This window comes from Pelecanus crispus, chromosome 6, assembly GCF_030463565.1.
Source record: "Pelecanus crispus isolate bPelCri1 chromosome 6, bPelCri1.pri, whole genome shotgun sequence".
Taxonomy (NCBI): Eukaryota; Metazoa; Chordata; class Aves; order Pelecaniformes; family Pelecanidae; genus Pelecanus; species Pelecanus crispus.
The window spans coordinates 18,684,548-18,754,647 of record NC_134648.1 but is presented as its reverse complement, the minus strand read 5'-3'; the positions used below and the strand labels follow the sequence as shown (position 1 = coordinate 18,754,647).

At 50.5% G+C, this 70,100-nt stretch overlaps 2 protein-coding genes across 2 annotated transcripts; one reads left to right on the top strand and one right to left on the bottom strand.

Annotated features, from left to right (window-relative positions):
* Positions 1-27,140: 27,140 nt before the first annotated feature.
* Positions 27,141-27,662, bottom strand: ASCL2 (achaete-scute family bHLH transcription factor 2). Its single transcript, XM_075713076.1, has one exon. The coding sequence runs from the start codon at positions 27,660-27,662 to the stop codon at positions 27,141-27,143; it is 522 nt and encodes a 173-aa protein (XP_075569191.1).
* Positions 27,663-35,972: 8,310 nt separating this feature from the next.
* TSPAN32 (tetraspanin 32) lies at positions 35,973-69,620 on the top strand. Its single transcript, XM_075712578.1, has 8 exons — positions 35,973-36,044; positions 38,108-38,222; positions 39,543-39,640; positions 48,148-48,222; positions 61,969-62,070; positions 63,631-63,723; positions 65,357-65,440; positions 67,720-69,620. The coding sequence occupies exons 1-8, from the start codon at positions 35,979-35,981 to the stop codon at positions 67,813-67,815; spliced, it is 729 nt and encodes a 242-aa protein (XP_075568693.1). The 5' UTR covers positions 35,973-35,978; the 3' UTR covers positions 67,816-69,620.
* Positions 69,621-70,100: the final 480 nt, after the last annotated feature.

Here is a 70,100-nt window from a genome sequence, read left to right as displayed (position 1 = left end):
GGAGAGGACCTCCCCAGATGAAGGAAGAAAGACCGCTGAGACAGCAGGACAGGGTTTAGCCTTCCCACTACAAAGTGGAGTCCATCATCTGGCTTAAGGGTGACAAGTGGCGCATCCCCAAGGGAGAGCTTATGCTACCACACACCAGCATTGCAACCTGTCTTCCTCCCACCTGGGATGGAGGGGACCTACAAAGCCTGGAGACACCTGCAGACTGGGGGGAGCGGTGGGGGACGTGGGGACACCAAAGGCCACATCCCCCTCACCTGGGCCAGGGAGGATGAGCAGTCGGGAAGGCCAGCCGAATAAGTTAAAAACACACATGATCTCTCTGGTGTGACTCTTGTTTCCTGGAAGAAGTTTTATTGCCACTGAAATGCTTCAAGCTCTGTGAAGCCTTTGCCAGCTGGAATCGTCTCTTTGCACCTGTCTTTTTGTTTACACAAATCCCTTCTCTAATAGAGCTAATCACTCCACTTTGATAAATCTGCCAGGCCCCCGATATGAGCTCCCTCAGTGCTAAACAAACAGACCATTGTCTCGGCAGGGCCAGCCAGCCTGTTAATGGTTGAACTGGGAGCGGGCAGGATGGGAGGAAGGAGGCATTCTGCCCCCCCCCCGCCGCCAATTCTGCAGGTTCCCCCATCCTTTGCGGGGGCTCGCAGCTCTGCATGGGTCCCTGCTGTCGGCTGGGGGCCCCGAGTGCGGTCTCTGACTGGGGACATGTAATTCATTCTAGCGCCAGGGCGTGGGGTAGGTTGGCCATCCCTGAAAGAGGAGTGATGGGGCAGGGAGAGGCACTTTTAGGATGTACAGAGGAGGACATTAGGCAGAAGAGAAAAAAGTTAAGGCAGACTGAGGAGCAGGCCAAGAAAGTGAGTGTCTTAAGTAAGGATGGGTGACTATCAAGAGGAGAAGTTTGGAGATAGAAAACTGAAAGTTTGGGCATAAAATAACAAAACCTAGTTTTGAAGTAAGGGACACTAGAGATTTTACTTTCTCCAGTAGCTCTCCTCCAGCTTCGGAGACCCGATCAATGCCAAAACCTGGGACTAATGTAACACCAGCAGAGTACCGCGTTGTTCCCTGCGCTCTGCTGCACCCACATAACCCTACTTTAAAGTGAGTGATGCCACCACAAATACAATTTTGCTGCAGATTTCCTTCCCCCAAGGAAGCACTACAAGAACTGCTCCACACCACAGGGCCTTGGCTGGTCTTTTTTCATCTTGTGTTGCCAAACCAGACAGTTAGCCACATCCAGTGACAGAGATTCTTCTGCATGCATAAGATGAACAAATGCAGCATTTTTGATGAGCTGTTTCATGGCAATTGAGCAATGCCTGCAAAATTCAGTCATGCAGCCTAGCTTCAAGGTAGAGCAGCAAACAAGCATTAGCCACCAGCCCTTCACTGGTATTAGCTGCATCTGTAGGAAGATCTTTGAATGCAATAGCCAGGAAAGCTCTTTAGCAAGTGTAATCAGCCCCACAGTGTTCAGATGAAACCAGTATACCATTTACACCGGCTAACAAATCCATCAACACCAGCGGATGATTTCTGGATTGCTTTGCTTGGGCCTGCTGTGTGCCTCAGGCAAGCGTTATTTGTGTAAGCAGGGAGACAAGAGGTGCCCCAGAGGCAGCTCTGGCAGCCTCAGTTATACTCCAACCACCGGACAAGGATTCAGCCCTGTGCCCCGTCTGCGCCTGCATCGTGTCCAGCCACCCACATCCTTGCTGCTGTCACACAACCCTGGGTGCCTTGATGTCCTTCATGGCTAAAAGGGAAGAAGCAGCTCCCAGATTATTGTTGCTTGGAGATGCTGTGCATAACTGGTGCCCTTAGGGTCTCAACCTAAAATGCATGCACTGGTGTGTCAATGCTTTAGGTCCCTGGAGCCATGCTCATGAGAGGTTGGCACAGGTTTGGGGCTGGAAAGCAGGGAAGGAAATGGCACCAGAGCTGCCACAGCATCATCCACCCCTGAGCCCCTGCAAGTGCTAGTGCTGCTTGCCAGAGGTGTCACACACTTGAGACCCAGAGAGTAACTCCCTGCCAGGAGGGGTGAGGTGGCTCACCGGGAGATTGCCAAAGCGGATGATTAGGGACTTGTCCATGCACGGTCTAATCCTTCTCCACTGCTTGTGTGGGTGCAGGAGCCTTCCAGCTCCTTTATACCCACCCCCAGAACAGGACAAAACTTGCGCCTGAGGAACTCAGCAACGCAGGAGAGCCGCAAGGTCAGGAGCCTGGCAGCTCCCGGCAAAGGATTACACACGGTACATGGAGAGAAAACAATAGTGGGAGACAAGAGTGTTACAAGATGCTCAGAGGTTTAAACCACCAAGAGCTTTTGAAAGCATGCAGATCCTCATGCATCACCCAGGAATGAGGTGGTAGGGGGAAGGCAGAGTGGATGCGGGGCTGGCACCCGATGGGTTTGTGTCCAAGGGCTGGCTTTGCCACAGCACCCATGGACTCGCTTGGGTGCCCTGCACCCAGCATCGCATCCCTTCCTGCCTCCACAGGCGTGCAGCACCCACCAGGACACAGCCCCATGCGGGCTGCTTGGGGCACGGGCACACGGCTGGAGACGCAGCAAAAGGAATTTTTTTTTCTTCTCCTTCCCCAAACAATTAATGTCAATGCGGAGAGGCAGGTGCTCCTGGCGCAATGCCCTCCGTTTTGTTTACAGAACACTCCTTGAAGATTATTTGTGTTGAAATCTTTTGGCTTTTCTCTCTCTCCCTCTTTTTTTCCCCTCCCATTGCCCTCCCCCCATCTTGTTAGCATTCTTCCAGCCAGTTTTCGTGCCCTGCGGGCCCTGGGCGACCAGCCTGGCCGCAGCCCGCGAAGCGCGGGGAGCCCGGGCACGGCTCCCCACCTCGCTCTGCCCCAGGCTGGGGGAGAGAGGCCAGGGCTCCTCTGGCAGCGGCCCCCGTTTCTTTGTGGCCAGCGGGGAGCAGAGCAAAGGGGGCCATTGTCCAAGTGCTGCTGCTGACCCCGCCATTTCCATCTGAAAAGCCGCTTTCATGTGAAAGGGGCTGCTCCCCATCCCCTCTGCTTCGCTGCAGACCCCCGCCCCGCCTGCCAGACCCCTTCCACCCTGCTCCTCTCGCTGGCTGTGCGCTCAGGCTGCCTGCCCCCTCCTCATCCCTCCTGCCCTTCCTCCTCTCTTCTTCCTCCAGCCCCCCCTGACCAGCACCCTCCTCTTCTCGCCATCCTCCTCCAGCTCAGGGAGCACCAGAGCGGGTTGTCCCTGGTGAAGGAGAGGGGAAGGAGGTGAGAACAAGCGCGGCAGCTCCAACCAAAGCCTTTGGGGGGGATGCAGGATGCTCGTCTCTCCCTGGAGCATGAAAAATCCCAGCTGTGGCTCTACAGAGCCTTTCACTTGCCTTTGTTACCCATCTCGGCCATAGAGATCTTTCAGCAACGTTTATAAAGAGATAACATGGGGTCAATGGAATAAGCATGGCCTCTTTTCTTCAAACCCTCTTAAAAGCATGCCTTTTTAACAGTAAAATGCATGAAAAATTAGATACCTTCCTGAGAGGTATGTATAGCAAAAGCAGGGATTTACCAAAAGAAAATCACCCAAGTTCCTGCATGAAAAGCTTTTATTGCCTTTCAGATCCACTGGCTTGGATGCACATTTCCACCCATTGCTCCCACCAGGCGGTTGGGGGTCAGGCGTGGGGAGCACCCCTTGCTCCTGCCCACCCCTGCCTGGTCCTTGCTCTGAGTCACTCTCAGGGACCACAGAGCCACCGCCGCGGGCCCATGGCATTTCAGAGTGAGTCACACAGGTGAGACAGACAGATTATAGAGAGCTTTATGGCCGTCTTCTCACCATTTCAAAACAGAAAGCAGCCCAAACAGGTTTGAGGCAGCGTTTGAACGTTGCAAAAGATTGAGACAAAAGGCAACAATGCACTCATTTTTAAAAAAAAAGGAAAGAAGTTGGCAGCGCTGAAATCTGTCGTAAAAATTCCCACCAACTTCACCCCCACCAAAATTTCACCCCATGTGCTGGGGATGGCTCTGCTCAGCAGCAGCTCTGCAGTGCAGAGGGGGGCTTCCAGCAGCTCCCCGTCTGAAGGATTCTGTCACAAAATGCTGAGTGAGCATCACTAACCCATTCACAGGGAGAAGACAACCTTGAATGGCATCTGCGTCCACTCAGCTCCTCCTTTGGGCTCCCAAGGAGCAGTCTCCAGGCTGAACTCTTGTTCCACCCAGTCACTGAGTTCTGGTAAACAACGAAGGATGCTCTGGATAAACTGTTGCAGCAGTATAGCTCGGCCAAATATTTCTCTGCCTGTAAAATAAGCAAACAAAAGCTGTTTAAGTTGATTGGTAGGGAAAAAATGGCACATTGCAGAATGAATTCCCGAGGCATTAAGAAACCGTGTGGAGAAAGTGCCCAGCACGAAATGAGACATTCAAGCTTTTATGCTTTGCAATGTATAGCCACCATGTGAGCAGGACAGCTGGGTGTAGTGGCGGTGGAGAAGAGATTTACACAGACTGGTATAATATTTCCAGCTGGGTCTTTAGCAAGAGAGATGTTTAAATCTTCATCTCAAAATGACAGGCCCAATGTCTTTCTGTCACTTTGTTACGGTCACGTCATTGTCTCTGTTGCTGCTGCTGTTGGTCCTAGCCCAGCAGCCAGCATTTCTACCAGCAAAATAGGGCTAGCTGTGTTGATTTTGGTAGCACTTTGTCCCATTTACCCTGCTGAACTGGGTTCAACATCTCTGACAGGTTTATCACGGCAGAAATATTCCAACCAACTGGGCAGTGAGGGCAAATGCCCTGCAAGCCATTGGGCAGCCAGCAGCTAAGGCAGCCAGCAAAGAACAGCCCAAAGAGCTGCAAGTGGCTCCTCTGCTTGGCCAAGGCTCTCAGCCAGGCTTGCAAGCGGGGAAATGGCTCTCAAGCCACCAGTAGTTCCCCAGAGCCACAGTTCCTTCCTGCCGATGCCGGGCAGCACCCAAATGTGCAATTTCATGGGTCAGATTATTTTCTTTATTTTGAGCTCTAAGTCTCATTTCTTGCTTGTCCTGGAGCACGGTGGGCTGTGCCTTTGCAGGGGATTACTGCACGGCTCAGATGCTCAAAGTCACCCCCTTCAGCCTTGTGCCTCCGAACACCCCCGTGGCAAAGCAAAGCCCCCGGCAGCAGTGCACTGCTTGTCAGGTCGCGTTGCTCACGCAAAGCACGCAGTGCTTCCACCCGCCACCACCAGATTTCCCCGGGCGAGAGCAGTGCTGCTCCAACACACTGTGCATGGGCACAGCATCCCTCCTCGTGCCAGAGCCAGCGGTGCCTGCCCATCATTTATGTAGCCTTACTCTTGCAATCCTTGCCTTCTTTTTGTAGAGACCTGGGTTTTGAAACAGGCCAGTTGCAATGCAGAAATACTTCTTGCTGAGCAGACAGATTCATTTTCAGACCAAGACGTTGGTCCTCATTGAGGAAAGCAGCTATAACACCTGGAAGAGACCAACAAGGCAGGCAGCGGCCATGTCACAGCTCCCCCCTCCTCGGCTGGTCATAGCAGGGGAGAGAAGTAGCCATGTCAGCCTTGATAGTGCTGCCCACATGCACACACAGAGAGAAATGGCCAGACTCAGCCTCCTCCGTAGTCCTGTGTGACAATGCAATGGGGACAGGGACCATGCCCACAACATGGGGTCTGCTTCTCTGCCCAGCGATGCCGGGGAGGTGCACTACATACATATAGTGTGTGCATCCGTCTGTTTGCTTATTTGCATGGGTCTCAGGGGTGGGTGTTTTCTGGGAGGAGAAGCTGTCAATGTTGTGAGGTTTTTCAGGGAGCTCCCTCCACCCTTGGCAGGAGCATAGGGCTCCTTCAGGCTGCACCCCACAGGTAGAGGCTTTAATCCTGGGATTGGACAGTTGGGTAAGTCGGATCTATGCTTTTGAGTAGCTGTCCTGCATCTTCTTCAGGCATCTCCATGCCAGTGCCAGGAAGGGGTGAGAGTGGTGCCTGTTACAAGGGTCTCCACAACCAGGCAAGCAACCAAAGTGTTTCAATAGCGGCTTCCTTTTGAAACCAGAAAAAAAGCCAGCGAGTAGTTTCAGCTAATCCTTCCCTTGCTGCATATGTTGTTTGTGTACATGCATGGCTCACTGGCTCTCCACGTGTGCATGGGGAAATGTTAAACCCCCCCCAAAAAAGAAGAAAGCAGGGCAGAAAACCAGTCCCCCAAGGAGCAATGGAAATTGGTGGATGAGTTTTAGCTGTGCATATTTTTACCCAAGAAAGACGGCTCTGCAAAGGACTTTCTAACTCATTGTCTGGGCCCAAGACTTCCTTGTAAAAGGCTGCTGGGCTTGTTGCAACATATTCCAGGTGTGTAAGTGATGCCCTGCCTTGCGCCTTTCACAGCACAGAGCCTGGGGCCTCGAAGCGAGCAGGGAGGAGGAGGGAGGGAGAGGTGCGTGTGTTCAAATTAAATGAAGCAGAAAGAGAAAGCTGGAACCCGCAGTGCCTGGGGCACCACTAATTGAACAGGTTGAACCTGATAGCAGCCCAAGGGAGGCAGCAGGAGGGATCTTCCAGCTCCTGGCCGGTGGTACGGAGCCAGGCATGGGTCAAGAGGCAGAGCTTGGAAAGCTCAGGTGGTGGGAGAGGGGGGACAGGTGAGGAGGCGGCTTATTTGGGGCTGGAGGAGGGAGACTTCAAAAGAAAAAACTAATTCTTCATTAGCATGACAAACGGAGGCAAAGGAGAGAGAGAGTATGCACACTCTTACTCCGCTTGCTCCTGAGGTCCCTAGCTATTGCCCCTGAGGTCCCTAGCTATGACCCAGGATTCGGTGGGTGCCCCCCTTGCTGGGATCAGCTCTGTCCCACCGGGGGGCCTGGGGATGCAGAGATGCACGAGCTGCTTAGCAGTCCTGTGCCCAGGGACACTGGGGGCTCCTCCCTGGCCCCATCCTCCACAGATCCCAGCTAACACAGCATCCATGCCCCTTCCTTCCCCAGCAGTGCCCCAACTGCAAAGATGTTGTCCAAAAGCCAGGGCACAGGGACAGCTGTATTCTCCTTCCTAGTCTTAAATGAAATAAAAAACACAAAAAATCAGGAAAATTCTCATTTTCAGGCTTTTTTTCAAGATGGCCTCACTAGACATTTGCCCGAGGCTTGCCAGTTCTTTATTCTGGAGGGACTCAAGGTACAGGCTGATAACATTTTCCTTTAGGCTCTGATTTGAAGAGTCAGCCAAAGAGGGTGACAGGACTCTGTGGGACAGAGAGGTGCTGGGGTAGGAGGGCTTGCCCTGGGAGAGAAGGGGGTAGGTGGGGAGCATCCAGGCAGCCCCCCAAGGAGGGCAGCGGCAGCAGGACTTGCAGGTGCCTGCATAGCCCCAGTGCTGAGAGTGGCCAGCACCCCCCGGGTCCCTCCACAGTTCTGAGCACACCACAAAGGCCATTGCCTGCTTTTTAAGTAGCAGCAACCCATTGGGAAGCTGGGAGACAGGGGAAGAGGTGGTCAGAAATCCAGGAGCTTTGCAATTCAACAGCAATTCTCCATCATTGCTCAAGGGTGCCAGGCAAGGGCTTGCCTTCCTTTGCAGCAGTGATGGACGGCAGCTGGAAGAAACACCCTCCAATTTAATTAGCGATGCCCAGGAAATTAGAGAGCAGCAGGAGCTCTGGCCTCTGCCACCTCCCAAGCTCTGGGATTGCTATTTCAACCCCCAGAGGCTGCAGGAACCATTACTTATTGCCATTGCCCAGGGCTACAAGCCACAGGCTGTGGGGCTTCGCTAACTCATCCCATGGCTGCCTCCTGCCCTGCAAGGGAGCCACATCACCACTCTCTCACCTGTCACCCTGTCCTGCATGGGAACCAGTGGTGATGGGGTGCTGCAGAGGACCATGCCTGCACTGTCGTGATGCCCTTGCATCCGCTCCCACGTTCTGCTCCTGTCTGGGCCCTGTTTTTCTTTTCCCTGCTTCTCCCTCTCTGTGGCCTCTGCATCACAACCCAGTGAAAAATAGCCTGAGGGGAGAAAACATTGCATTGAGGAGATGAGCCCTTTGCTACTAATGACTCTGGTAAAAATAGGTGAGGTGGTAAATCAGTGTCCTTTCTGGACCTCGTTCCTAGCTGCTCGGTGACCTCTGCACATCTCCCCCACCCGGGGTCCCCACTGGTGGCCCCATGGCAGAAGTTGTCCAGCGTGGTCCCCAGGACAAGATCTATGGACACACTTCTGTCCCCTGCTGCTTAAAACAGGGCAGTTTAGGTGCACTCTGGGGTGCAAAGAACAGTTTGCGGGTGGTTTATTAGGATCTGGGTTGAAAAGCTGCATTGATCTCACGGTGTTTTCGTGGGTAAGCTCTCCAGGGCAGGGACTCTGCCCACCTGGGTGCTTGCTCACTGGACAGCACAGTGACTCCACGCTGCTAATTCAGACCTGTAGGCATTACTGCACTATAAACTGTGAATAGTCATCATAATAATTAATAAACATGCTGAAACAAAAACATTCTCCTCGTTTAATTAACATCGGTCTTCAGCAGCTTTATCTTGGGGTGAGTGGCTACTTTGTTGGTGCTCTGCCTTCGCACCGTGCCTTGCCCTCCATGGCTGGGGTAGGCAAGTCTTTGTTGTGCAAATGGGAAAGTTTCTTTTTCACTCAAGCTCCTACCAAATGACTTTGAACCAGCATCTTGCAGAGTGCCTCTCACCTGAGAGAAAGGCTACAGCAAGAGAAGTATCAGCTGGAGAAGCCCCGTAGCTATCTTTACCTTACCAGGAATAGAAGATGAGCATATCCAGGGGCAAGCATTAGAGCCAAAGGAAAACAAGAAGTAGAAAGCTTTTGGGCGAGCAGGCTTAGAAAGAGGTTCATAAAATAATGCATGGCTTGAAGTGAGAAGCTGGGAGCCCCCTGGAGCAAGGGACATGCGTTTGTACGCTGTTCATGGCTCCCTTAAGGAGCACAGCGCTGCAGGGGGGCATTGCAGGTTCAGGAGCGGGGTTTACCTGCAGGCTGCAGAACCTCCCCAGCATAAACCAGGCACTGGCTGATGACATCCAAAAGAAATTCAGGTATAGCTGGGGAGCCACAAGCTTGAGTGTCATCACCCCTCACCCTGAGGTCACAGCCGGGTTTCTGAGGGGCTCTGAGCAGCATTTGGGTGAAGTCTCCGGAGCAGGCGACCTGCCACCCAGGTGCCCCGTGCAAATGTATTCCCGGCTGAGGACATTGTGCTGGCTGCACTGAACGCCAAGATGAGACAGCTGGAAGCACAGAAGGAGCTCCAGCCTTGCTCGCGACTCCCTCCCACCGCACTTATCGGGGCGGCTGAAGGCTCAGCCCTTGACCCCTTGCAAGCAGATGGGGTGGAAAGGCATCCCCACAGGCTCGTGCGGCCCCAGTGGGAGCAGGCTGGGCGTTCGCCTGCCCCACGCTCCAATCTCTGCCGCTTTGAAGAAGTGCATCTGTAATCTTTATGAGGCCTTGGAGATAGGAGCGCTCTGGGTACACACTAAACCACACCAGCCATCTGCTCCCCTCTCCCTCTGCTTTCCCCCAGATCCCTCCCCACTGACCCAATCTGAGCCGCAGTTGTTGCCATCACAGTGAGGGTTTTTAGGGCCATACCTGCTGACAGCAAGCCAGGTAAATTCAACGTCTTGGGCTCCTTCCTAAGGCAATTAGGAAGGAGGTAACAAAGGGGAGGAGGGCGGACGGACGGACGGCCTGGGAGCCCAGGCAGAATCCATGGCCAAAAGGGTGGCAGGACAAACAGATGAGCAAGGCCAGCACTCAGGTGTCTCCTGCTTGGCCTCATCCTGCCATCACCCTTCTGCTTTGTGCCTCCAAGAAATGCCCTGGTCTGCTGCAGGGCTTATTGGGGAAGTATGGACCAGAGGGGCCATCAGAACTGGCACCAGGGTCTGGCTGAGCCTGTAATTCCCAGGGTCTTGTTGTTGCCTGTTCAAAAAGGGATGTAAAACATACACAGCATGCATTGTGGAGGGCAAAATGGGGACTATAAGGGAAAATAGAGGGCTCTTGACGCCTGAGCTGCCTGGCTGTGTTGGGCTCTCAGTCCAAGCTAGACACTGCAGCGGCCCCGGAGGCATTTCCCAGCAAAGCTCACCCTGGGCAGCACGCAGGGTTTGGGCTTGCCAAAACAGGGCTGGGATGGGTGTTCTGGGGACCAGTGTGGTGCGGGCAGGCTCCACTGGACTGCCGGCCGTGCCCTCTCCCTCTGTTGAGATGCAGGAGATAGGGCTGCGGCTCGCCTGGCTGCCTGGGTACATGAGGGATACAGACATACATGCAGGCTCTTGCAGGCTCAGACTTCCTGATGGGGATCTGCTGTCCTCCTGGTTTTTTAATGAGAACTCCTTGTAATCACCCCTGTAAAACTCAGGGTGGGGAGCTGTTACTTATTAACATGCATTGTCTCCAGGGAAAGTGGAACAGGGGATCTGCTGGCAAAATCAGTGTCAGGGCCACAGCACTCCATAGAATGGGAGAGAGGTATGCACACCCACATGTGCATGTACCCACACATGTGCACACGCTCGTCCTCCAGCTGTTTGGTGTGAGATGCCATCGCCAGCCCACCTCTGCCACCACGTCCTTGGGTCTCTGCTGGTCCCAGAAGTTCTTTGCAGCAGCCTGCAAAGCAGGAATGATAGCAGAGGTGCAAAAGTCCTTTCTGGTGATTAATACATCATGTGTACAAAGAAAGTCTGTGGTGAACGGAGGCTGGAGCCGGGATTAATTGCATACCTTGAAGTGGAGAGATTTATGTAAGGAAACAGACTTGGCGGGCTGCCCTGCTCCGGGCTCTGTTTACCTGCCTCCACACCTGTCGTGCTGCAGCAGCAACATATCATTTAATAACATTTGAAGGGAGATCTTAATAGCCATGCACGCTCCCCGCCTTGCCCCACCTCCCCGCGTGTCGTGGTGAAGCTTGGCCTCGTTTTTCCAGCCTCTTTGGCGGGCTCCTTGGGCGGCGAGTCAGCCCGCTCCCCCCCCCCCCAGCACTTGCCTGCAAGGGGCAGCCCCGTGACACCCTTGAAGCACCCACAATCTGGGGTGAGGAGGGATGGGGTGGCCAGAGAAGAAGATGAAACAGGCTAAAGCTGGAGGCTGTCTCCTGAACTGATGCTATCCCAAGTGGCTCCCCCCAAATCCACAAGCAAAGCGAGCTTTCCTCCTCCTGAGCATGTAAACGCTGACTGGATGCACAAACATTTGCATGCATGCAGGACTGCATTTATACATACATATATATGAACAGCACAGTTCAAAATGTCCATAATGTCCATTCAAATAAGAGACGAATATTTGGTAACACCCTGTTCAGAAATGCTCGAGCGTGAGGCTGTTTCTTGAAAGGGATTTGGCTATTAATTGCAGTTCGTTTGTTAATTTGCATACTTATCAGCAAGGGACAAGACCAAAAAGGGCCCCATGGGCATCTAATGGGAGCACATGATGCTTTATTTCTTACCAACAAAGCCTCTTGGTGATTATAAGCAAATGAGGGAGTGCTAAGGACTGTTGGAGGAGAGGAAGAAGTGCATCCCACCTGCCAGAGCATGATCTCTCCCACCAGAGCTTCCCTCCTGGGATTACAAACCCTGGGTTGGTCTCTACGGAAGGTGCTGGTGGTTTCGCATACCCCCCTGCTGCTGCATCTGGTGTGTGACCCATCGGATGCTCGCCCTGAACCGACAGCCTTGCCTGCCTGAGAAATGCAAACCCCAGCAATGAGCCGCCACCAGGCAGGCAGGCAGGCAAGCAAACGCTCTCACCCAGAAGTGTAAACTTTGGCCTTGAACACCTTCAAGTAGAAAATACCCTGCGTTAACACAGAGCACGGCAGCAAAACGCCAGGTATTAAGGGCAGGTGTAGTTCAAACGGTCTCATCGGCTTTTCCTCCTCAGCCTGCCACAGCGTGCCAAGCCGCAGCGTGTGGGAGCCCTGTGCACGCTGCTCTGCTGGGCCATGCTGAGGGCAGCAACTCCATTTTAACCAGGAACCCGAAAAAAAATCACAGGAGACTTGTCTTCATATAGGCACGCTACATCTATCCCAACAGCATGCAGGGTTGATGTTTGCAAGAACATCAGTCTGGGTTCAGCTGAGCAACCCTGAATATAAGCGCTTGGCATAGGCAGAAATGACAGCACCTTCCCTTTCCACCCCTCTCCAGTGGCAGGAATGAACAATCCCAGCTGAAGCCATTAAATGGCGTTGTAATAAATTAAGAAATCATTGCCAGCATTTCTTGAAAGCAAGGACTATATTTCGTCCTGTGTTGGTACAGCACTAGCAGAGCCAGGTTCGCCTGATACTACCCAGACAGGAGGGAAAACAGGGAGAGATTAAGTGAAACTCTGTCCCCTGTGATAATTGCCCCACGGTTTTACACTTTCTCTTCTCCAAATAAATCTCATGTCCTGCACAAGGCAGGCGAGCTGACTCCTTTCGGCACTGCGGTTGCCACTAATCCCAACTGTCCCCATCCTGGTTCCCTCCTGCATTATTGAAGGAAAACACTGGAGGTTTTTTGGTTTTTTTTTACCCCTGCAGAACAAACTTCAAAGGCGCGATTGAGACCTCACCATTTCAATATGAAAAGACCAGGAGACCTGTTCTCCAGGGCCCTGTACATACGCATGCAGCCTCATTTCACCCGATAATCTCAGCAGGGGACTCCGGAGGGGGATGGACGGCCAGGGGGAGCAGGGGGCCAAGGTTCCCCAAGGTTAATCGCAAACTGCCTGCCACATTCATCGCAGCAGTGCCTGATTGATGGGCACCATTAATCACTGCCCAGAGAGGCTGGAGGTGAGGCAGGAGCACTGTGGGGACTGCGGGGACAAGGAGAAGGTGCCAGGACTGGAGCAGTGACACCCAGCCAGCGTGGGTTGGGAGACATACAGCTGCCACATCTGCTTGCCTACAGAAAATATATATGATAGGGCTTCATTAAAGGCGGAGAAGTGTATCTGTTCCTTCACTCGCTGTGTGGTATATACATGCCCTCCTGCAAAGCAAAGGACAGATGTGGAGGCAGAGAGGAGAGCGTCACTCCAGCCCTTTGAAATTCCTCATGGCTTCCGGTGAGGGATCAGGATTTGGGATTCTGGCAAGGAGGAGGGCTCAGGGCAAGGTAGGGGTGGGCTTGTCTCACAGCCATAAGGCAATTAATAGAGTTTCCATCTTCTTTATGGACTGAATCTACCTGAGGTTTTTATAGGAACATTGAAGGCAGTAAAAGCCACCCAAGTGAGGTCAGATGAGGAGCTTGTGTGGGCGAGTGACTCCATTTAGAGATGGGATACTGGCGGCATGTGAATTTTCTATCATTCCTGACAATTTAATATACTTTTTCTTTCATTCTGGTCCTAGCTGATGCTCACATTTCTAGACAGGCTGAGGCTCTGCCTGTAGTAATGAAATTTGCATCAGCGTTAACTACCTGGCTGCGAATGATAGCAAGGGCTGGCAGCAGGGCTTGACACACTGCAATGTAACCTGCTGCGTTACGGAAGCAAGCCGTGATTTCCCCTGCAGAGGTATGAGCCATGCTCGGGCAGCTGTACCAGGAGGCTTGGGATGATATGCTTGTCCCACCGCAATTGCTTCTGACATGGGCTGCAGGACAACTCATGTTGCTAAATGATCTGACATTTCTCAGTTGTCTTCTTCATCGCACCTCCTGATGTCCCTGGCCTTGGCCAAAGGAGTTAGTGCCTCAAGAATGTGTGCAGTCCTTCTGCTAAGCATCTTGTCCAAAGCAATGAGAAGGAAAGTGTGGTTTCTAACAGAAATACCTTGTAAATTCACTTTTTTAATTGTTTCACATGAGACAGCTGTGTGACATTTTCAGGTTTTGCTCTTACAATGTCAAAGGCAGTAGCATTTGAATTCCATATGAATTCCATATTTCCATAGGACATGAAAAACATGTTACCCAGCTTTTCCTGGATGCATTTAGTGCCATTTAAAGATGAAGGCTTGATGGCCAGTGGATGAGGTTGCAGGCTTTTTCAGCCTGATCCATTTTGTAGATCAGGTACGGTGACCACCAGCAATAAAGTGGGGTCCATTTCTGATACTGCCTCAGATGCATTACTACAGCCACAATGCAAAGGCCACTGACAGCTACAGCAACCCGGACTTCAGTGAACTTTGGGCTGAATACGTGTTATTTCAGAGATGACTTCTTGGATGGGGGAAGTGCTTCAGTCTCCATGAGCACTCAGGTATATAGGGCAGGAGGCAACTCATCTACCCGTGACCACCTAAAGCTGGCTATGACTGATGCATCTACTCACCGCGGACCCACCTACAGCCATTAGGAGGGACAAGCATCACCCAGGGGTGGTTGATCCCATGTCAAATAGTCATCCTACAGCAAGCAGAATTAATTGCTCTCAGAAAATGCCTCTGTCTTCATGGGCTAGATGTAGATGACTAGTCAAATGACTAACTTAAAGTAGATGCCACACTCCTAGATGGCCAAAGGGAGATATTTGGGCTGGATTTTTATCCTCTCTAGGTGCACCCAATAGCATCTCTTTCACCAGAGGTGTTGACTTTCAAATGGAGTTTCTGCAACATCCACTGACAGAGAAGTCATCAGAAAATGTAGTTTTCTTTGATTTTATGACATTCCTTCCATAACTAAGGTTGTCAGGCTTGTGGATGTTGTAATTTTTTAAGTATAGCCATCTCTGATCCCCCAGTAAGGCTCTGTAATTCAGGAATTATGCTGAATTAATCTACTCAATGTCAGTTATCTCCTCCCAGCAGTACTTCTTCCTTTCTCTTTGCTCCTGTCCAGGACTTCGTTTAGTCCTTTCACAGTGAGGATGTTTTAGCATAAGAGTTTTCTCCCAGAGAGTTAATCATCAACAGCTACATTACTTCAAGCCCCTATTTTAATCTGAATTAGATTCCCTGTGTAGACCAGCATTAAAAAAAAGATAAGAGATATAAGTCCCTGTTAAAGTGAGTGCCATCATTGCCAAGTTGCAGTGGGTCTGGGCACTTCTAGCCTGGTCGACAGCTCATGAGTGTCTATGGAAAAATCCAGCTCCATCCGGAAGCTGCACTTAGGCTTGCTCACCGTCTGGGGCAGCCTCGGTGAATTGACGTCTTTTACCATCACTGCCTCACTTTTACTTCTGGATCTTACTCCTGCCTTACAAAATCTGCCTGTTGAACTGCATCAACAGGGATGAGGGTGGGCTGGGCATCTCAGAGCGGGCGGCTTCTTTGTGTGAAGAGAGGCATGGTCCTTGAGCCTGGAAACATCTCTAAGTCAGGGTTGTTTTGCCATCCTGGGTGCATGTTTCAACGGCAACATTATTGTAAAACAGCTTTGTGTTTACTTTGTGTACAGAAAAGATAAAATCAGCATTTATATGCAAACATGAACCAACAAGGAATTTCAAAATCCTGCCATTTCACTCCTCTGAGAAGGAGAGCCAGAGTTATTGTGCAACCAGAAACATCTGAAAGCAGGGGATTTTCTGGGTCTAAATTCAATTTAGATTAGAGTAGTCTAATTTAGGATCTGACTGTATCATCTTGGGCAGGCATAATAAGGTCTGAAACACATGGAGACAAGGACTTTGGGGTGGGGAGTTCTCCGTTTTGGACAACCTGGGGCACTGCGTAGATCTGAGCTTTCCCTTTACAAATAAAGACAGTAAAGAAACATGAGCCAGATGCTCAGCCAGGGTGAGCCATCCAAGCCCGCTCTGATGTCCCTGACTGCCCAGAGGGGCAGGAGGTGTTCCTGTGCCCACCCCAGCCCTGCCTTTGCAGGGCAGCCAGTGTGCACAGCTGGAGCAGAGCTCAGCAGAGACGCGGCCACTTGAATGTCAAGGCCCAAGAGCATCAAACATGCAGAATATCATGCTTCTGTGTGTTTGTGATTGCTCAGGGACACATGCCGGGCTGGGGGGGCTGGGAAATATGGGGTTCAAAGCAGAGAGCTGCTCATGGCTTTCTAAAAGAAAATACCCACTGTAAAAACTTCAGGGCACAGGTGTTATCCATCTCTTGGAGATCTTGATGCCTGTTAAGTACCCTGGAGAAAAAGGCTGACTCTGTTTAATGCAGAGCTTTAGCCCTAGACATGCAGCCTCAGCAGCAGTGAGTGTGGCCCTGCCTGATCAGACCTGTGTGCCTCTCACTCCTCCAGTGGAGATACACCAGGCCCAGGGCATCACTTCTAAATACCTTCATCAGCTTTAAAAATTATATGCCAGGAGAGCCCAGCACAACGGATGCTTAAACCCTTGCTCTAGGGAAAAATAACCCCATTGGAAACACTTGTGAAGAAGACCACCTTCTTCACCACATCTAATGCTGTGCCATCACTCCCGATGGCGGATGCAGCTTCCCATGGGCAGACTCATGTCTGCCTGGTAAGTGGGACAGTGGGGTACCCTGTACCGCCTTCCTGCCTGCCTGCAGGGAAGCAAGGGGCTGGCAGGACAGGGTGACCTGAGAACGAAAAAGAGGAGTTGGGGGACTGTTTGTGGTGCTCACTGAAAGGACCCCACTGCATCGCCATCCCTTGCAGCCAGCAAAAGTGAAGCCTTCATGCAGGGTCACAGCCCCAGCAGGTGACTGAGCTCCACCAAAGCCAGCAAAGTCTAATAGACATTGATAAACCAGCAGCAACCGAAGAGAAACAAATGTGGGGGGAAGAAAAGCCAGGAGAGAAGCGAGCAGCCCGCAGGCACAACAGGACAAGTTGTGGGTAGGCTTTTGCTGTGCCCAGACCAGCAAATGTTTTTGTTTCTCCCCCACCAAACATCCTGGGTGCAGGCTGTGGCTGGATATTTGCTCCTCAAAGGCCCACGCGCCCATGCTGGAGTGCCCTTGGCCACGCCAACCCAAACCTGGCTCTGCCCCCTCCTGTGGGGCCAGCTGCTACAGGCATTTATATAAGGTGGAAAAGGGGACGCGCTCTCCTTTGGGGCCCAATCTGCAAAAGCCCTCTGCACCCCCTGGCTCACTGCAGGATGCTGGGCAGGTTGATCCACCCCTGGGCATGTGCCACCCCTAATAATGTCCCTTGGTCCTGTCCCCGGTGCCACCCCTGCCCCTCCGGGGCAAGTGGGGGTGCGAAAGGGCACATCTACCCCAGTGCAGCACTCTCCCTCCCAGCTTCCACCCTCCCCTCGCCCCAGCGTTTATTTACCCGGGGGCATGGGGATAAATGGGGATAAGGAGGTAGAAAAGGTCGCCTGGGTGGCAGCCACAAAAGGGGACTTTGTGCCTCCAGGGAGGGGGCGGAAAGGCCCGGGGAGACCGGGCACTTTGATGCAGTCTGGATGAAATGGGGCTGGGGGGGGGAGGAGGAGCAAACAGGGGGAGGGGACGACACCAGAACCCGAAAGGCAACAGCTGGGACATAAGTCAGGATGGTCCCTTTATTTAGATGGATATAATCGTGCACAATGCGGAGGGGCCGGGAGCCAGCCTGCCTCTGTCCCCCCACAAGCCCTTTCAAGCCCTTCCTCCCCCCCTCCAGCCTCTCACTTTCTACCCTTTTTTCCATTTTCTTTCTTTCCTTCACTCCCACACACACTGAGAAAGAAAGTGGGGTGATATATGATGCAAAGTTAATTTTAAGTAGAGGTGGGGAGGGGAAGACTGAAGGCAGCAGTGGAGAAAAATGGGCTCGGGGAGGGGATGAGGACACCCCTTCCATACACATGAGCCATGACATCTGTATTTCAGCATGGTTTTTTGGGCCCCGGTGTAAGCTGTGTGCTGCAAATCCTATGGCAGGGCTGAATCCTGGGCAGAGAGTGCTTGGGGCTGTTATACCATACGGACCCCTGCCCTCTGAGATGCTTTAGGAGCATAAAACTGGAGTATCAAGGCTACCCCCGTGGCTGGAGGAGTCTGGGGACAAGCTGTCCCATGCATCCACACCTCTACAGATGCCCCCAGCTGCTTTTGCAGGGTTTGATGGGGGCAATTTCTTGCCGCAGGGGTGGCTGCAGCGTGGGGTGTTGACCCTCACTTGCCCAGGCTCACTCGTGGCTTGAATCTCCTTGACATTTTTAGCCTCTCAGTAAGGAAGGAGGTCCAAAGTCCTACTGCCTCAAGTGAAGGCACAAGGTAAGCAAACAAAACCAAAATCCCACCGTACATGTTTTTTCTTTCAACGTGCCAATTTTCGGCTGGCCACCTGAATTTTTCCAACACAGACTTCCTAGCACTTTGTTAAGAAAGAGGCAGAGCCCAGGGTTTTTCTGGTAGCTCGGATGATGTCGCTGTACTTTGATGCTATAATTCAGAGGTGCTTCAAAATTTCCAGAAAACTGAAATTTTAAAATAAGCTGATCCAAGGTGGAGTCTTTGCTTCAGCAAATGGTGTGTTGTACATTTTGACTATGCAGAACTTGGGAGATTTCAATAAAATGTTTAACATTCTGGAATTGAAAGTCATTCCATCCAAACAACTCCCAAAATGGATAATTTTGTAACCCAAATGCTGCACTTACAAAATGCTTCTTATTCACTGCATCTTCTTTTTTTACTAAAAAAAAAGCTACATGGGAAAAAATCTCCATTCAGACAATAAATTATCAGAAGAAAGCAGCAACAAATCCCCTGCTTAGTTTATTTTCAATAAATAACTTAATCAGCTCTGGCAAACTAATAGCTTCCATAATGTTCAGCTCAGAACTTAGTTGGAAGTTCATTACTTGCTTTGTTGCATGCTAACAAGCAATGCTTGAAATGAATTATTTTAACTCTCCAACAGAAGTCTCAACTCGCTTCTCTTATTAAAATAGAACAAATCAAATCTAAATGGGCACAAATAAATTAACACAAGAAATTTACTTTCCACTTATCTTAACTCTTCTGGTTTACAACAATTTGCTAGGAAAGAGCTATACAGCTGTTTAGATTGCCTGTGTTCAAGCAGGGGTGCATTGCAACCCACTGCCCAGCTATGCAGAAGCTCACTCCAGAGCCCGGGCTAATTCAGCCATGCAGCGTGGCTTTCTAGCAGGATGAAGTAGCCTACGCTGAGCTCCTTCAGCAACGCCTAACCTGCTCCTTGGTGTCTCTGTACTGAGTGCCCTCCACAGTGGCTGAAGAGAGCAGCCGCAGGACCTGGTTATCGTATCCTGTACAAGGATGCAGTGATGCAATGGTGTACCGACGCAGTGATGATACTACTTCATTGGGTCAAGGCTGATGGTGGTGAGAAGTTGGGATGGGAAGGCAGCAGCACAATGCGGGTAGCTGTTTGGTTGACTCGCAAGGAACAGTTCCCAATCCTGTCCCCGCAAATGCAGCACAAGAACACAACTTGCGGGCAGCCTGCCTCACCTCCTGCCCCAGCCCACGTCCCCGGCAGCCCAAGAAGCCCTGTCCTCTGCTCCTTGACCAGCTCTGTGTGATTTCTGCCATGTGCACACCAAGTGCAGCCCCTGTCCTATAGCCCAGATCCCACCAAGGGTCCTGTTCATGTAGCTGAGGCCCAACCAGCCATGGGATGTGCAAGACATGGACACCGGCCTTGCTTTCTCCAGCGGGTTTTGCTGCACAGAGAGGGTTGGTTATGATTTCTGTTGGGCCTGAAAGAGAGCTCAGAGGTCACTTTAACAAGATGTGTGCTTCTCTTTAACGGCACGACTTGCCTGCCGGCAACCATTAGCTCTCTTCAGCATCGTAAACAGAGTCAAATTCAGCTTACACCACGTCTGAACTTGGCTTAGGCGCTAGTTTTTCTGCCAGTATATCGTTGTTTTCAACTCCAGTCAGCACTGGTTTGAAGTTATTACTGTCTGGTGGTTGGGGTTTTTTTGGTGGTGTATGCATCCTAAATGAGCTTTGTGGTCTCCCCACTTCAAAAGCCTCTCTGCTCTCAGCCCTCTTTACTGGCTGTCCTCTAGCAAGACCAAAGACGGAAGGGTATAAACTATCTCAGCAGCATCCCAGGTCTGTGCAGTATGCAGGGATGCAGCCTGTGGGACAGTCATCCGGGCTGCTGGAGAGGTGTTTTGGGGGAATCAGGCAACAAGATGGTGCAGAGCTGTGCCAGGGTGCACCCAGACCCAGTCCCCATCTTTGCCTCCATTCGAATCAGACTCAAATACAGTGTGTGCTGCAAACTTCAAGCTGCTTAAAGCACGTTTCACCCTCTCCATTGCCCAGTTTGCTCTGGTGCAAGGTGTCCCCCGGGCAAGGAGAAGCAGTGATAGGGCCGGCTGGCCAGCGCAGAGCCCCCTCAGCAGGGAACCGTGCACAGGTGCTTCACCAAGGTGAGCAGCCACTTCCACTGACGCCAGTTGGCTTCCCTTCAATATAAGCAAGCCCATGCTGAAAGCAGGCTGGTGCTAGGGATGTGGGAGCCAGTGGCCTGTGAGGAGGGCTTTGTAGGTACTATGCTGGTAAGAGGATGATGGTGTTTACTAATAGTTCTAAACTAGATTTTTATTTACCCAGTGGGTTTCACCTGCTATCTGTGTATGGTTCTGCTAAAGGGACTGTGGGTCCTTTGTGGAGCCTTGGAGGAATTGTGTCTGTGAAACTGGGAAACAGAGAGAAAGGCAAAATGTGTTACAGTATTGGAACACTTCCTCCAAGTATTTAATATCCTGACAAAATTCGTCTTTTTTTTTAAAAAAAAAAAACCTTGAAGTGCTTCACTCAAGGGAAAGATACTTGCTGTGTTATAAAAGTGTCAACATTTCACTTACAAATTGGTCATTCTTTTGGCAGTGACTTTACCAGAAAATTCCCCTTGGGGCTATCGTGCCTCTCTCTGTTGGTTTTTCTTTGCCTTTAAAAAAAAACAAAAACAAACAACTTAAAAAGCAAGCACAATTTACTGGGTCTGGCGACTGGATAACTATTGTACTGCAGGCTTTAAGTGGTGGGGCTGAGGCCAGGAGATGAAAGGAGATCAAGAGTGGGGAGACAACTGAGTCTTTTCCAGCAGCAAGGTGGATGCTCGTAGGTCAAAGCTTGAAGAACTGCCCTGGTCCCTGCAGCCAAACAATTGTCTTACCAGAAGTTTCTCCTTTTCTGCTGTTTATACCTCTGATCTTACTAACATCTACCCATAAACAGAAGCATTTATAGAGTTGGGGGAGTGTCACAGTCTAATACTTGAAGTCATGTCTCTGTGCTTCTTGCTCTCATTTAATGCACGTGCCTTCCACTGCTGACCACTTTCTTGCACGTTTCTCCTTTTCATCTCCATGTTCCTCTACATGACTGTTTAATTCTCCTCTATTGTAGAACAACACTGATAACTTAGGCAGATATTAAATGTCTGTCTTGTCTTGGGTTTTTCCTGCTCATTGTGTGTGGATGCTGGTGTTGGAGCCTACCAGCTGGCTGAGGTTTCTCTGAGGATCTCTCTCCTGCCTCACCTGTATGTAGCACAGCCATGCTAGGACTTGTGTGGGTCACTACGCTTATTCTTTTGCCACCTTGTTATGCCCTGGGACAAATGAGAGATGACAACAGGAGTGAGGGGGCAGGCAACACTCTGCAGAAAATGAGGATTTATTCATCCTGATCTGAACAATGATCTCCGTCTGACTGTAGGCTCTCGAGAATAGGGGAGAATCTCCATTTAAAATACAGCAGAAATCCCAGTCTCTGATGTTTTTGCCACACTTTCCCTAAGCTAAGGATGCTGATGTTCCCCTTCAATTTTCCCTTTTTGATGATGGTGACAGCAGAGGTGTAAAGCAGCCCCTCTTATTGGGAAGTGCATTAGCTATGCCACTTCTCCCGTTCTTGTACTAGCTTTAGCCTCTTCCTCAGCAGACCTTTATTATGGGAAAATAATGGATGGAAGAAATTACTTGGATATAATAAAAAGACTGAGTACTGGTAAGTATAAAACCTCTCTGTGTCCCCAGACTCAGCTACAGGAGCATCCATGCACTTCTCCAAAGAGCAAGCCCCAGGGACCAGCTTGAGAAGACCTGTGGTGAAGTCCCAAGGGATGCTCTGAAAGCACCTGGCAGAGGTCCTCCTTTCATGTGTGCCTGGGTGTGCACAGAACTCAAAAGGAGATGAGGGTTCATGGTGTCCCCAGGATTTTAAGTCTTTTGGTATACTGCCCGATAGCCTCTTAAGTGTGCAACATTAACTTATGATTATAGCTGGTGCTGCTTTAATATTGTTAGTCCCATTACTCCCAGGTATACCTTTGGCTAATGCTTCGTTGATGGTAGTTTCTGGGAAGAAAACCGAACTCTTGCTGGCTGATGCCCAAACTGGGCAAAGCCAGGCCAGCTCTGCCTGCCATTGACTGTGCAAGGAGCTGCCCTTCTCTCTTAGCTACGCACACTCCCAGACTCCTGGCCCACATCCAATCCAGATAAGAAATGACTGAAAATTGTCACTGTTTGCTGCCTATTCTGTGACCTGCATGAAAAGAGTGAAATGACCTCGGGACTAGTCTTAGCACACAGCCGTCTGGCCACAAACCATGGCAGGCAAAAAGCCTTGGTACGCAGGCCAAAGGCTGGCAAGACCAGTGTTTTCCTGGCGGCTGCTCGCCACAGATGGGAGGGGAGGCAGAAGCAAGCTGATACGCAGAAGCTTGCCTCACTGCCTGCTCTGCGTGGTCTGTAACAAGATCTTTACGAGGTGTTAATGTAGAAGTGAGTTGTTATAAATTGAAACCAAACCGTTGGCCATTCTCTGCAGGAGGATCTGTGGTAAAGCTGGTCTTTGCTGGTGATATCATGTGGTGGTAGGAACAGGAGAAAGCCCTCTTCCATTGGACTCGTATCTCTTAATGTGCTCTGAGGCAGGGGTCTCCTGGAGACCCCTGCAGTTCTGGGGCTCTGCTGCAGCCACTTGCCCTGCAAGAAGGACCAGCGATGCCATCCTGCCGTGGAGATGCTGCCTGCTTCCCAGTGGTTCTCGTGGTGCACAAGCCTTTAAGCAGGATGCATAGCCCTTTCCTACAAAATTACTTTATTAATAACATGAAGAAATTTGGAAGGTGTGTAGCCATGGAACTGAACCTGAGGCTGCCCGTGAGCGGTGACAGCATCATTTAAACACTACAGTGCAGTACCGCATGGTTCATTGCAAGGAACTATTTTTACCATGTGCTGGGCTTTGTGTGCTTTGGGCAACAAGAAAAGCTTCAGCCTGAGCAACTCAAAATGCCAAAGCAAGGGAACGTGGTTGAAAATAGAAGGGTTCTTTCAGCCCAGGGAGAGGGGCAGCTAAGCCTGACACCACCCTGCAACTTGTTTCTGCTTCATTAGACTTGTCTGTGACCTGTGAAATACTGCACAGGAAAATGGGAACCTGTCGGTGGATGTCGATGTCAGAGGTTTCCAGAAGTGTGTTTCATAGCTGCACATTGACAAGCCTGTGCCTCCTGGCGCCCTTGGCTTGCTGTAGCTTTTCTTTTTTTTTTTTTTTTCCTCCTTAATTCTCAGAATTCCTCAGCGTATTTCTTCTGCATGAATCTGACTCTACTGCAGCCCTGTACTTAGGGTTGGGTTTGTGTCTTCCTGGGGAGCTGGAGTTTCCATTTTAAACACTGAATTTCTAGTTACACATCTAAAAAGAAATGATGTGCTCATCAGAGACATTCCCCATCCCTGTCACAAGTGTTTTGGGTAGCAGTTTAGCCAGGCACCCAGGCTTCCTGGAAGCCCCGCTTGCAGCCCTTGGTTGATAGCAAGTAACCCGGACACTGAAATTCCCACTGTCACGTGGAGGTGGCTACTCCAGGCAGGGGAAGCACCTGGCTGAGAAGGCAGATCTGGTGTCAGTCTTACTGCTCACAGGTGACTCTCGTGGTCAGAGGGCTTTTATCTCCAAGGCTTTGCTCTGGCACTAGTTTGCATAAATGGAGCAGAAAGGTCTAGGTGTGAGCTTTTGTAGTCAGGAATCTTCTCAACTTGGTCCAAGCAGTTCTTGGAGTTCTTCTCCAAGAGAATAGGAGTGAGCCAGGCTGGCTGAACGTACCTGCTGTCTCTGCAACTGCTAAAGAACCTACCTTGCACCCTCCCTAATGCTTTCTTAAAAGGGCAGAATGATTCAATACCCTTCTCTCTGGTGTAGGCTCTTTAGCAGCATGATCTGAGAATCTGCTAGTGACTTGTGCTCACCATGGCTGGGGAAAGAAATCCCTCTGTCCATCCTGTGTTTCTAGAACAGGCATACATCCTTCTCCCTGCATCCTCTTTCCCTTCAAGTGTTTGGAAGACTCATGACCGCCTTGGTTTTTTTCAAAGTAAATTACACATTCCTGATTTCCCCATATTTAGTTTCTGCTGAAACACCGGCTCACAGCATTAAGGTAACTCGTGATGCTGACTAAGCTTGCTCTTCCACCCCCCCCCCCCCCCCCGCCCCGATATTAATATTGCTTAAGTGAAAACTGTTCACAGCTAATTTCTTGCCAATACAGTTACAGTTGATGCTGCTTTAATGTTGCTGCAACAGTATCTTGGGTGATCTGATGAACCTAGTAATGATGCTTGGAGTTACTTGCCTGAGAGCTAAATATTGCTTTTGGAAATAAGAAAATGATCAGTGCTCCTAAGGAAGGAAAACAAACACCCTGCCAAGTAGTAGTAAAGCTTTCTAAACAAATGCATTCTGCCATAATGGGATGCTTGTGCAGATAACTGCAGCAGTCCTGATTTTTCTAAATTGCTTGGAAACGATGGCACACTGTTGTTTCAGGCTGAGAACATGGGAAGTATGAAGTATGTGGGAATCTGCATGGGTTTATGGGTGACTGAAGTTTTGGAGATCTTCTGTGAGGATGAAGCCCCTAAACCCCTATTGGGGAAAGGTACCATGTTACCCCCCAACCCCACCAGTCCTACCTGCTGCTGCCAAGTACAGCAGATCATTTACCACCCAGGTCAGCTCACAGCTCTCACTCCTACCTGTGTGGCTGTTGAAGAGCCATACACGGCAAAACCTTTGCAAGCAATTTATTAAGCACTCCAATTCCCAGGGCCTTTCAAAGGGCATGTTTATTATAGCAACTTCGATTGGAGAATGAACTTGAAGCACAATAGCTATTGCTCTTGCTTGCAGGCTCCTAAATGGTACTTTGCTGTTAGAGCCTACATTTTCCTATTTTTTTTTTTCTCTTCAAATGGAATCATGTGCATGGAATACTCTTATAGATCTGGATTACAGAGCACCCACTGCAATTACTGAATTTGGGACTGCTGAGTTATCATACTCCTGAAAACTTTTACCTTCCCCATACTAACACAGCAGAGAGATTATACACACAGTCTCTGCAAAGTAGGTTAATTTTGATAACCCTTTCTGTTCTGTGTTCGCTCAGCATATGCCAGCCCATTTTGCTCCATTCAACTAGTAACATTCACTAGAGCTATTTAAGGGAATTAACAGCCTCTGCTGTAGCTTTTCATGCCATCATCATCACATTATGTTTCACAGCAATCTGTCTCACCTCTGGCTCACCTGCACCAAAGCAGGTCTTCAGCATGAGCCCAAAAGTAATGGACAGAGCTTAGGAGTCTCTGACAACAATAGTTTCTAAGGAGCAATTCGTGTTTGCGTATCACCTTTAGATAAAGTATATGTACATGTAGCTGAAGTTAGAGTAGGTCAGAATGGGACACTTGGTTACGTGTGAGTTTTAAATGACAACGCTGTCTTCAAAGATGCAACTCCCCTGAATAAAGGCACCCCAACGTAACTCCTGAGAGTAGCTGCCAGGACAAGCAAACTTCAGATACCCGCTCCCTCCTTACCCTCCCATGACTCTCCCATCACTGCAGGCGAGGGCAGCACAGAGCGCAGCACCTCTGCGTACCCTGGAAAGGAGTTACCAGCACTGAACCTGCCCTGTCTCCTATCTGCATCTGCATGTTCCCATACATCATCTCTGCAGTACCTGTACTGAGCGCCGAGGTCATAAAACTTGAATGGAGGGAAAAAAAAAGCTAGCCTGGAGGGTTATGCTGTGCTGCTCCTTATACCTTTCTGCACATGAAACTTGGTCCAGGAGAACTGCTTCTCTGCTGTATCAGTCATTACTCCCCTCTCCCGCTCCCTCAGGCAGAAAGTACCTTGGGCATTTCTGGCAAATACATATATCTTACAGCCCCGAAGCCATTTATAAATAGATTTTTATTTATAAAGTCAATTTACATAAAATATGATACTCTTTTAAAAACTGCATATGTACAATTTAAGAAATCCTAGCAAGTGCATACAAAAATGCCTTCAATACATCTTTTTTTTTTTTAAAAAAAACAACTTCAGTTTTCAGAGAAGTGGACCTTCACACCAGGCAAACTCGGACACCACATTAAGACACAACATAACTTTACAGTCTTTTACTAAAGTGTTTGGAGAGGAAAAAAAAAAAACCAACCCACCTTTTATCTAAGCTGTGTATGTTCCCAAAACATTCTAGCTGGCAGTGTTCAAGAACAAGGGAATAGGACTTGCTAAGTATAGACCCACTCCTCACCCCTTTTCTCTAAGGTTTCTTGTACAAAAATAAGTCTTCATACACCAGTGTTCCCGGGCATGGAAGAAGGCGGTTCAAGTTACATATAAAATAGAATCTGACATGATAAAAAATTCCCTCCCCCTCCAGAAACAAGGAAGCATCAAGTGGTTTTAATTTCTTTTTTTTTTTTTTTTTTTCCCACCGCTCCAAAGCAACGCGGGAAAGGAGCCGTGGGGGGAAGCGGGGTCGCTCGGGGGGGGCCTCCTCTCCGTCGGCAGCTCCCGGAGGGCAGGTGGAGCCGCTGCCCCGGAGCCGGTTGCGGAGCCCCGCCGGTCATTTACACCATTGCACTTTCCACAGCCCGAAGACGAGGGGTGAACCCGGCGAGGAAAGCAGCCAGAGGGGTCCCGCCGGGGCGGGGGGGGGGGGGGGTGTGTTTCTGGGGGATGCTGGCTGCTGCGGAGAGCGAGGGCGCTGAGGTACTGCAGGCTGAGCGCGGCTGCGGAGAGATGTGCAAAGAGCCCCGATGGGTACGCGCCCCGCTCCCCCGAGCGCCGGGGGACGGGGGGAGCGGCCCCCCGCTCCCCTCCCCTCCCCTGCGGCCCCCCCCCTCACCTCCCGCCGGCTCAGTAGCTCCCGAGCCAGCTGGTGAAGTCCAGCAGCTCCCGCTCCTCGGGGCTGAGCGCCGCGTCGTAGCCGCTCTCCTCGGAGGAGCAAGGCGAGCCGGGCACGGAGGAGGCGAAGGAGGGCGAAGCGGAGGAGTAGCCGCCGCCGCCGCCTTCCCCGACGGCCGCCCGCCCGCGGCCGTCGGGGAAGGCGGCGGCGGCGGCGTCGTGCTCGTCGAGGAGCCGCTGCAAGGCGCGGATGTACTCGACGGCGGAGCGGAGGGTCTCCACCTTGCTCATCTTCTTGCTGGCGGCGCCGTGGGGGACGTGCTGGCGGAGGGCGGCGAAGCCCAGGTTGACCAGCCGCACGCGGTTGCGCTCCCGCTCGTTACGGCGGGCCACGGCGGCCGCCGCCGCCGCTCCGGTGCCGGGCAGGGCGGCGAAGGCCAGGCGCCGCTTGCAGCGCAGCAGCTCGGGGGAGGCGGGCCGCCGGCGGCCGCGGGGGGCGGCGGGGGGCAGCGGCGGCAGGGCCCCGCCGTTCATCGCCGGGCGGCCACGGCGGCGGCTGGCGGAAAGCGCGCAAAAAAAATTTTAAAATTTAAAAAAAAAAAAAAAGTTTTAAAAAAAAAAAAAAACAACCCAAATAGTAGGTTTTGCCAAACTAAACTTAAAGGGGGGAAAAGGGAGAAGGGGGCGGGCGGCGCGGGGCGCGCATTCCCGCCGCCGCTCCGCGCCTCTGCGGCGGGCCCCGCCGCCGGCCGCCCCTTATCAACGCGCCGCCGCCGCTCGCGAGCCCCCGCCGGCCGCACGCGCCGCGCACGCCGCGCCACGCGCGCCCGCCGCCGCCGCCGCCGCCGCGCCCCCCGCCCGCGCCCTCCCCCCCCCCCCCCGCGCGCGCGCGCGCCCCCGCCCCCGCGCGCGCCCGGCGCGTGGCGCCGCCGGCCCCGGCAAACCCCCTCCCCCCCCCCCCACCTTCCCCTGCCCCTCCGCGGCCGCCCCGCCCGCGGGAAGGGGGGGGGGGGGGCGCTCCCTCCCCTCCCGGCCCGACTGTTCCCTCTCATCGCCGCTCCTCTTTTTCTGTTTGTAATATTTTATTCTAATTTCATTTTTATTGTTATTCGGGGGAGGGGCTCGCCTCTCGCCCCGCCTCCCCCCGTGTCCGCCCCCCCCCCCCTCCGCACACCGGCGCGGGCACGCACGAGCAGCCGGGGCTCCCGCGTCCTGTCCCTTCAAACGTGCCATTTCCCCCCCCCCCCCCCCAAAAAAAAAACCGGGCACCGCGTGGGTGACAGCGCCGGGGAAGGCGGCGGCAGGCGAGGAGCGGCGGCGGCCCCGGCACCGCGGCGGCCCCCGCGGGGCTTTCCCGGCGGAGCGGGCACTGGAAGCGGCCCTGCCACCGAGCACCGGGGGCCGAGCGGTGCGGGCACCCGGCTGCCGGTGGACGCTTGTTTTGCAAAGCGAAGGGATACAGCGGGACGCTGCTTTGTTACCTGCACAAAGGAAAATGCTAATAAAAATTCATAGCAGTTGCGTGAGTCATCTTACAAAGGCTGTTCTCTGCAGGCCGGCTTTTCGGGCTCCGGTGAGGGTTTCAAGGATAAAGGCATGGAGAGGAGGAGAAAAACGCAACGCTTTCGTGGCTCCGGGGTCGCGCCCGGGCTTCCCTTTGCCGTGGCACGCAATCCCGCTTGGCTGTCGGTCAAGCAAACCTGGCTCCCAGCTCCAGGGGGAAGAGCGGCAGGGTAAGGTGCTTTCAGGTAGCTGAATTTAGCGGGGAGGGCGAAGGAGCTGCTTCTTGGTATCCCGGGAGCTCGCGGTGAGAAATAACTCGCACGGTGTTTTGCTAAACAAGCAGGGTGGATGGAGGGGGTGCTCCGTGCACCCACCGCCCAGGGGCTGCGCTCCGCTCTCGGCTTCAGCGTGGCTTGCAAGATGTGCTGTCCTCGGGGCTTTGCTCCTGCCTGGCCTTTAAAACAAACCAAACCAAAACAGTGTGGTGCTAAAACATCTCCGACGGACCCTTTCACTGGCTTCGGTGGGGTTGGCTCAGGCCCTTTCTGCCTCGTCCCCTGTGCCAGCCGCCAGGCTGGTGCTGGTGCGGCGCCTCGGTGCGACCATCTGCACGAGGCGGAGGGTGCTCGTCCCCGTGAGGGTTTGCAGCAGCTCTTAAGGAGAGTTAGAGAAGAGCTAAATGCCTTCTGCAGGCTCTCCCTCCACCCAGAGGGGTGCAGGCAGGGAGGTTTGAGGCAGCTCAGTTACGGGCCTTTTGGCACGGAACGTAACCCCTTCTCAGGAAGGTGCCGGTGTCTCTGGGGGCAACTGGGTGTCAGGGACATGTGCGCGCCCACGGCAGAGCCGTCACTGCACAGATGGGTGCCAGAGAGGCTCGGCAGCCTGATTCGGGGATCAAAGTAAGGATCTGTATCCCCCTGACTACCCTGAACCACTCTGGTGCTGCTCCCAGGGTGTATCTAAGCCAAAAACAGTAATACAAAGAGCCATCCATGATATCTAGATGTGACACAGAGGGGGCTTTTTTCTACCTGTGCGGGGTATTTAGGGAGCAGCAAGGCTCCACCACGTTGGAAGAGAAATATTTTTCCCAGGGATTGGTTGCGATGGCAGCGGGTTGAAGGAGTGGGCCCCACTGCAGCGTCGCAGGCAGCCGGACTGAAATTCCTGGAAGTGAAAGGAAGGAGCCTGCAAGTGCTTCACATTTCTGGTAATCCCACTCAAGCACACATCAGGCTTAGCACCCAAATTCAGTGGCTTTCAAGAGGTTCTTGGCCGTGCTGTAGACCCGGGGGAAAAACCACGAGCAGCCGCGTGGCTCCTCTGAAGGGTTTGGCCCAAGACCCAAGCAGCTGGGGGTGCGTAGCGCTGGTGGGAGCGTTTTGCCTGGTGGGTTCCTGGGAAGCGCAGGGGAGCCGCTTGCACGTACAAACGTGCTTGTGTGCGCGAGCGGTCACAGGATCGCTTGCTCAGCTCAAGCCATGTAGCGCTGGTGCTTGTCTTCAGCACCTGCAAAGTTGTCTTGGCTGGCGCAGGGGGCTTCCCTTGCGCGCACTAGCAATAGTGGCTTAGGCAGAAAGGGCATTACTGCAACAGAGTAATACCAATGTTCTTTTATTACCCCGTCTTTAATTTCTGATGCAAGCCTTTCTCACAGGAAAGAGGAAGTTGCTGTCTTTGAAGCTTTTCAAGAGAAAACCTTCTGTATCGAAGAGCCACGCTCAAGAGTAATAACTGGATTTTTATCGTACAAAAATAGCTACAGGGTTTTTTTTTTCATGAATAATGCACAGTTCAAACATCAGTAAATCCAGTCTCAAGGGAGAGCGTGCAGCCTCCAGCCCCAGTGATTCCACGCTCAGCTTGGCGACAAGCTTGACTTGGCCAAGTTGGCTTCAGGGCTGCTGATGGCAATGTGTGTTTCCAGCCAGATGGGGCTGTCAGGTCTGGGCCTGAGCACAGCACAAAGCAACTGCTTACACCTTCTTAACAATAGAGCTGGTTTCCTGATAGTCTGAAGAAGATAGGTACATCTCGTACTCTGAGAAATGTAATCTTATTTGAAATCTCTTTATAAAGTTAATGACTATGTAAGATCCAGTAGAACAAGGCATCATTAAACACTGTCTGGGTTCACAACCAACTTCCTGATCGTAATCTGGGGAGAGAGAGCATCCAGCACTGTGCTACCCATCCCCAGAGGGTGGGGAGAAGAAATTCTCCTCTCCTGGCACAGGTAAGGCAAAAGTGATAAACGCATGGCTGGCGTGGGCACCTCGCAGCCCTGTGTGGCTTTGGCCAGCGTGGTGCAAGGTGGGCAAACTCTGCTCAGAGGGAGAGTAACTCTGCAGTGAAGGGCCTCCAAGCCCTGATGCTACGTGTTATTTCTTGCATCTGCCAAAGGTGAGGGCAAAACGCTGCCACCCGAGTTGGCACATGTGTCCGTGGGAAGGCGGCAGACGAGGTGCTGGGTCAGTCCCGCCGTGACCCATGCGTTACAGGCAGCCGATATGAGCTGCCGGGTCTTTTTGCCAAAACTTTCTGGACCTCAGTGGAAAGCAATAGAGGTCCTGTCGTGATAAGGCTCGAGAGACCAAATGCCAGAGTTAAATGGCGAGGGGCAGTCAAGCAGCCCCATTATCCCTGGCGAGCAGGTGAGTCCCCACTTGCCAGGCTGGGCTCTGCTTGCACTGGTTTTGCTGGGAGCAGGGCTAGAGTTGTGTCTTTAGCTCTATCACCAGCACAGCTGGCTCCTGGGCAGTTATGGTTTGCAATTAGATACCTGGTGGAAAAGAAAAAAGAATTTAGTTTAAGTAGGGGCACGTGCTTTAGAGCTATGAGTACAGTTGTTTCAGTTTCGGGGGGCGAAGAAGTTTGTTTGAGTTTATTCTTTGAAGGGAACTCCCTGTCTTCAGCTTATGTTCTTTTCGAATGTAATCGTTCTTGGGCTTGATGAACTTTTTTTAATAACTCTTCTGACATTTTTTTTGCTCACCTACAATTAATTTCAAAATGCCTGGGAGTCACTGGAGGATTTCTGGGACACACTTTGGAAATAATAAAGAAGTCCTTTGGAGATTTTATGATTTCTCTCCAGTTTTGTTTCTTCCAAGGCAGCCTCCAGCCAGCCTTGTTTCCATTCACAGAGGAGTTGTATGGTGCATCGGAAGCCTGGCAAAGCCCAGCGCCTCCCCCTTTTCTTCTCTCCTTCCCTTCTTGAAAAGAGGCGGCCCCGGGTTTAAAAGATGATTTTTAGCTTTGATTGTGTGTATGTGCTATATGAATGCTAAGCAGCCTTTACAATGCATCCTTGTGATGCGCCCGGGAAGGCACACAGGGGCTGTGAGGTCTCCCTGGCTTCCCGTCATTCATACGGCTCCGGTGCGGTTTGATATGGGCATGTTTTATTTACGAGCGAGCACTAGGGTGAATATAGCCATGTTACGGGCAGTAGCGGAGGGGCGGAATGGGCTAAGCCAGTGGCACTTGTAAATCTGCCACATTTGGAGCTATTTTCTACCACGGAGGAGAGGCATTTTCCCTGACAGCGGTGCGGGCTGGCAAAGCAGGCAGCAGGGATCTGGCACAGATGTGTCCTGCCTGGACGATGGGTGTAGTTTTGCCTCCTGAGGCAACCTCCTCTCCCCTGCCTCCAGCCCATCCTTTCGTGGGAGCACGAGTAGCAGCGCCCCAAAGCCAAGCGGCAGGTTTCTCTCACCTGCTGCCTGGCTGGCGTTCAAGCAGCTGGGGCTGGCGTGCTGCTGTTACATCACTGGTGGCTGCGCCGACGGAGCGAGAGCCAGAAGAGTGGACAGCGAGAAAGCACTAGCATGAATTCAGCCCCCCCTCCTTCATTTATGTCTAGTCTACCAATTTCACCCCATGCAGCATTAACACATCAAATCCCCCAGCTCTTTTAGGACGTCCATCTGACACTGTGGGCAGCGTTTCCCTCCAGCACGGAAGAGGGTTGGAGGTTTTTAGCTCTGCAAAAAATATGATCTGGCTTTGTTCCCTTTTTTAAATCAATCTTTTCCTTCTGGACGAGGTGGCACGTCCTTCTGACACCCATGCAAGTGGGTGCCGGTATGTATTTTCACAGCCTAACAGAAGGCTGCAAGCTGTCACAAGGCTGGAGGAAGAGGGCACCTGGGCTCCCTGGGGTATTTTCAGCCTCGCTACCCTCTTTCCATGCTCCAGCTGATAACCAGAGATAAAGGGGGAAGCCGCAGGCGGGAGCTGTGGTCACCTGTGGTTTTTGCACCGCGTTTGGGAGCGATAAGTTGTGCTCTTGCAAAGGGGAGCAACTGATAAAACCTGGCAGGGCGGGCAGGAGGCTGAGTCTTGCTGGAAAAGCCACGCTGCCATCCAGCCCACGTGCCAGCTGCGAGGCTGGTTCCCCGGCATGCCTCCAGCCCTACCTCTCTTCCCACTGGGATGGGGCTGGGGGGACACCCTGCTTCTCGCCAGGGCTCCCTGGGCAGAGAGCTGCTGAGGCAGGCGTATGCCAATGACACGGCACCCACAAGAAATTTAATCCCAGAGGAAATGAAATGTCATAAAAACCCCCTTCTAATGGCCACAGTTAAGATAAGCATGTGTGCTCCCCCTGCACTCACTTCGGTAGTGCCCTTGCATATGCCAAGTGTGCCTCCCTCAGTCAGAGCCCAACCTCTTAATGCCCCAGGTCTACTGATGCTCCTACTATTGACTTTCCTTTGGGGGGAGGGAGTAACTTCTATCGCTCTTTATTTTTTTGATGTTAGAAATGCACATGTGTTCTGCCCCAAAGAGAAATCTTTCAAGCCATACCTGTGTGGGATAAAGTGTAAGATGGAGGAAAAAGAAACAGTATAAAATGCCTCCACCCCCAAATCCAGCGCAGCGCTGGAGCAGGTAATCGAGGGAGCAGGCACAAAGGCAGAGCGCCGAGCGCTGGAGGTGGGAGAAGCGTCTGAAGCATCGGAGGACATGGGCAGACTACCAGAAATAGGCATTTGCAACTAAACCAGAGGAAACCTCTGTTTAAACCCAGGTGTTTAAAGTTACAGACCTGCTCGGAGAGCTTGGTGGGGCAGTGAAGGTGCCTGTTTTTATGGCTAGAGACAAAAGGAGGTAGAGTATCTTTTGTGGAGAGACTAGGAGCGCTTCCAAGGAGTGTAGATGATGATGTTGTGACCCCTTTTGTGACTGTGGTCCTGCAGTGAGGTGCGAGGCTCCTACACGGACCGAGAGACCTTTGTGGAGCTGGGAAGCGAACTGCGTGTCTATTCCCTTCAAAAAGCCCGTTTGAACCATCCAGGCCTTCGGGAAGGGTTTCTGCTGGCCTGTGGGGACCTCTAGTGTGAAATCTGGCTTTGCACAGGTCTCCAGTAGCATGCGTTTAGGGTTAGGGAAGGAAACTGAGGTCTGGGGGAAAATGAAGATGGGCTGTATGGTTTTTTTTCATGCCCCTTGCTGTGAAACAGTCTCTGGGTGTGCTCATAGTGTGCACCACGGCTGCGCCCTCGCTTCTAACTCACCGTTGCTCTTGGTCAGGCTTCTGTAGCTGGTTTTACGCACAGAGCTGTGCTTCATACCTTCTTGCAACCCTTCCAAATTTAACCCGTAACTCCACCTGTGGACCAACACTGCTGCCTTTATACCCATGCCCCTTTGGTGGTCATTCCCCTTGAAAATGCAGGTGACAACACAACCGTCTGTCCCGTAGTGCCAGAAGAAATGACGGGAGCTAACAGCTCTGTGTTTGGATGCAGTCCTAACTCCACCACGGTGTTCTATAAGGCACTTTCCCCACCTGGCCCATGGTGGGGACCATGTGGATGTGGTCACCTTGAATCTGTACTCCTGTCCCCGGGGGCTCTGCACTGCTTTGGATGGTGTCTGGTTCCTGCTCCTGGACATGTTTGGCTGGGCCTCAGCTGCCTCCCCAGACTTCTCTCTGTAGTCCTCTCCCTCCTGCTCTCCTTCCCTGCTGTCCATCTGTCCATCTGTTGGTCTTTCTCAGATGGTTTCCAGCTGGTGGCTGGAGTAGGAAGGTCTCTGTGTGCACATGGGTACATCACTGTCTCCTGCTGGGCATCAGGGAGCCCCACCAGGGCAGGGTGGGGACATGGGGGACACCTCTTTTCGCAAATGGCCATGACAGCTCTCACTGGTGTCTTGGGAGGTTGCAACCAAGATATTTTGCAAGAAAGCTTGCAAGAAAGCTAGTGATGTAGTCAGAAAATCATGACATGCTTTTTCCTGTGCACATGGTTTTGTGCAAGTCACTTTCTCTTGCTTCTCTTTGCTCTACAAAATGCATCTTCCTTCCTTTTTTCACTCCCCTCCTCCTTCTTTGCCTTTTTCCTGTATCTATAGTTACTGATGTGGGATGGTTTTACCATTTTCCCCCCTTTCTTTGCTGCCTGGGGGGGAGTGCGACTATTTTCCATTATTCTGTTTCACCTCTTCTCCACTGGTCTAGCTCCGAAACTAAGGATAATTAAGGCACTCAGTCATTCAGTCTCCCTTTGGCCAGATTGTTCTTGAGGCTTCTTTGCAAGTTACTTTTGGGAAATACGCATCCAGGAGGCAGCTGGTTTTGAAGACCAGAAGTCACCTGAGTCTTCTGTAGCCGTGGGTCCATGGGGTCTTCAGTGCTAGGAGAGGGGAAAGGACAGAGTCAAAATGTCCATGGATGGAGAGGGTCTGCTGAGCAGGAGTTCTATTTATGTATAGCCATTTTCCTGAATAAAGTACTACCAAAGGGATTTTTTTCTGTCATCTGCAAATAAAAGTTTTAATAGAGTCTCAGACAAAACTTATTGCTATGCGGTGGTTTTTAAATGGGGAGGGAAGACTCTTATGCAGATCTGTTTGGGGGTTTTGATGTCTTCTTTAAACAACAGGTCATTTTTCTCTAAACATTTTCCTAAACTTTTTCCAAAGACACTGTTTACGCAGAGTTAAAAAAAAGTTAGTGACAATGTTAATTAAGCAAAACTGCATCCCCGTGAAAGTGAAAAACAGGGTATTTTGATACTGACTCTTGATTGAACAGTCTCAAAAATTTTTTTAAGGAGTTTTGCTCTGAACTCCTTGAAAGGCTGTTTTTCTGTATGCCTTTCCTCCTTTCCCAGCTGGCTGCGAGTCGGAGCTGACAGCAGCCCACCGAAAGCCCGGGCAGAAGGCAGCTGCTCTAAACAGGATTTAATAATCAGGCAGGAGGAGGTGCATCAGCACGTGGTGGGGACTACACTTCCCGAGAGGCCCCGCTGTGGCCATGCCTCCCTTTGGTGGAAACCCAGGCTTTATCAAGAGCTAGAGGGACCAACTGCCAGCTCTCTCTGGGGACAAGCAGCCATGGGACTGAGGTGCGGGATGAGGACCACCAAGTGCCAGCAGCTGGTGACCAGCTTCTGTGTCATGGTGAGCAGGCAAGTTTGGGGGGATCTCTGCAGAACCGGGGCAAGGCGAACTGTTGCCTTTCCCGTCCCCGCTCGGAGGGGGCTGGGTTTTCCCACAGTCTGTTTTTCACGGGTGGAGGGCAAGCAAAGCCAACCGCCTGAGTTATCATTGTGCCCTGGGCAGTTATCGCTGGCCGCCAGCATCGCCCCCCCTCCACTGATAGACTTCTGGTTTCTCAGGGCTGTTATGCCACTGCAGCTCTTTCACAACCCAGTGGCTGCCTCGAAGGAGAAAGGAAAGGTTGCTGCCAGCAGAATGGGTGGTTTTCAGCAAAAAGATGTTTGCTCCTGTCTCCTTGGAGCGAAAGAGGGAGGATGGACCTGCTGCAGTCACACTTGTTGCAGGGAGGGTGGTCAGCTGCAGGTGGGATCGGTGAGGATATGAAACTGCAAGGCTTCAATGGAAGTGTATGTGAGAGACCTGCGGATCCGCACCGCAAAGCAAAAGTAGTTCTGGCATCCTTTTCATCAGCTTTTCAAAGGGAGCTTCCTGACATCTGCTGTTAGAGCTGATGGGAAATGGTGGAAACTGGGGAAGGCTTCTGCTGGATGTTTTCAAGTTGTATGTGCTTGTTGCCTTTTCACTTCATCAAAACTTGCAAGCTTAAAAATAGTAATAATCTGTATTTAGTTCAAAGAGGGTTGGTGGCTTGGAAAGAGTGCAATTAAAAGGTGATGCCTTATTTTGGGCCAACATGGAACTTATAGTTTGTCCAAATTTCAACATTTCAGGACCACTGGCTGTGGTGGCTGTACGTTGTTCTCTCTTCCAAATAGCAGAATATGTAATTTGGAGAAAATCAAAGGAGGATTGGTACCAAAGGTATTCAGAGGAGATGCTAAGGCACAGCCGCCATGGATGGCAAGAATCACGTTATTGCTGTTGGGAGGATTTTAGACTGGTGTTTCTCAGAAATCTGAGCTAACTGGTGTCTCACTTAGCATTTTGCTGGGCGTGGATCGAGATACGCAGCAATGCACAGCATGAAGGATCAGTAGGTGCCACAAATTAACTTATTTATAAGCAGAAAATACTACAGTTTGCATGTTTTTAGTCTCTGAAACTATAACTCTCCAGCAATAGCTATTAGTCTGCTCTGGAAGAAAATGTCATACAGTGGGGATTATGTTGACACCGGACTGTCACATTTGACACAGGGATAGCTGCCTTGTGTTTCCCTATTGGAAAGGCACAAAATGCTGAAACCTTGTCTTGGGACCTAGGAGTGGCCTCACGTATTTTCCAGGTTCATTACGCTAGAGTTGGAGCTGTTTTTAACTGTCCTGCTGTTGGTGCCTCTGTCCCAGCTCTGCCATCAGTCGTGCTGCAAGGAGCCCTGTTCTAGAGCCAGGTTCCATCAGAAATGTTCCCTCTCCATCACCTGGACTTGCTCTGGGCAATATAGAGGGTAACATGCCAGTAGTCACCCTGTGCCTTAGGCATAGCAGCGCTCTCAGGGGTGGGACAGAAACACAGACAGCCTGGCAGCGTGTTGGAGAGACAGAAACCAGCACAGATTACTTAAGAGTAGTACAAGGCTCAGCTCTTTGCACTCTACAATAGGAAATGTAAGCAACAGCAGGCGATGGGGCTAGCATTGCAAAGAGCAAAGCAGAGAGCATCATCCCTGCCCGACACCACTCTTGAAGCTGGCAGCCCTCATAACTGCATGTGTGTACTCTGCAGAGCGGGGTGGGACTGCACGGGTGTGCTGCAAGAGCATCGATCCTCTGGGCTGTCTTCACGTGGTGGGAATTTCATCCATTGACAACAGCCAAGAGACTGCGGGTTGTGCGGTGTCATGCGCACTCATTATGCAAGAGAGAAAAAAAGCTTTAGTATGTTTAAGTGTCCAGGGTTTGTCCTTTTATGTGCATTTTGGGGTACGTGCAGCAATCTTTGGATGATCAGGCTGTCTGCATCTGTGTGGGTCTCAGGAGTATCCAGATAGACCTCAAAGCTTTGTGTGCGCTCAGCAGGAGCTGCTGCCTTGTCAATCCCTTCCTAAAAACCCTCTTTTCCAGTTGCTGGGGTTGTCCATTGCCACGCTGAGCACAGTCACCCACTACGGGCTCCATTTCACCCTCATCAGCAACATCTCTCTGGAGAGCAACTCCTACAGGGTCATCCACCATGCAGGTACGTTGCGGTCGCATCCCAGTGAGACCTTTGGTGAACCCAGGAGCTTCAAAATCCCCCAGAGTAGTCTAAGGAAATGCAGAGGCATCACAGAAGGAGGCAGGGGCTGGCTTTTGGAGGATGCACTAGGGCTAACACAGTCCCACAGACACTTTTTTCTGTGTCAGACACGCATGCCTGGCACTGAAGGGTGTTGTGGGAGCACAGGGTGCTCAGGGGCTGCCGCATTCGCTCCTGTCCCTCTATTCAGTGTCTCCCCATCCTTCCCCCTGTGCTGCAGTGAAAGCACAGGGAGGGCTCAGCCAAAGACAGACCTAAAGGTGCAGTGGGGCTCAAAGGGCCGTGGGAGCGTGGGAAGAGGGACTGTTACAGGAGTTGAAGCGGCGCATAGAAAATTGAGCTGGGGGGAGAAACGCATGGAAATACCTGGTTTTGGAGGAAATGTGGGGGGATTCCCTACACAAGGGAGAAATATAAGCTGAGTACCAGGTACAAGGCTAGAGCAAATTGATGAGAACAGCCCAGATACTAAAATACTCTGCTTGCCTCTGCTGCACTCGCATCTGCTGCTTCTCCCAAGCTATACTCCGGGCTTAAACATGCTCATACCCTCTCTAGATCCTGGTTCTCAATTTCAGTTTAACAAGGCAGGTGTAAAAAATATGTTAGTCCAAAGCTAAGGTACAGCCCTCCCCCTTTCCTGCACACACCAGGGGCTATATAGATTGGCACTTAATGCAGCCTTGCAGGCTCTCCCTTCCCACCCACCCCTCTCCAGCAATGTTTCCACTTGCTTTGCTTGCAAGCGTTAATTCTTTGCACGGTTAGCCCTGAGTGAGGGTTGCAAAGCCCTTTGCAGTGCTGTGGTCCCTGAGGCCTGCTCCGGGGTACCGGCTGTGACCCTGCCTTAGCCAGGAGGAAACCAGAGGGCGAGTGTTGCACCAGATTAGCAGCACACAAAGTCCTGATAGGGGCCGTGGGACAGCTTCTGCACATCAGAAGGATCCTTATCGGAGTGCTGAAATAATTGACAGCTTGTGGTCTGTCGGGTGGACCAACACCCTTTTAGGATGCTTTGCTCTGCTGGAGCTGTGGGAACCGCTCAGAGGTTTACAGCCCTGCCAGACAAGCAAAGCATACACAGATGGGACGTACTGAATAAATTATAAAACAATTTCAGTTCTGCAACCTGGTCCTCCTGGACCAGCTCCGCAAAATGCATTTTTTGGTCCCTCTCTAGGGAAAAGCATCAGACCAGGCCTCTGTTAGCCCTAAAGTCTTGGTGTCTGACCGCAGCTCCCATATCTGACTTCCTTCCAGCTTTCTACTTTGGGATCTGCCTCAGCATGACCCTGGTCCTTGCAGCCCTGCTGAGCTCTGCTGCCACAGTGCGGGAATCGCAGTGCCTCACCGCCATGGTGCGTATGGGGAGGGACTGCCTGGGAAGCGCTTTTTGTAACCTTAGGCTGATACCCTTAAAATGTGGTGCTGGGGGCTGTTTTGCCTTGTGCCCAGGAGCATGCATGCCTGGGGAAGGACGTCCTGTTGCTCCATCCTGTGCTGCAAGGGAACATTTTTGTAAAAGGCATGACTTTGCAGAGCTCTTCTAGCTGAGGACTGCATCCTTCTGCACCTTGTTTCTTTTGCCAAGGTGCTGTGTATGTGGCTTTCAGAGCGGGGTCAACGGGAGGTGTCTATCTGCCAAAGCAATTACAGTGATGACGATTCCCAGCATATTTCTTTTCTCACCAAGTCAACACATGGTTTGTGTGGCGAAACCTTAGCAGTGCCATGTTGACTCCCACGTTGTTCCTCTGACTCGTGACAGCAAAGTTAGCCCCCCTCCCTCCCCCCTTGCTGCAAACACCCACTACAGTGGTGGTATAGAGCGTACAAAGCAAGGCAGCAGGCACAGGGGCTTTGGGCTGGACCCTGAGTTTCAGCCTCCAAGGATAAGGTGGAGGGGTACCACAAGAGCTGAAATGCTACCTTTCTCCTCTCCATCATCCACAGTGAAGTGCCTGTTTGGGCCCAGACCATATCAGTGTTAGTAAACTGTACTGTGAGCTCAGCTCCATTTAAAAGCACAGCCTGCGTGCAGGGCGTAGCCTGAACGGAGCAGCTCCCAGCCTCGGGACTGGAGGGATGAGCAGAAGAGCACCGCTCGTTGCATGTTTGCCCGTATCGTGTGAAGGGCAGGAGTTAACAGGTAGGCTGCTGTGCATGAAGCCGTATTTAATATAAAATAATTGCATTGCTGTCATAAACTAGCTTTCAAGAGATTTATCTAATCTATGTAATTGGGGAAAACAGTACTGATGTTGGAAATGAGAAGTCGACACCTTTAAAACCTAGTGCAAAGCAGCTCCTGAAGTTAATGTTTTCACCTTCTCAATATGCAGTCTTCCTCGTTCTGAGATGCTCAAAGGGGCCTGAATGACACAGCTCCCATGAATACTGCTAGCAGAGTACGTGTAATTCCCCTCTCTTCTGCTGAAGTATAGTGTGTGCCTACAATTACCGCATCTAAAACAAGAGGTGGGCATGTAGAGGCTACAGGAGGTTGTCAGGGCTGCCTGAAAATATAGTTGAACTCTTGTTTATTTGGTTGCCTTACTCCGTGCACAGTATGGTTTGGGACATGCCACTAGGTTGTTAAAATTATAACTGTTTCCTGAAGGGATAGTTGAAGAAAAACATATCCAGCAAACTCCAACATTGCTGTTCCTCTTCCAAGAGCCACCTGATGCTGCTCTCCTTTCCCCTCGCTGTGGGAGTGAGGACAAGCAGCTCCCTTCCTCCAGCCCCCCCCCCTCCGGACTCCCCAAGCCCAACCAGTTTGGTGTAACACAGCCAAGCTCTGGCCACCAAAGAAACCCCTGGTTGGCAGAAACCCCAAACTAGCTATTTACTTCTTCTCTGTGGCTCCTAGGGCGTCCTGTTCACTTTGCTTTAGCATTCACAGTTTGGGTCCTCTGGGGGAGGTGGCCGTCTTCATTTTGGATCTCTGATGATACCACGGCAGTGAAGACACGAGATCATCCCCTTGCGGCCAGAGGAGGAAGGGTGCGAGGTGCTTTCCCCGCGGCAATGAGGCATCCCTCCCACTCGGCCCAAAGCAGGGGATAACGGGATGCCCCTCGGTTGCCTTCAAGCTCCGTTCCCACCGTCCCCGCAGCGTGAGGGGCCCGCAGGGCGTGTGAAGGTGCAGCGGAGGGTGCAAGGGAGAGGGGCCAGCTCGCACCCGAGCGAGGGGCGGCTCCACCGCCGCGCTTCCCCGGCACCGGCCGTCGGGGCTGCGCCTCCGCCGCTGGAGAGCGCCCAGGGTCCCGCACCCCGCCCCGCCGAGCGCCCCGGGCCCCGCACCCTGCCCCGCTCCCCGTTCACCGCCCCGCTCCCCGCTCCCCGCCGAGCTCCCCGCCCCGCCGAGCTCCGCTCCCCGCCCCGCTCCCCGCCCCGCTCCCCGCAATCCCCGCTCCCCGCTCCGCTCCCCTCTCCCCGCCCCCCGCCCCGCAATCCCCGCTCCCCGCCCCGCTTCCCGCTCCGCTCCCCCCTCCCCGCTCCGCTCCCCTCTCCCCGCCCCCCGCCCCGCAATCCCCGCTCCCCGCTCCCCGCCCCGCTCCCCCCTCCCCGCCCCGCAATCCCCGCTCCCCACTCCCCGCCCCGCTCCCCGCTCCGCTCCCCCCTCCCCGCCCCGCAATCCCCGCTCCGCTCCCCGCTCCCCCCTCCCCGCCCCGCTCCGCTCCCCGCTCCCCGCCCCGCTCCCCGCTCCGCTCCCCCCTCCCCGCCCCGCTCCCCTCTCCCCGCCCCCCGCCCCGCAATCCCCGCTCCCCGCCCCGCTCCCCGCTCCCCGCCCCGCAATCCCCGCTCCGCTCCCCGCTCCCCCCTCCCCGCCCCGCTCCGCTCCCCGCTCCCCGTCCCGCTCCCCCCTCCCCGCTCCCCGCTCCGCTCCCCTCTCCCCGCCCCCCGCCCCGCAATCCCCGCTCCCCCCTCCCCGCCCCGCAATCCCCGCTCCCCCCTCCCCGCCCTGCTCCCCGCTCGCCGCCCCCCGCCCCGCAATCCCCGCTCCCCGCTCCCCGCCCCGCTCCCCCCTCCCCGCCCCGCAATCCCCGCTCCCCACTCCCCGCCCCGCTCCCCGCTCCGCTCCCCCCTCCCCGCCCCGCAATCCCCGCTCCGCTCCCCGCTCCCCCCTCCCCGCCCCGCTCCGCTCCCCGCTCCCCGCCCCGCTCCCCGCTCCGCTCCCCCCTCCCCGCCCCGCCCCGCTCCCCTCTCCCCGCCCCCCGCCCCGCAATCCCCGCTCCCCGCCCCGCTCCCCGCTCCCCGCCCCGCAATCCCCGCTCCGCTCCCCGCTCCCCCCTCCCCGCCCCGCTCCGCTCCCCGCTCCCCGCCCCGCTCCCCGCTCCGCTCCCCCCTCCCCGCCCCGCCCCGCTCCCCTCTCCCCGCCCCCCGCCCCGCAATCCCCGCTCCCCGCCCCGCTCCCCGCTCCCCGCCCCGCAATCCCCGCTCCGCTCCCCGCTCCCCCCTCCCCGCCCCGCTCCGCTCCCCGCTCCCCGTCCCGCTCCCCCCTCCCCGCTCCCCGCTCCGCTCCCCTCTCCCCGCCCCCCGCCCCGCAATCCCCGCTCCCCCCTCCCCGCCCCGCAATCCCCGCTCCCCCCTCCCCGCCCTGCTCCCCGCTCGCCGCTCCCCGCCCCGCAATCCCCGCTCCCCGCTCCCCGCTCCGCTCCCCCCTCCCCGCCCCGCAATCCCCGCTCCCCGCTCCCCGCCCCGCTTCCCGCTCCGCTCCCCCCTCCCCGCCCCGCAATCCCCGCTCCCCGCTCCCCGCCCCGCAATCCCCGCCCCGCTCCGCTCCCCGCTCCCCGCTCCCCGCCCCGCTGCCCCCTCCCCGCTCCCCGCTCCCCGCCCCGCCGGGCGGTGGCACTCGGCGCCCGGAGACGCAGGGCACATGCACTGGGTAAGGGAGCGGCCACCGTAAGCGCAGCTGGGGGTTGGCATGGCCCCTACCCTTCGGAAACTAACCTTAAGGGAAAGCTGATTCTCGGCTCCTCCTTGTTCAAGCAGCTCATCAGCATGGTAAATCACATAGGGGACCTTTGCTTACTCCTATAAATTGCCCCCCAGTTCTAAGTGTCAGTACCTTACAGCAAGGGCCAGCCTGCTGCTTGTTTTCCCACCAGTTCCTCCCCCCTCCCAAGGCCCATTTTTAATCTCTGATCTGCAAGCAAGAAGTGCAGGCAGGGAGAGCCAGCCCCTGATGGCTGCCGTGAGATGTAATCGCAGGCAGGAGTGGGGTTCAGCCCTGTGGGGCTCTGAAATTTGGTATCGGTGTCATGTCCTGCCCCGCTGATCCCCGCGGGGCTGCAGCTTGCAGAAGTGATCGGCCCCCCCGCTTGTAGCTTTTTTCCTGCTTGTTAATAGAGAGGATTTTTCACCTTCCCCCGCTATTGATTTTAAAGGACTCTTCCTCCCCTGCAAAGCATGTGTCTTGTTTAGAAGACCATTTAATTCACTCTTTAATCAAAGAGGGAAGACAGCAGAGTATTGGTGCCTGACATCTGTGGCTGTATAGGAAACCGAGCCACGCTCCGGGGATGTCTGCATCGATGTGGCTAATCCACCGCAATGCCGCTTGGTAAACCAGCTACCCTGGGGAAACGCTAGTCATGTTGCAGATGGGCTTAGAGGAGCATTACCCTGGTCATTGACCTGTTGGGTGGATCCCATCTCCTTCTTGTGCCTCAGTTTCCCTACTGACTTTTTTTTTTTTGGGCTATTTAAATAATAAGTGCTCACCCTGCCTGGCTATCTGGAGGTTTGTGTGTATACAGAGGAGGGGCCTCGGTCTTTGCAGGCCTTACTGGTGCTGTCCTAATAACGATAATGGGTGCACAGCGGTTAGAAACAGGAACAGGTTAAATTGGTAAAAAGCAGGCATATCTCAGGAGCTCATCCAGCAGTTGCAGTAGCAGCATCACCACACCTGACAGACGCCACTGTGCATCCACTGACGCTTGCGAGGAAGCTGGTTTCTAGAGAGTAACTGAGAACTTAAGGATAAAAAAAAATGTTCTAAAATCCTGGACTGTTATCCCCAAAGGTCCTCTTAAACAGGGAGAGTAGTGACAGGTTTCTTGACGGTCCTCCAGCTATAGTTCTGGCAAACCTTGCTTTTTGGTGGTCCGTGGTCCATCATGCAGTCAGTCTTCAGCGTAAACATCCTGCAGCTCTCACGGCCCCTGAAGGCCATGTCGCTATTGAAGGGGAGGAGAAGGAAGGAAAACTGCAGTTTTGCTAGTACTGCTTGTACAAAGGAAAGACTCCGGCTCCGGTGGGGTTTAAGGCACCGTGTGCTGTTATCTGGTCAGACAGAGAGAGGGGAGAAAAAAAAAAAGCAGGGAGTAACATGCCAACCAGAATATCCCATCTGAAACATCTGAAATTCTTACACCTGAACTTTCCAGCCTAAAAAACACTTGTGCAGAGCAAAATTTGTGTTGAGGATGGAGCAACTGTTCCAAGCACTGATTCCAAATAATTTCTGTGGTAAAAAAGCTTTAGTGAATGCCCCGTATAACACAGTTTTTCACCAAGAGTGACGTGCCAGTAGGGCCAGCACATAGCACGGACTGTTTGCTTTACTGTTCCCCAGTGTATCATTGTAGGCAAGTATGTAGAGGGTCCTTAATGACACCGCAGCACACTTCAGCATCTTGCTTTTGCAATGAATCTGTCGCCTGTGCTCTCCCGTGTGATGCAGCACTCCCGAGCGAGGCTTCTGTGCGCCAGCGGTCCCCGGGGAGCAGGCGCGGGTAGAGCCGATGTGCTCAGTTGGAGGGACGGATTCTTCCTTTGGACTGAGATCCCTGGCTCGTGTGGAAAGGCAAAAACATCGTGTGCTTTTAGATGACCTGGGTCAGGGAGGGAGGGATGCAACCTGATGGATGCAACCTGAAATTAGGTCCCCCCTTCCCCTGCTAGGCTGTGAAGTCTGGCAGGGAGCTGGCCCTTGCAATGGCCACAGCAGCACCAAAAAGCAGCTGGAGCTGAGCAGGGCACAGGTCGGCTCCTTCCCTGGGAGTGCGGGGGTTTGGCAGAGCTACCAAACCCAGTTTGAGCTAAAGGATCCCTCCCTCATCCGAAGCGGACCCCCTTAACCAAAGGGGAAACGTCAGAAAGGTGAATTAAAAGATACACCAGCCAAGAGACAAGACGCTGTTTCTGCGCATTCTGCCAAGTCTCTCGAAGACAAATTGTTCCTTGCAGCAAGGATGGAAAGAAGGTCATTTATAAAAGAGTAATTGATGTCTGGCCGGTGACAGCCCTCTGCAGGGCTGATGTGGCTGCCTCCTGCAACGGGAGCAGGCAGCAGCCCGCGCCTGGCTCTGAGGAGATCCAGGAGTCTGAGAGATGGTGAACCAGCCTTGACCCTTCCACATTTTGTATGCAAACTAAGCGTTGCCTTTTTCTTTTTTCCTCCAAATGTCTTCTAGTGTAATTAGAGAGTTGCTCTTCCAAAAGCCTTTTGGCTGGGAAGGGAAAAAGCAGCCTATAATTCATTTATAAGATGTTCTCAGAGCCATGTAATTGCTCCACATGAGCTGGATGGAGGGGGAGCTTCCCGAGGGGCCACGTCTTGGTATTCCCAGAGAAGCTAGACAGAAATAAGGGAGAGCCGATGCTGGAGGTGGGGGACTGAAATGTGGGGTGGAGCTGAGGAAGGGAAGACGAGAAGGAGGATTTTAATCTGCTGGAGTTTCTGGCCCCGGAGAAATGTCATAAGTGCTGGAGCTGGTGGGGGAAGGACAGGAGAGCATGGGGCGGGGGGCGGGGGAGAAATCTGGGTTGTGCCACTGGCATGCAGTAGTTCTCACTCTGCAGGTTCATGGTGGGTCCTCGCAATTAAACAGGAACAACGTGCAGAAGGGCTTTCACGTTGCTATCAGTGCTGGGTTTTTCATCTTCCATAATTTTCTCTTTTTTTCTTGTCTTTGAGCTTGATTTGGTGAAAACCTTGATTTTTTAATGCTGTTTGTTTGGGGGGGAAGTTGGAGGAGGTGCAAAATGCAGGGTCTGATCTTAGTGAGGAGCAACCTAAAATGCCCGTGTAACCTCAGCTCCTCTCCCCTCCAATTTTTGCTGTACCTGCAGGGGTTGAACCGCCCACCCCGGCTGGGTTTGGGCTTGGTCATGCCATGCTTTGGTCCATGGCGTCTCGCCCCGCGTGCTTTTCCCCATCTTTGGTACTTGAATCCTCCTTGTCATGTCAGCATTTGATCAGACTTTCCTCTCATCTCCTCTAGGGTCTTCTGTTATCCCACTTCAGCTCCTGGCAAGGAAGCAGGTGATCTCACCACCTATATGGCCAGGCAGCTGCCAAAAAAATAAAAGGAGAGATTGGACATACATAATTTAAGGTTTTTCGTAAGAGCCCTACAAGGGTTTTCCCCAGTGTCTGATGCAGAGCCTGAAACAAGGCAGCCCCGAAAATGTGGTGAGATGCCAAGGGCGGCCTTGGTCCTGGAGCAAAGCCCCCGGACAGGGCATCGTCTTGCCCCGAGCAGAGAAACACAGAAGGCAGCAGATGGACAAGAACCAGCAAAAGGCAATTTATTGGCATGTTCATGTTCATTTCCAGGATTTAAAGTAACACATTTTCCTTTCTTGCTGCACATGGAGGAGTTTGGGGCTTTCTTTTTTTTTTAAACCATACTTTTAAAGCAAACGTTTTTTGGTGAAGCAGAATTGGTAGCAGCAATGCTCTTCTTCCTTTTCTTAAGCTTGAATTTGGTAAACTTTCATGAAAGATTTAATCTTTTTTAAGTGATTTCAGCTCTATCATACTACAAAAACACTCATAGAAAAAAATTAGAAACCAAAATAAGCTGCAGTCAGTTGGGCAATTTTCCCCTGCTCCAAAACTTCATGTTGGAAGAGGGACAGTTTCACGGAAAAACTTGTAAGGGCAATAATTTGGACTGGTGCTTATTCATCATCTTTTGCCATTCCAAGACTAAGCTGTGGATTCATATTTGATGAGCCCATTTGGCCTTCAAATGCTTTACAGGCACTTTTTTTCTTCCTCTTTTAGATTTTTTTTTAAATGCGAACAAGATCCTTTGGTCCAGCTGTCACAACAGGCAAGCGCTGTTTACATCAGGGGTTTTTTTTGGATCAAATTTGTTCAAATAAAGAGACAACACATCTAACTTCCAGCTCTGCAAGCCTAGGGAAGAAGACAAAAGTGAAGCCACCTCCTGCGTTGTTGCCGTTATTGTTTAGGCACTTCAGGGTCAGTTGCTGGCCTTGATTGGATTTCTGTCATTCTTTTGTCTAACTAGGATGGTGCTGATTTAAGGAAGGCGGTTTGGCTGCACAGCTGCCACCTTGCTAACAGGGTAAAGTCCAGCTCCTTTTCCAGAGCAGGTTGCTCTCCATCCTGGTTACTTGCTTCTTTATGGACTACTCATGTGGGTTTTGCCCTCTTTGAAACTGATAGCTGAGTTTTAAACGTGGGGGATTGAATCTCCCGAGTAAGGAGATGCTACGCCGGGGCACGGTCCTGCTGCAGAAGAGGAGCATACTGTAAATATAATGTTTTTCTCTCCTTTTTTTTTTTTTTTTTTCCCCGCAAGGGGAATTTGAGCAGAATAGGTTAACTGCTCCGCAGGAAGCTGGGTGCTTTTTTGGTCAACCCCTTCAAACGGCCACAGTGTAATTAGAGGGCTCCTGACAGAGAATCACATTATTATCCACCTAATTTCTTTTAAGTAACCAGCATTATGAGGGATATTAAAAGAAGGGGATGTTTAGCTCTAATTTTAACTCAACTTGCTCAAACGGGCATATTAAATGTGTCCCAATGGTGTTTTCAAATGGCTATTTTTCTCCCCATACTGTAACTGATGGTATTTTTGCTCTTTATCCTCAGGGGTTTTTCTGTTTTGCTCTGGCCTTCTGCGGATTGATCCCAGCTGCCTGCTGGAGATACACGCACAGCACGGAGGTAAGCCTCGGCTGCTAGGAAATACCACCAGCATCTCGTCAGATGGAGATTTTTTTGTGGCAATGATTTCTCCCATAAAAGGGACATCTGGCGGTAATTAAGCAGTCCATGCTGAGGTCTATCAGATGCATGCTCCGTTGCATCCGTCCTTTGCAAGAACGGGACTGCCTTCATCAGCTGCCTCTCCGATGTGGTCATCTGAAGGGAGGAGCCACAGAAACCCTCACACAGGGCAAATGCTTTGTCCTGAAGGCAAAGCAATGCAAGCCTCCTATTAAATAGCTTTGGGATTCTTTTTGCAGGGGATGGTTTGGTTTGGTTTCGTTTGGTTTCGTTTGGTTTCATTTGGTTTAAATGAGATGCTTGACTTTTGAAAAGTCATTTCCAGCCAACTCTAATTCCTGCTAACGTCAACTGGGAGCCTCTATTCAAAGGTGGTGGCAGGCTGCGACTGTTCAGGTTGTCTCTGGCAATGGCCAGGAGAAACACCCAGGAGATGTGTTATTAACCGGCAGCAGTAGTACAGTAAAAACGCTAGTGTGAAAAATGGTGTTTTGGGTCGCTGTCACGTTGGACAAGAAAGAGAAGATTGTATGTGGTCAAATTTGCCAGAAAGTTGGGGTTTGAATTGTTAGCCTAGAGCTTGCTGGTGCTGTGGTAGATGGATGGTGTTGGAGGTGCAAGGTGCTGGGGAAGTGGAGTCAAGGCATGCAGAGTTGCTAAGGGACAGCCCTGCGCATCGCAGTGGGTACCCTTACCCTGGGGCTGGGCTGCCCCTGGGGCCAGGGTAGCAGGCTGCTGGGGAAAGCAGAAATTTAACTTAATATTTAGTAGCCTGAAGAAGTTTAGACCTTTTTTTTTTAACACTTTCCTAATCTGATATCATTTGCTTTTTGTATATTTATTCCTCTAACCATTCAGAGGAATTTGTCGCTGCTTGGTCTTAATTGCCCTTCCTGCATCCCTCCACTCAAAAAAAAAAAGAAATTTAAGAGACTCAGAAGTGAAAAAAAATCATGCCGTCTTTTTTTTTGAAAGCGGAACACTGATATTTTAGGCAAGTATCCAAGTTATCTAACAGTAATTCAGGTAAGTGTTTGGGACCTTGATAGATGTTTCATGCAGCGGGTTGGCTCCCGTCTCCGTTTTGCTCCTCCTCAGCCCCAGGAACGTGCCGCAACATGCAATGCTCTGGCCAACAATGAGGATATGGGTGACATGACACATCCCAATGGATTAGGGTCGTGTTGGTGCTGGCAGCTCATCTCTTTAGGGTTACAGACATTGTGGGGGATTGCAGAGCAGTGTGTCAGGAAAAGAGCAGCAGAAGGGATTTTGTTCTGCGCTGGAGGAGCACTCCATCCAAACCACAGGGACTCAACCCATGCTAGGAATGCGGCAATTGCACTTCTCAGGGACAAGAAGCCCTGTCCCATAATGGTTCGGTGTCCTGTGCAAAAATTAAAATCCAGTCCTTTTGGAAGCAGAAGTATAAAGGGCAAAGTCAAGGCCAAGGTGAGGGGTAAGGTCCTGCTTCTCTAGAAGGTTTGTCCAGAGCTAACCAGTGGCCACAGTAGTTGCAAATCCTTTGAAATATGCAGATGCCTACGCTGGATCAGACCAAAGGTGCCCACTCCCAGACAGGGACACCCACTGTTGGCCAAGGTAGGAGCATAAAAACCCAGTGAGCACAAAGCAATGCTTTTTCAGATGCCAACAGCTTGTGGCTCAGGTGCCTTTGCCTTTAATGCTCTCAGTGGATTTTTCCTTCGTGAATTTGTCCAGCTGCTTTGGAAATGTTGGGTGAGTGCTGATGGCACAGCAGCATCTTTTATCTCTACACTTACCTGGCTGAAGCAGATTCAAAAAAGAATCTTTCTACAGCCTCTGCATATATTTTCCCTGGTTTCAGGCAAAACTATCAAAATTTGTTATTTTCACACTAACAATTTAATATGGAAATAATTTCATTCTCATGACGAACACAGAAGGGAAGCCTTGAGCACAGTTTCCTCCTTCTTCTGCAGAAGTTTGTAATGAGAGATTGAAACAAAAAACTGTGTTAGTAAAGGAGAAACGGCACCAGAAAGTGTGTCTGATTGGTCTTGTGAAATTGCGTTATCCAACAGACGATTTAGTTATACTTTGTAATCCACAAACATGGAGTAGGATGTAAAAAGGCTGCAAGAAGAAGTTGTATATTGGGTTAATACAGGGATGTGTCATTCAGAAAAAGATTTTGCTGAAAATATTTAAAGGAGAATTACTTTCTCTGTATATCTCTTAATCACTACATCTGTTTTTACTTCAAATTCTTTTCCTGTTTTTTTGCTTTGAGTGCTCTGCCCATAAATGCATCCGTGTGTTATGGTTAGCTTTAGTAGTCGGTTGGGTTTCTTTAAGCAAAACAGTCTCCACTAGGCAAAATGAGGGTTTTTTGTAAAATGTTTACTTTCTGGGTAAAGAAAACCAGCAGTGTTTCTGACAACAGAAAAATAACAATGCCATTAGAGATCGTCCTGGGTTGCTCTGCTTTCTAAAATGCAAAGAGAAACAAACAGGGAATATCAATGAGGAAAGATTTAATTAGGAGTGTCACTTACAAAACATATGGAAATTCAGCTTCGCTTGAAAGGTAACCTGTCTCACCAGTGAGACAAATGCGGATGTGAAAGAGAAATGCAGATGTGAGTGCCCCTCCAGGACAGAAAGACAGGTAGTGCAGTGGCACAAGAAACCAAACGGAGCAGGGGGAAGACTCCTGAAGTCTCATTATAGAGCCATTTGTTTGTCTGACTTTCTCAAAGTAAAAAGCAAAATTAAAGCAGGTGTCCTCCCCCAGCCTACTGCGTGTCAGTACTGTCAGAAATAATTAATTGTGGTATTATGGGGGGAAAAAATCAAACTCAGCCAAACTGACCAGTGTCTTGTAAGCCTGATGGGATGTACACAGCTACCAAGAAATGAAGATAATTTGGGGATGGAAAACTGAATATGGATGAATATGCCCATTATACGTGCCTGAATCAGTGCCTCTGAGAGCACTGAGGGGCTACTGCCCCCACGTTCATGGCTAAACCAAAAACTTGCATTTTTCCCATGCAAAATACGTTGACTTCCCAGTGAAAAGCCAGACAGAAAATCATGTTCTATTTTGAAATGCCAGCTGGGAGCTTGCATCGGTAGATCCTGTCCTCTTCCTCTCCATGGGCAAGGTGCCGAATGCAGGCAGTGCTGAAAGCTGAGCCCTCCCCTTCCTCTGCAAGCCACGAGATGGGAGGTCCCTCCTGCACCAAACCACGGCAGATGCTCTCAGTGGTTTACTCCTCTTGATTAAAAAAAAAAAAAATTCTAAATTTCCTTCATAAAGTCGTCCCTTCTTACAGAAAAACATCTAAAATGGAAAAGCCCAAATTTCAGTTGAAAAATTGGTTTGATTGTTATTTTCAAGAGGCGGTAGATAGAAACGTCGTTTCAACATGATGAAAGCAAGGTGTGCTTCTTGCCTTTGTGACTCCTTTAGAGACCTGTTTACAGTACTTCTTACGGAGAAGCTATGCAGAACAGGAGAAAAAGAAGAGTTATTTGTAAATATTGGGTATTTGCAGGCATGGACACTGTAAACAAAATGTGAATCTTCTAATTTCACATTCTTTCCTGCTTTTGTGACCTTCTGTAGCTCCCGAATTAATTCTTTCAGACAGATGCCATGTTATTTTAATTTCAAGTTACCTGCATCCCAGATAGACTCTGTGTCACCTGTCTTTATTCTTAAAATAATTTATACCAGACATGGAAAAATCATGAATCTGAGGTTTATTGTGCTTTAGCCTAAACGGTTGATCCCTCTGTTCAGCACAGTCCTTCCTGTGGCCAACGAGTGGGTTTTCTGAGGTCCAGGCCTCCTCCGTACTGTCTTCTCAGGCTACTTTGCATCCATCTATCTGTGTCAAAGTACTTTTAATGAGGGACTAATAAACTACTCATTCCCAAAGCATATTTTATTGGTAGGTTCTGCAAAGAAAATGGTGAACAAAATGGGGGAGAACAAATAAGTCAGAGTAACATCCCAGATCCTCTCCCTGTCTTGCCAGCATGTATAATGCAGCCTTTCTGTTAGGGTCTACCTGCAGTTTACAAAGAAACACTTTGCCTCAGCCAACAGTGCCAACAGAAAAGCTGCTGCTGTCACTTGCAGAGGTGTGAAAACTTCTCTGGGCAGGTCAGCTGCTTGGAGGAAAATCGGAAATGAAAATATTTGTAATCTGGAGGTTGTTGAAGGACCTTTTCTCCTGCTGGCTGGAGTGCTGAGCCCTTCATGTTTCAGTGTTTTCTAGCTTGGCTTGTTCCTGAGCCCCATCCTCACCTGCTCCACCCAACACTCCTCCTTCACCTCTGTCCCATCATGCTTTCAACCCCACAGCTCCAGAAACACCCCAGCCCAGCCTCCAAGCCCCTGTGAAACTCTAGTGTGCTTTTCTGCCTGGCCCAAATCACTTGGGAGAGTTGATCCCTTTCCATGTCCAGCCTAATGCAGACAAGGGTTTCCACAAGGGTGAGGAGCACATTTGGTTGCCCTCCCTATGCACCACCTGGCCAAAATGTGGTCTTGGTGGGAAATGTGGTCTTGGTGGGAAATGTGGTCTTGGTGGGAAAGTGTCACAAACCTGTCTGAGGATCGACACCGGTGTTGCGAAGCAAATGAGAGAATGACATACAAGAGAGCAGGGAGGATGACCTCTACACGAGCACCTTTGATGCATCAGCTGTAGTAACCATGGAAATGATGAGGTTGTCAGCTGGTTTTCAGCCATGTTAGGAAGTCCTGATTCCTGAAGTCAAAGAGCTGAGTCTTGTTTTCCAAAGTTATTTTTATGGCAGCTCCTTTGCCACAAACCACTGCCTATTTAGGTGAGGTCTTTTAGTCATTCCCAACACAGCCCAATGCAGCTGGGACCTGCGATGCGGAGAAGGACGTAGGAGAGACTTATGCCAAATCTGGCACAGCTGGTGGAGAAGGCTGCTGCTTCCTCCTCCTCCTCCTCCCCAGCTTTCCTGCTGCTTTAAAAACCTTCCTACAGAGGCTAGAGGACAGGGTAGCCTTGCAGCTGCGGTATAAAAGACTTCTGGTACCCTTGCTAGCCAACACAAAAATAGGTTTGGGGTTTCATTCTGGGCCCTGCTGTGAAGGAGGCCAGAGGAGCTTCAATGTTACATCATCTTCTGCTGTTCCCCTTCTCTGGAGCATCTTAGAAGATCCTTCCAGCAGCCCTCTGACACCAGCCCCATAAGCCAGTCAGGACGGCAGGGTGAATCCACAAAAATAAAATTGCTGCAACGTGAAAGGAATTTTGCAACAGAACGAGCTTTTTTATTACAGAGATTCATTTGCAGGTATACGTTAGCTTAAAACTGATTAAATTATGATTTCTCAACTCAGGAGAGAATTTGAAACTAAGCACTGGTGCAAATAGTTGCCCATACTTCTGACATTAAGGCCCGATTTGCCATGTCCTTTGGATGAAGAGGTTGATTGGATTTGCACTGATATGGCAATGTCTTAATTTTCAAATGGTCTCTCAAGTTGCTGGGTGATTTCAAAAGGAGGTTTCACTGTGCCTTTTGGCTCCACAAGCATAGAAAAGCATTAGCTTCTTTGCATTGCACTGCTTGTACTCAGAGAATAAACATGAGGATTTAGCTTTTTATGGGATGGGAAACACAAACCACCCGTGCACACTCTGGTTCTCCTGCTGTCTTGCTCGGCTTGAAACTTTCTTCAGAGGAACCTGTTTGCTCTCCCCTCCTCATACTAGGAAGGAGAAACGGAGTCTTTTATGCTTTGTTAGTGAGCAAGGTAGTATATTCCAAGGTGGTAATTTTCTAACAGGGCCTGGGGTACAAAGCTGGGATTAACAATTGCAGCTGTTAATAATGAGCATTGCTACACCTGGGGCCCATTCTTGAAAAGGGCAGCTTCCCTGCTCCCTTCCCCACATATGGCATCAGTGCTGGTCGTCTTCTGTCTGTGGTTCTTCCTCCTAACCAGCACCTTTGCAATGCCAGATGCAGCGTTCCCTTGGGTCCCCAGGAGGCGAATCCTGTCTTCGCATGCTCAAAATCAGCATGTGCATTTCTTGTTTCTGTAGGTATGTAAGGAGTGACCCAGCACTTTCTGAGTAAGTGGGAATTCTTAAGTGGCATTGTAGAGGTCCTTCCAGTGGCAAACAGAGTCTGTGTTTTTTCCAGGGTGTGTTTGTTTCTGTTGCTCCCGCTAGTGGTGTGCGTTGGGGCAAATTCTTGCAGGGTCCAGTCAATCTCATCTGAAGGCAATGCTTAAAGACAGTCTTAAGTCCTAGAGATTTTAATGGGACTTAAACACAAGCTGAAGGTGTGTTCAGGTGCTTTCTGAAACCAGACCTGAAGCATACAGGTAGTTTCCTTTTGTTTTCTGATTCAGTGGGGCTGGATCAGGATTGTAGCCACTCATGGGTGTCTTTCAAGAACATTTTCAAAACCGCTGATTTTTCTGCAAAAACACTGTGAATAATCTGATGTCCCCCTTGCTCTTGCTGCTATTCTGCCAGGGACAATCACTTTAAAATAAGCACTGAGCTTTTCCCAGTCTCTGAAGTCTAGGGAAAAAAACAAAAAAAGGGGGGAAAATCCTTCCCCTTCCTTAGCGTTTTTAAATATCGTGACTTCTTCCTGGCGTTTATGTTCTCATCACACAATAATGGCTCACTCCCCGCAGCAAGACTCTGCTGTCCTTTGTCTGATGTGCCACACAGGCATTTGCACTCATGGGTTTTATAATTTATCGCTGCCCTGACGCTGAACCCGTGCGGCCCCATTCTTGCCGCTCTCCGTGGCAGTGTTAGCTGGAGCTCCTGTCTCCAGCAGCGTCAGCTGTGGTACCCGAGGCCACTCAGATAGTCACTGTCACTGTGGCACATCCAACCTTCCCAGTGTCTGTAGGACACTCACCGCAGCGGGGCAGCCACCACCAGCTTGGAGGTGACAGTGCTGCCCTGGGGCCAGCTCTATTGCTGACACAACATTTTTTTAAGCTAAAACTGTTTTCAATGTTTTTCAATACTTTCTCTTGGGAAGTAATCTTGTCTGGTAGTGGTTTCAAGTACTATGGGCGAGAGAGGGGGGGATGACTGAGATAATTTGACCACGCTGTTGGGAGGTTCATAAATTGCAGCGTTGTGTGTCTGAATGATGGGAGCTCAAAGGATTGGTGTGGGCCTTTGGCAGCATGCTGGGTTTGCAGTTCTGTTATAAAATGGACTGAAATACTTAAAGTTTGTTTAAAAAAACCCAATCAAACAAAAAGAAAAAAAAAAATCCCAAGACGACCTTGATGCACTGAGGCTGATGTTACTCACAAGGGATGCAGCCCCAGATCTGGAGGATTTGGGGAAAAAAATTGTCAGTATTGATTAATTGCTTGCCTGGGTTGTCTGTGTTTCCCTGTCAAGTATCTGGTGCTCTGCCACAATCACAAAATGATGCTCCTGGCTGCACCTGGGTAGCACAGAGTTGGCCTCAGGGGTTTATGGCTTGGTTGAGCATGAGGCTGTGATGTCCCCCTGCCTGCTGGCTGTGTGGGTTGTATAGCACCCATACAGCTAGACTTCTGCTGTTGTTCTGGGGCATGCAGATGGGAGATGAGGAGGAGGTGAGCAGTGTAACAGCTCAGCACTTCCTCCTGTCTTCAATGTTTTGCGCAATGACCTGATGGAAGTGCTGGGATCAGAGAGAGACAGCTTTGTAAGGCTTTGCTTTTCCTGAATTTTTTGTTCCACAATAGTTTTTGTTCTCTCTCCTTCTGTGTGTTCGCTCAGTGATGGACCAAAAGATGGTCAGGGGTTGCCTGGTCCTTTTCCAAAACCAGAAAGTGGCAGGAAGAGCATGAATTATTAAAAAAAAAAACCCTATATACGTGTGTATGTATGTGTATATAATATATATTTATATATACTGGAAAGAAAAGGTGGAAGCCATTTAGCTAAAAGCCTAATCTAGATCTTGATCTTCTTGCATCAGCAGTCCCTAGTGACCACCAGCAGTCACAGGGGGAGCAGCACCTTCTTATCTTGCGTAGTTTTCCATGGGGGACCACAAAGGCCACTTTGGTTTCCTGCTGGCTGGATTTCTCCAGCTGGGATTGATTGGCTTCAGGAAGGCTGGAGAGGAGGGGAGCTGACATGCTATTAAGGAAACATAAAGATGCAGCAAGTTGTAACGACTGTGTTAGATACAGCAACGAAGGCCTGCAGAGCCTGTCTTACCTTGTGCTCAATCCACGTGGAGGGAGTTGCTCTACAACCTGGCTAAAGCACCCAGAGCAGTTTTCCCTCCTCTGTTTCACGACAGTTGCATCTGCCCCCCGTCCTTTCTGACATGCTGTGAACACGTGCATTTCTGCACACTGGGGAGGAAAGGGAAGACAGAGATAGTGAAATGCAGAAGTGTTTTTCTTACTGGAGCAAAGAAGGATTTCAAGTGGGTCAACCACCTTATTCCAGTTTCACATCTTAACTGACTAACTTGCCGTTTATAGCTAAGCAAGGGAGTCTGCGGTAGATGCTGCTGAAAGGATATTTCTGAGTGGTGCTAGTGAGTACACGCCTCTTGGTGACGCTGAAAGAACACAAAGTACTGAGCTTGCAGTTTCTTCTGAGGCTGTGGTGCCTGTGGTCGGTTTGGTACCTCAAAGGCACAAAGAGCCACAGGACAGGAGGACTCTTCTGCTTGCCATGCTTGGATTCATCCTCTGCCATATCAAGAGCATTCCTGTTAAGCAGAAAGGAGAGAGGTGGGCTTGTCTTTGAGACAATCCTGACATCTCCTTTCACTATGTTCTCCGTGAGCTCCAGCTCTTCAGTTGGCCAACAACTGTTGCAAAGATGGCTCACTGAGTAGGTCTCAGACTGTTCTTCTTGGTACAAGTCTACGTTAGTTTTCCAACATACATTGAAGCAACTAGCTCAGGTTGTCTAGGCACAGGTATTCACTGGCAGTGGGAGGGGGATTCATTGACACGTCTGGCTTGCAAAGGGATCAGGGACTGAAGGCTGACCTCCTCATCTGATCTTTCTGTTTCAAATCCAGTTACAGGTAAAAATTATCCTTGATAAATAACCCAAGTAAGAAATGTCAATTTTCCTCTTGAAGGAGGTAAGACTGAACTTTGCTTTGGTTTCTAATAGCCAAGGGTAAAACCATTAATGGCTTAGAGTAAATGCCTTCCCGCAGTCATAAATTCTGCTTCTTGGGGGATAAAGGATTTAGAGGATGATAAACAATCTCAAAAGTCCTTCTTTCTTTTACTTTAAGTGAAAAATGCTACTTTACTGAGTCAGCTGGAGTCAGCCACATCAATCTCAGTGGTGATTTTCCATTTGTTGTATCCAGCAACCCATCAATATCATCCCTAAATGAATGTTTCATTAAGGAATGCAGACAGAAAAGGGAGGCAGCAATTATTTGACTAATTTAGAGCTGGAACATTTCACCCAGCGTCTTCCAGGAAAAGAATGACTGTAAGGTGTGACCTCCATATCACTTAACCTGGAGATTTTTCTTAAGCCAAAGCCCAGCTGATGCTTCATCTTCAGCTCTCAGTGGTTTTTACTGACAAGGATCACAGGCGCAGTCTCCTTCTAAGGAAGAGCTTCATCCAGAAATACTCCTCCAGCAGTGGGTCACAGCATGTCACTAGAACAGGAAAATCCACTTGACGGTAATGATGCTAATGTGTGGGGGGAGTGTAAGACCTTTGAAAAAGAAGCCCAGACAGACTTTCTCTCCTCCAGCTGTATTGGTCCATTATGTGCTAATCACTGTCTGAGTTAAGGGATGGAGCACAGCTGTGGTATTCTGAAAGCATGTTATTAACACTGTTGGCATAACCACTCAAACTCAAAACGCATCCTATTGCTTAACTGTGAGAGAAAGCACCCTGGTTATTTTTAATATTTTTTTTCTCCAACACCTGGTGTAAGAGATGGAAAAAGAAAATTATTCTGAGGCAATGGACTGAAAGTTGCCCATCAGTGGAGCGTGCAATGGGAATCTGTTGAGGATGGCACAAAGCAGTGCTGCAGTCTAGCTCTTCACTGTGTTATGTCCCAGATCAAAGGAAAATATGGGGATGAACTTGCAAATAAAGAGGTCATGAAACCATCTGGTTACTTTGTCTCATGCTTTCAGGTTTTATTTTTTACATCATTAGGCATGCATGAGTTTGCATGCCATTTTGGGCTGGATAGACACTGCCATGCATGACTGGTGCTTCAGAGCTCGGCTGCAGCTACTGAGTATAAACATAAGCCCATCCCAGGCAGAAAAGTTGCTAAGACGATGGTTCGTTAGTGCGATCTTTTTTGCTCTTGTATGTCTCCTTGTTAAACCAGACCTCTCATATGCTCTGTGGCACGATCTCCTGCACAGAAGGAAACAGCCAGTCATAAATACTGAGATTTAATACTTTACACCTACCTCTGAAATGTTTAAATGAGAAAGCTCTCTGCAGTAATCTTTGAAAACAGACCGCCACATTGCATGAAGACAGCACTTTTCCCCTCCAAAATCAAATGATCCTAGAAAAAGTCAGAAACATGATGTGGAGGAACTACAGTCAATTCACTCTTTAAAAAATGGTTTTGTAGTTTGATACTCCCTTACCAGGATCTGAATGGAGTATTCAGATAATAGCTGGGTTATAAATGCTTTTGATATAATTGCTAGGTAGAAATGCTGAGAAAGACTTACCAGTAAATTGTACTCTTAGGCTTGCCCAGACACGCATTCTAAAAGGAAATTATTCCTATAAAACATTTTACACTTAATTTTACACTCTGTGCTTTCAGTTCTTGAAGGCTGCTTGACAAAATGGAAGAAATCAGTAAATAACTGAGAAGCCAGCTCACAAGAAAGCTCTGGAACAGGGTGCAATTGAAGTATTTAGTAGTCATTATGTACCTGGAGATTACCCTCATCATCATCACCATCACTGCAGTTGAGCTGGCTGTGAAATGGTGACTGCTCGTGGTTTCTTCCCTTATTGTTTCCAACAGTTGGAATAACTTCCTGCCATAGCTTTGTTATGGCAATCTTGTTCCTTCAATTCTTTCCTAGCCACCCTTTTTCTTCAAACAGCCTTAGTCTCAATGTTTAATGTCATTGTATGGTACCTAAAATAATGAAGGTGCAAATGTGCACCGCTACATCAGGCAGGACCTCTCCTAGTCAAATCGATCCTCTCATGGTTTCATGCAGCCAGCAGGAGCTTGCCAGTCTGGCTGCTGCTGCTGCAGGCTACGGGCAGCAGCCAGCAGCTGCCAACATCTGGACAGCTCATCTGCCCTCCTCCCAGGTTGCTTAGTGCAGCACGACCACCTGAGAAGCTGCTGAGGAGGACATCAACCTCAGTTGGGCCCTGAGGCTTATTATCAGGACAAAACACTAATGAGCATTGACTTTCCTGCACAGTGAATTGGTTCTGGTGGCACGGTCAGAGCCTGCTCTACTGCTAGGGAGCCTGTGATGGTCTTTGCAGGTGAAACATCACCGGACAAAGTCTCATCTCACCTTGGTTTAAGTTGAATACAGTTGTAAAGTAAGCAGCCAGATCCAGGCCAAAACTCACTGCAGTCAAAGGAGCACTTTTGCCAGTTTTTGTGAGGTTTTGCGGAATGTGCCCAGGCAAGGCAGAGGGCTTAAAACTACCTGTCTCAGCATTTCCTGGCCCGGTGTTCAGTAGACCTTTACTGTTAAACTTCTGGATTTCTTTCAACTCTTGAATCCTTGCTTGAACCTAACAACTTGCTTGAAACTCTTCCCCCCCACCTTTTCCTTTTTTTTTAAGTCATTGAAATTTAGGCCTTTTGGAGGGAAGCTCAGCATCCTGAGCCTAATGATAAATATGAAAAGGCAAAAATTGCACATGCAGCACCATTACCTTACTGAGATCCATATGTACATTGTCACAACACAAAATAGTTTTTATTCCTGCATCTTAGACTGGGGTTGGGATATTCAAAAGGTAATAATCTATTGTGTTAAGAAGCAGTCTGCTCTGTTCTTCTTTCCTTCCTCAGCAACACGAGGCCACAAGAGGAGGTCAAAAGATTATTCTTTTTTCATTATTCTAATGCAATTCTTCAGTGGAAATGGACGCTCTTTTTTATTGAATCCATTTATTTAATTGCTGCTGCTGGAAAGCTATTTCATGGGCCACAAGAAGTTAGAAAAGCTTGGATGTTTTCCTTTTTATTGGGGCTTAAGGTTTGCTCAGGGGAAGGATGGTGCACAAGTCTGCTAGAGATCTTGTCTTACTGCTGCGCCCATCCCACTCGATGCACTCTGATACATGGGGATGACAAAATGAGCATCTTCCCTCCTCACCTGTGTGGGACAGCTCAGCATCATACACCTTGCTATGGAGGATTTTTTCCTTGGCTCAAAATATCTGTGCCCCGTCCATCATCTGACCTTTCTTGTTAAAGCTGGGTTGCTCCTGCCTCACCTACTGATTGCTCTGTGACAGGTGATGGAGTGTCCTGAGGGGACACCAGCTTTGCTGCAGATAAATGCAGAGAAACCCCTAAGCCCATCCACTTCTATGCCATGTTAATAGCTGTGGAAAATCTTCCAATGTGAGCCTTTAAACTCTATTTCTGGTGGCACGAAGCAGACTCAGATACAAGTAATCTTCTCAACCCCCCTTTCTCCCCTCCCTGGTTATCAACCTCTGTTAGTTGTTTGCATTTTGGACAGCCAGGCAGTTTAAAGCAATATTGCAGTGGTGGCAGTAATTGCCTCCAATGACCCTGGTTTCACCCCCAAGCACACGGTGTTGGGGTTTCTTTCCCCTAGAGTAATTTCCAAGCACAGCCCCTTAAGACTGAACTGAAAAGCCTTGCTGAGAGATGGCTCTGCTCCCGGAGTGCCTGTCCCTCCCCACGTGGCTACCCACTCCGTCTGTCTCGCCGATTGATTTTTCCCTCCTGAAAGCCACGCACTGCCTGCAGGCCCGCTTGGATCGGTGCTGGTGAGGAAGTGAGGGAAAACAAAAGGAAGAAATAAGGTTTTGACTCCAGACGCTGAAGGCAATTGTCATATTTTTTCCCTTTGAAACCCAAGCAGGAGTTGGCTGGGATCTGTCAAGCTGCAAGTTCTCACACATTTGGTAAATATTTAGGGTCTGATTCACCACTGAGTCACTCTGTTATTTTTTTGGCTCTATTTGGAGGAACTCCTCCATCACTGGAATAATGCCAGCCATCTGAGGTCCTCTCACCTTTTTATTTTAACATCTCACGGTCATGTGTGCCTGTCCTTACAGTCACCCATCAGGACAGGGAGACGGTGTCATCCCTGCCTGGCAGAAGGACTTGGAGACACACTGGTCACAGGCACCAGCGTTGTTCTGTGACACTAAAGCCACAACAAAAGCTCCAGTCATCATCTGGTGAGCCCCTGGTGTGATGCCAAAGGGTCCACATGTAGCATCGCAGCCTCTCTCATGGGACTTGCCATGCTGTAGGTGCCTCATGGTGCACGGCGGGTAGCACACCACCTCCTGCTGCTGCATGGTGGTCATTTAATAGCTGCACTACTTGTCTCACTGTACCTGGGAAACCTTCTAGGGGGATGCAAGAGGAGCACATTTCCCTCCAGAGATGACCACAGTCGGTATTTTCCATGTACAGATCTCTGCTTTCATCGCAGGTGGAAGACAGCATGATGGATGTGTACGACTTTGTGTACGAAGAGGTGAGGAGGAACGCTTCCAGCTTCAGGAGGCATGAGCTGACTGCCATCCATGAAGCAGTAAGTTGTCTTTCAGCCTTAGCAGAAAATCTTTCCCTGGGGTGTCTTCCCAATGGTTTCAGCAAGCTGGGGCTGATGTCTGTGCTCTGCCTCGTGGATGCTGCAGTGCTGTTTTCCCTCAGGAACTGAGTCTTCCAGCCTGCTGTGAGGTCTGCTCCTCCCTTCCTACTCTTCCTTTCTCAGGTTTGACCAACCAGATTATCAACAGGAGGAAAGGGCCACCAACCTGAGCATCGCTCTGGTGTGAGATCTTCAAAGCTTCCACGCTGTAGCTGATATGTATATTGTCTGTCTCAGCAGGCCCTCTGCTGTGCTCCCTATCTGTGGTATGAGAAAGTGGATATACACCTCTCCGGTGTCCCCGGTCAGATAGAGAGGCGGGGGAATTCCACATTGTCCAGCAGAAGTATTTGGACTTGGTTATTTCTGTTCAGCCTTGAGCCTATGGCTGAGGAGTACTGGAGGCCACGTGGCCTCTTGCAATGCTGGAGGCTGCTAGCAACTCCCCAAAACCACCACCCAGGATTCTATTGGCACACGGAATTTCTCTGTAGCTCAGTAGGTGAGCAAGGATGGGTTGCTCAGAGCACAGGGAGGACGCTTGCCCTCAGAGCCACAGGAGATGAGCGAAGATATCCCCCGTGGTGAGAAACTCCCAAGTCCCCACTGAGTAAAGGAGAAGCTGTCTCCTCACGCAGCAGGACCTGTTTGGGTAGTGAGTTCATTGCACGCAGCAGGGCTGGACGGGAAGATCATCTCCACTTGCCTGTTTCCAGACACCTCCCATGCAACTCTCTTTATCCTTCTGTGTTTTCTTAAATCGTCTTAACAAGTAGTTTCCAAAGCTGCTTTCATCCGTGTTTCTCAAAACGCAGAAAAGGCCAAATGTTTCTCATTGCAGCAATGGTGGTGGCCCTCAGAGCCATAAGCTTGCTCTGCAGGGTTGTGGAGCAGCACATCCAGAGTCCCCCTTGGCAAGGAGAGCCAGGCACAATACCCAGCTTCATCAGTTGCTTATTTTAGCCACTTTAATTGTTGGAGAAACAGTCCTTCTACTCCTTGTTTGCATTTTTTTATTGTTGTTTTGAGGTTTTTTTCCTTCTGCTAAAGCTCCAAGCTGGCCAGTTCCCCCTGGCTATAGGAAACCAGCTCCACAGTGGGTGTTGCTGGGGACACCCCCCAGCCCATAACAAGCACTGGAAACATCAGTCTGTGCATCCCTGGGTTTTGCAGAGCAGCCACTGTGAGAGCTGGTGTGACCATGGAGGGAGGGGCTTGGCCCCAGCCCCAGGCAGCAGTCCTGGAGGAGCACAGGCAAGTTTGGGGCCAGATCCAGGCAAGTTTGGGGCCAGATCCATCTGCTTCCTCTGAATTTAACCTCCATTGCCACAGCTGTTGATTGCACACCTAAGTGCTTTGCTGCTTGCAGCCCTGGTTGCATAGCCCTGCTTGGGGCAGCACGGAGGAAGGGTGGCCCATCGCCAACACCTTCCATGGCAGCAGCTGGTGGCGAGGGGAGAGCCCCGGCGGGCGGCTGGCAGACCTCTCCCTCTCTTCCAGTTCCTGTGCTGTGGGAAGCACTCTCCATTTGGGGACACAGCCAATGTGGAGCTCAAGACGTGCCCATCCAGCCAGGTGCGCGATGCGGGACAGGTAAGGGAAAGGTTTCTTCCACCCCACAGTGGGGTTGTGCTACTACTTGCTAACTGTTAAAACCTCACTGGTGTTTAAGTGTTAATGAGAATTGTGGCTTTTTCATGGTTTGGGGTTGCTATGGGGTTTGTTTTGTTGTGGTTTTGTTGTTTCAATAAGAAGGTGTCTCACCTGGTGGAGGAGCTCCAGTGGATCAGCAGGTCTCAGACCTGCAGATGCAGTTTCCTCTGCAGCTCTAGAAAGCCTTTGAAACGCTTGTGTTTGCAGCCTGTCGCCTCCCTCCAGCCTCCTCCTCATCTCCTGCCTCTGCAGAGAGTATGAGATGTCACGGGCATGTGTCTGAACTCAAAAAATAGTGTTGGACTTTTCCATGTGACACTAGTTTCTGGGGCTTAAAAAGTGTCCCACTAACAGCAAATGTAGGTTTTGCTGTAATTCCTTTTTCCCATGGCATTAAATAGGTATTAAAATGAGAAACTCATGAAGCAGGATGATGATGCCCAGCAGTAGGTTCATCAAATACACTTCATTCCTCCTCTTTGCAGTATCTCAGCGAGGCTGATGGAGAAGCTACCAGTATTCAACTGCCTCTGTGCTGAAGCTGCAACACAGACTTCATACTCTCTGAGCAAATCTATTGTATGATTATTTTTCTTCCACTGGAGTAGCCAAATCAGCTGAAGGAGCTAAAGCTGCCAGCATCAATATGTGTGTTGTCCCTAGGAAAAACCAAACCATGTTGCTACAGCTATTCAAAAACATTGTTGTTAGGCAAAGATGTCAAGCGCTAACAGGATGCCGTGATGCACAGGCACGTGTCAGCCTGCAGGGCAGCGTTTCAAAGTGCTGCCTCCGGGAACATTGCATCTCGAAGCAGGGTCAAACTCAGCTCACAGGGCAGGAAGTGAGAGCAGAGCAAAACCTGGTACTGTAGGGGTGACTCTGTCTCCCCCGCCCCACTAATGGTTTGCATTTCCTCCAGTGGCGAGCCGCAGGAGGTGGGTGGGAGGGTGCCTTTTGCAACCCAGGGAACTGCAGTTTGGTAGCCGCAGTACATTCACTCTCTGGCTTTGAGCACTCTTACCTCACTCTGCAAATCACTTCATCAAGGGCATGCTCTTGCATTTTTGAAATGGCTCTCTTGGCTAACACATCTTGGATTTCCGCGGGGCCGCTGGCATGCTTAAGGCTGATGTATATTAATGCTTGCAACACTTTGCAAAATTGAGCTGTTCATTAGTATCTTTGGGGAACATATTTAGCATTATGGTGTGCTCTGCTTTTCCATCTTTTCATTTCCCTCTTTCCATTTTCCAGTGGGTGAAAAGAAAAAAAGCTGGTGCATGACCACACTTACCTGTGTGCATACATATCCCCCAGAGTCTGAAACACATCATACCAAGAAAATCATAGGCGTATTGTAGTAATAGAAAATATACTGCATGTGTTTGTCTTCCCAAGTTGCAGCAAGCAGCAGGAAAAAGGAGAGCTGCCCACGGAGCAGCCCAGGTGTGCGGTGCTGCATCCCTCTCTTGCCTCCCTTTCTACCTGCGGTTGTGGCAAGTGCTTTTGGGGAGACAAAGCCCCCCACTGAGCTGCTGCTGTGCTGCAAGGGGTGTCTCTCTCCTCCCAGGACTGCCTGCGAGAGATCCAGGACTTCCTGAAGAAGCACATGGACTTTGTCTTCACGCTCCTGGGCATCACCATTGGCTTCACGGTAGCTGTGCCTGTTCCTTCACATTTTGGCCCTCAGAGGCAGGCTCCAGCAGGGAAAGCGTATCCTAAGTTAGCCCCCAGAAGCTAAGATTTTGGGTGATTTTGGAGATGGGCAGCAGAGAAACAAGCAGTGGTGGACTCCGCTGTGGAAATTAGGAAAGGGCCAGGACCTGTCTTGGCCAGGCTGATGGATGGAGGAGTTTTCCTACAGGAATAGGCTCACTGCATGGTTTTTCTGCCCAAACTATGCACAGCAGCTGGGAGCAAGGAGCAGCAGGAACGGGCTGCAGCAGCATTTGCATTTCAAGCACCCAGGCTTGCCTGCACATCTTCTGCAAGTGAGAGGCCGTGTCACCTGGTGCAGGGCTTGCGGATCAGGTAGGAAGCCGGCAGCAGTTGTGGAAAAGGAGATGGGGTAAAAGCTCCATTCCATATTTTAGGAAACATGCTGCCTCTCCTTGCCCAGCACTTGCTGGCTGCCTCCCAGCTCATCCTGGGAGCTCATCCTCATCACTTGGTGCGGCCAGAGCTGGAAGGTCTTGAAAACTCCTGAGCACCAGCAGTGGAGCTGGGAAGCTGTGCAGAAAGTGAAGGTCTCATCCTATTAATGACCACTAATGAACCCAGTAAGGTGCATCTCAGGCAGTGGGTGGGTGACGCACAGGCTCACAAGGAGCAGGCTGCAAAGGAGAGGAGCAGAGCGTGTTGCCTGGGCTCCCAGGTGCCATCTTCGAAGGAAGATCTTGCAGAAGAGGGGTAGGATCATCTTCAGGGGATGGCTTGCATAGAAAGGGTCTGTACTGAATTTGTGAGTCTTATTTTGGGGGAGGACAAAAGAAAAAATGAAATGCTGTGAGAGGATTATGTCCTTCAGCGGTGAGGGGGCTCAGTGGCTGCATGGGGACAGTCCCTTCATAGCTGGAGAGTACCAGTAATTAAAACAAGCCTGCTCATATGCCCACCCACTGCTTGGCAGAGGTGTATCACTGTAATTACCTCTACACGAGGGCCCTGCATGTGTGGTGAAGCACGCCAGAAAAGAATAGGAGACACACCAGGAGACTCATTTCTTCACCAAGAAGGGAGATTTGATCTGCTGTGATATCTCCATGCTGCTCCCCCGCTAGGGCGACCTTTCCTCACTGAATATGTATTTAGAAATTGTTTTACTACTTGTGTCCCCCTTGGCACAATTATGGGTTAGAAGACTCTTCTCCATCTAAATGAAGTCCAGAGGAACAAACACTTTTGTATCTTATACTGCTAGTAGTAAATTAGGAAAACCATCAAGCATTGCTGTGGAGCTATAAATGTAAAGTCATGTGTGAATATCTGGTGTCGCTTTCTAATTTTTCTCAGGTATAGGAGGAATTTCACTGCAGCTATATTCAGACAAAAGCAGGAGTGTTTTTATTGTATATATCTTTTTTTCACAGCTTGATGCTATAGTCAGATAAGGCGTCTGTCTTTGAAGTGTGTGCTGGAGGAAATCTCGCTGCACAGTTCACTATTGTGATGGCAGGACGCAAAGGAAGCATGCGACGAGGGCTATAGCTGCTCTGATGTTACTGTGCCTTGGCCAACAAAGCGCATGTGTCCCCAGATCAAGCTGCAAGTGAAGGCGCTTGCACATTAAGGCAGACTTTTAGGAAAGAGCATGTTGTTACAGCCCTTGTTATCCTTCCCACAGCAGCCTTATTTTTGATATGTTGCCTGTGTAAATCGTGATGTGTGATATACCAGGCAGAATATCACAATACGGAGGAAATATACTGTCCTCTGCATTTACAAACATGCACATGCATGAGGTGTGGTTTGGGTTTTATTAGAGGGTTTTTTGTTCTGTTGGGTTTTATACTCCAAACAATACATGAGGTTTGGTTTTTTTCTCCCTATGTTATCTTTACAAAAGGCTCTTCTTATGAAAGAGATATGTTTGTTTCCATAGGGGAATGTTTTGTGGCAGGAATTTGAAATCTGAATTTCCTGGTTTCGTCTCATTTCTCGTTATTTTTAGGACTGGATTTGAGCCATACTGTGCTAATTCCAATCAGATGCTTTAACCACATGGTGGGGTTTTTTTTTCTCCCACATTGGAATCGGTATTCACCATTTTACTGGAAAACAGGTCTCTTAAGAAAAATGTGACATCCTGATACGTAAATTCAGAAGTGCCAAGTGGACTAACAGGCAACATTTATGATCACTTATTTGCACAGATGGAACATCATAATCAGTTTGGCATTTAATTGTGTGCCCATCTCATTTATTTCCTTTTAGGTTTATGGGATGATCCTGACTTCATTCCTCTGGTTCTCCATCCACTTCAGCAGCAACCTGGACCGGAAAGGCAAATACATCCTGCGAGAGAGGTAGAAACCTGCCACCCACGCATCCCTACCAGGTAGAGCCAGCTCTTGGCGCAGGAAGATGTCTGAAGTCACCCATAAAATCCCCTGGGAAGGCGTTGTGTGGGGTCAGGCGGTGGGACATGTGTCACGTGTTTCCCCTTCCTGCACTACTAGCTGTCGTGCATTTCCGAGCTGGTCAGAGCGGAAGATGGTCTGAGGAGGAGCAGTCCCAAACCTTCGCCGAAAACGGACGAGGACTGAGACACACACCTGGGCTCGGAGATGCAGATCGCCTCGCCGGGGGATGTACGGGCTGTAGCTCCACAAGCAGCACACAAACAGCCCGCTTAGGACAAAAATGGAGAGAAAAGCCCAGCAAAAATCACAGCATTAAACCAAACTTCTCTTGCGCTGTCATCTGAGCAGTTCCCTGTGACCCCCAAAGATGCAATGTTTCTAGGAAGATGGCTTTGGAACAGAGCCCAGGACCGATCCTGTGCTCAGTAAATACATGGACACAAAGTGCGTCATTGCTGATGGGAGATGTGCTCTCCTAGCCCGGACACTCATAGTGATTGACTTTGGGCACATTTCTGATCATGCTCGAGTATGTAGGCATCCGAAGACCATCGACTGTTTTTCCCCTGTTTTCAAATATTGCTGGATTTACGGAGCTTTTAGTACAGATCAGGAAAAATATCAGAAAGCAGTGCATGAGCTTTGAAAGAAATGACCAGCATAAGGACATATCCCTCTGTTATTCCTCCTTGCTAATGCAGTACACCATTATTTTTTAATTCTTACGACTTAGTCAACCTGCTAGAGCTTGATGCCACATTGATTTCACAGAGGCTTGTTCAACTTCCAGCCTTAGCTCTGTGTTTACCTAGTGTCACTAACCCACCATGCTGTTGTGCAATACAAAAGGACTTTGATATTACACATACACGCAGGACTGAATTTTAAAACTAGAAGAGAACAGGACTGATCTTCAGCCAGGTCAAACAATACAATGTCCAACTCCATGTCCTCTTTGCATCACTTTATCAATAATAAACAGAAATTTAAAAAGCTTCAATCAACTGAAGAACTCCGCTCTCAGTCTGGCTCAAATGATAGCTCCCAGGGGTGCTTCGCCCTCACTGCAAGGAGGCAGAGCTGCTTCTGAGCTGAAACCTATTGTTGCAATAGATTTAGCACCTGCTGGAAAACCTGCTGTAAACTATATGGCTATGTGAAACATCTGTTGAACCAACAACAGCTTTCACCCCTCTCCTTTGTTATGGCTTTTAGCCATGAAAAACAGTAAGTAGCAATTGTTTATTGAGATAAATGTGGAAACCCCCATGCTGATGTTCAGGACAGGTCCTGGCAGGGGCTGCTATGTGTACAAGAACAGCAGTACAGCCTACAGCACCTGGTTAGCATTTTAACATGGCTGCAAATATCTTGCATCAGAAAGAATTGCACTGGGGGCAGGGGAAAGGGCTATCGCTCCTCATCCCACTCCCATGGAACCAGCGGAGCTTCACCATTGACTTCACTGGAAGCCGGATCAAGCTTAAACTGCTCCACAGTATTACTCAAGCTACCTCCTTGCAGTCACCAAGATGCCTTGGTCTAGCAGGGATTTAGTGGTGATGTGCACTTGCCAACGTATCCACTTTATAGCAGTGAGAAAAGATTCACTTATATATAAAACAGTGACTAAGTATATCGCTCTCCGGAGAGAGACAATCTCCCTTGTGAGCTCCAGCTGCTATTGTCCAGGCCACTGCTATTGTTATTCCCCAGGCCAGCTGGCAGCTCATGTGACTCATGGTTGCTTCAATAAAGATGAATTTCTTGCAAAAGGCCATCATTCCTTCTCTTTTTCTGCCGTGCATGAGGCTGCCTGCCTTGCTCGGGGGGTTGCGTCATGGAGAGCCCTCAGTAATTCTTTCAGTGCTGGGAAGAGATATTCCCTGGGCAGCTGGTGCTCGCCTGTCCCAGCAGTGTGCCTTAGCACCCAAGGGGGAGAGAATGGCGTTGGTCCTTTGGAGGAAAAGGCGCCACTCATCAGCCTCATGCTACCCTTGGCCAGCTGCTGGGGCAGCAGCAGGTACCTCGTGAGGAGTAATGCGAGCAGGGGCAGGAAAAAAGCTTAAGGAGATATATATATATACATAAAAACATTAAGCAATAAAGACCAGAATATTTATACAAAAGAAATCTCTACGGTTTCACTTTTTTAAACACTAGGTAGTCAGGTCTTGCCCACTGCTCTGTGTTGGCTGGAGAACTGATGATGTTCTGCCACATCAAAAAACT

What these genes read in the sequence shown, in the direction of transcription:
- ASCL2 (XM_075713076.1), bottom strand. Translation starts at nt 27,662, where the DNA reads ATGAACGGCGGGGCCCTGCCGCCGCTGCCCCCCGCCGCCCCCCGCGGC.
- TSPAN32 (XM_075712578.1), top strand. Translation starts at nt 35,979, where the DNA reads ATGGGACTGAGGTGCGGGATGAGGACCACCAAGTGCCAGCAGCTGGTG. An exon ending in TGACCAGCTTCTGTGTCATG is followed by an intron (nt 36,045 to 38,107) that starts GTGAGCAGGCAA and finishes CCTCTTTTCCAG; the next exon opens with TTGCTGGGGTTGTCCATTGC. An exon ending in TGACTGCCATCCATGAAGCA is followed by an intron (nt 62,071 to 63,630) that starts GTAAGTTGTCTT and finishes CCTCTCTTCCAG; the next exon opens with TTCCTGTGCTGTGGGAAGCA.